This window comes from Lolium rigidum, chromosome 6, assembly GCF_022539505.1.
Source record: "Lolium rigidum isolate FL_2022 chromosome 6, APGP_CSIRO_Lrig_0.1, whole genome shotgun sequence".
In the NCBI taxonomy this organism is placed as follows: Eukaryota; Viridiplantae; Streptophyta; class Magnoliopsida; order Poales; family Poaceae; genus Lolium; species Lolium rigidum.
In genome coordinates this window covers 284,453,318-284,525,406 of record NC_061513.1, presented here as the reverse complement: position 1 = coordinate 284,525,406, position 72,089 = coordinate 284,453,318, and the positions used below count along the sequence as shown (strand labels likewise).

Sequence of the window (72,089 nt, the reverse complement as noted above, 5' to 3'; positions counted from 1 at the left end):
TCTGTTAAATTCAGGGGAAAAAAGTTGACAGATAAAGCCATGGCCCATGAGTTCCCTCCCCGCGTGCATTGGCCCGTTACATGTCTGACAGCCTAGTTTTTTAATTTTTCTTTAAATCTGCAGCACATCCGGTTAAATTCAAAAAATTCAAAAAAGTTTTAACCAACGGATTATGTTCACAAAAACGTGTGACATATTGGGTAAAAAAACTGGATTTTTTTTGGAAGGTCGAAAAATCGACTAGCTTAGAAAAACTGGTTTGATGTAACCCAAACGGTTCCGTTTCTAAAAATGCGGATTTTTCGACCTTCGAGAAACGCTCCAGAAATTTTTGCACACACTCGATATCCATCCTAAGACGAATTGTTAAGTTTTTTTCATTTTTTGAATTTCTGTGAAAATAAACTATTAAATTTCAGTTAAATTCGAGTTGGGAAAAAAACGAAGAAAACTAGAGAACCCTGCTGGATGGGCCATGAGTATACCTTCCCCGCGTCCATGCTCCACGTTAATGGGCTTAGTTCAAACCGCGTTACATGTCTGACGGCCTAACTGAAAAGTTTTTTAGTTTTGATTTGAATAAATCAGCACCACATGTGGTTAAATTCAAAAAATTCAAAAAAAGTTTTAACCAACGGATTATGTTCACAAAAACGTGTGACATATTAGGTAAAAAAACTGGATTTTTTTTCAAAGGTCGAAAAATCGACTAGCTTAGAAAAAGTGGTTTGATGTAACCCAAACGTTTCCGTTTCTAAAACCGTGGATTTTTCGACCTTCGAGAAACGCTCCAGAAATTTTTGCACACACTCGATATCCATCCTAAGACGAAGTGTTAAGTTTTTTTCATTTTTTGAATTTCTATGAAAATAAACTATTAAATTTCAGTTAAATTCGAGTTGGGAAAAAAACGAAGAAAACTAGAGAACCCTGCTGGATGGGCCATGAGTATTCCTTCCCCGCGTCCATGCTCCACGTTAATGGGCTTAGTTCAAACCGCGTTACATGTCCGACGGCCTAACCGAAAAGTTTTTTAGTTTTGATTTGAATAAATCAGCACCACATCCGGTTAAATTCAAAAAATTCAAAAAAAGTTTTAACCAACGGATTATGTTCACAAAAACGTGTGACATATTGGGTAAAAAAACTGGATTTTTTTTCAAAGGTCGAAAAATCGACTAGCTTAGAAAAAGTGGTTTGATGTAACCCAAACGGTTCCATTTCTAAGAATGTGGATTTTTCGACCTTCGAGAAACGCTCCGTAAATTTTTGCACACACTCTTGTATCCATTCTAAGACGAACCGTGAAGGTTTTTTCATTTTTTGAATTTCTGTAAAAATAAACTACTAAATTTCAGTTAAATTCGAATTGGAAAAAAAGACGAAGAAACTAGAGAACCCAGCTGGATGGGCCATGAGTGTTCCCTACCCACCGCTCCATCGCCTCCCTAAGGACTATAAAAAGGGCCGCCTCTCATCGTCCCTTTCACACACAAACCCTAGAGGCTCTCTCCCCAACCCTTGCCGCCACCGTCTCAACAAGAGTTGACGCCATGGCTGGGAGAGGCGGAGGCCGACGTGGTCGTGGCCGTGGCCGCGGCACAGCTGCACGCTCGCCGTCGCCTGCCACACCGTCGGCTTCATCGCCGGAGATGGACGTGGAGGGGCCCGTGCTGTTCGAGTTCGTCCTCGTACTCAAGGGCGACCCACGCGGCATCCGGAGACTTCCCGACCCCTTCGCCGTCTATGTCGCCGGCGACGATCGACCGGGCACGCCGCATCCGCGGGAGGCTTCGTCCGGCTTCTACCGGTGGATCGTCGACGTGATATACGACGGGCGCGGCAAGATGTACCTCCACATCGGCTGGGAGAAGCTCGCGCGCCACCACAGACTCGAAGCCGGCTTCATCCTCCCGTTCACCTACTATGGCGACAGGGACTTGAGCGTCAAGGTTTTCGACGAGACGCGCTGCCGCCGGGACAACCACGACAACCACGGCGACAGCACCGACGAGGAGGACGACTGATGAAGAGTGTTGTTTCTTCGCAGCGAATACGTGCACGGAAGTTTCGGGTGTTCGCCTCATCCTCCCGCTGGATTTTCCAGCTTGGGTGACTCGGGGATTGTTAGCAAGTGAACACAGGAAACCTTGGATGCACGGTCTAGTTAGGTTTAGTTTTTTTGCAAAATTTTATATTTGTGTCCACCATGGTTCAAAATATGTATTAGTTTGTGGAAAACCATGTCCCAATTATGTATTAGTTTGTGGAAATTGAAATGAAAATACCAAAAAAAGTATTTTAAAGGTTTCGTGTGTTCACACGAAACCTTCGATGCCAAATCAAGTGGATGGATGTGGATGTGGATGTGGATGGGGTTGCCGTGGTGAGTCCAACCGAGTGCATGGTTATTTCATGTGAGAAACCTAGGAGACTTAACACGGAATGGTGCATGGTCTATTTAGTCAACGTCGAAATAATCACAAGTACACAAATATGTGACTATTTTTTACCTCAAACTCATATGTGACTATTTTTTACTCCTTTCTTACCTGTACCTTCTATGGTAATCAAACTTGTTGATTTTAGATAACATCTCTATGTGGCAATGACTTTGTTATCGAGGGATCGAACAAGTTTGGCTACGGAGACCGAGCAGTCTATGTGAAAAACAATCTATGCATGAGAATAACAAACAAGGCATTCATGCATGCATAACAGTTATAACTAGCATTTATCTATATAAAAGAGTAACAATTATAACTAGCATTTATCTAAACAAGGCATTCATGCTTAACAGTTAGAACTAGCATTTATCTAAACAAGGTATTCATGCATAACAGTCATAACCAGCATTTATCTAAACAAGCAGGCATTCATGCATAACACTGGAGATATATGTTCTTAGTACTAAGAAATTCCATAAGTAGAACTTAAGGTTCTACGTACACACATTAAACCTAAAAGTTCTTAGTTATCCATTACAACCAGACAGAAATAAGCTCCAAGGACATAACATATATACGGCGGCGAGCATCGGGCTGAGGCATGCATGGTAGGTTCACATGTTGCGATGCCTCTTGAGGATCCTGCCGGAACGGGGAAGGCGAGGACCCAGCAGAAACCTTGCAAGTGCCTCGTGGTCAGCCTTGCCCTGCCACTCGTGGGCGCTGTGGCGAGTGTCCATAGCATGCATCTCAAGGGAAGCCAGCAAGCCGTCCTTCACCTTGCAGGGACAGAAGGGGCAAGCATGCCTTCCCCTACGCACCGTCTTCGTAATCCGAGACTCGAATCCCTTGACCTGCCTCTCGCACGTAGGACTCAAAGTTGTCCTCGTCGACGTCATCATCCGTGTTGTACTCGCAAATAAAATTAGTTAGTCATGTGATTCATACATGGAAGGACAAGTATTCATTTCATTGAACAAAACAGACTAGACATGAGGAATAATCCTACAAGAAAATTAGAACCGATGAGACATTGGATATGCCTCACCTGGAACATACTTCATCTGAAAGAAAGAACTATTACAATTGGTCGCAAAAAATGAGAGGTAGCTAACAATCCCCACCATAGTACTACAGACAAATGTGTGTTCCAATTTTTTCTCATGATTCATTTTTTGTAAATTCTGTTTTCCCAAAGTTCATTTCTACATATTTCGTGGTGTGATAATTTCTACGAAACATTGTTAGAAAAATAAACCTTTCACTTTTGAACCGCTTTAACCAATCAGCAGCTTTAAATGCCTCTATTAAATAGAGCAAGTGGATCGTCATTTTAGCTCACCGATTTAATGCCTAAAAAAATAGAAGAGAGACATGCATTGGGGCAAGGAGTAATTATATGATGTGATTAATTAGCAAATTAAATGGAAGCAGGCCTTATTTGATATGTGTTTTGGAACAAGTAGTTCTTCACAAATTGCTCAATAATATTTTAACAACCACAAATAAGCATACATTAGGCATGGTAGAGTACAATGTGTAAAGTCTATACGATGAAGCATTTATGTATAAGAGGAATCAGATGGCATTGTACTACATTTATATTACATCAGAATATAGTGATGTAAATGGAAAAGATGCCATCACTCACCGATATCTGTAAACCCTAGGTATGATTTTCAATCATTTTAGGTCAATCATTGCATGCCTTGATCCCAGCCCCCAATAATCATTTTTGGTTTCTCAATGTTGTTACTAGCATGCACAACATTTATAAGCATCTTCTTGATTAATGAGCATATGTTTTGACAGAATACGGCACTTTATTCATTAACCCATATCAATACAAAGGGTCTTCTGGAAATAAAACCGAAGGACGCTAGATTACAGGATCTAGCTAAAATGTGTGCCGCTTCATTTAAAGAGCGTTTAACAGTCAGCAATAGATTCAACAGACAAGTTTGATGTCCTTTATGAACACTCCCACCTGATACCGATCAAGCACAGTGGTGTTTATTCGTTGGATCAAGGACAAGCAATCAGTGACGAAGATCATCTTTGAAAAAACCCTATTTCTAGTGATCAGCACCGCTTGTCGAAGAGCCAAAGCTTCAGCAATCTCCGGAGAGGTAAAAGATTGCATCAGTGACGAATCAAGGACAAGCAATCAGTGACGAATGAGGGATTTTTTCTACACATGAGGAATAATCCTACAAGAAAATTTGCAGGGGTTGCCTCCACTTATTTGTGGACGGAGGGAGTGTAGATCTACCTCGCAGGGCTCGATGTACTCGCGGACATAGCTGCGTTTACCAGATCGACATAGCATCCACGCGCATCTACTACATCGACTTTGCAGGGGTTACCGGATCCGAGAGGGGAGACATAGCTTTACCTCGCAGGGCTGGACGCATCGGCCGGCCTCGTACAAGGCGTCGATTTCCTTGTACGCCGCCTCCCTCTCGGCAGCGGCGCGAGCAGCAGCAGCCACCGCATCTGCGCCGCCGCCCAGATCAGCAACAACAGCTCCCGCGCCGCCGTCCGCCACCGCACCGGCGCCGCCGCCCGGATCAGCACCGCAGCTCCCGCTCCCGCAACCGCTCCCGCTCCCGCAACCGCTCCCGCAACCTCTCCCGCGGCCGCCCCGCAGCCGCAGCTCGCTCCCTCTCCGCCCTCCAAACCAGCAGCAGCCGCGGCTAGGTTCATGTCCATTGTCGGATCTGTGCTTCGCCGAAGAAATGGGAGTGTAGGGAGAGAGGCTTCGTTCGCCGAAGAACTAGGGTTAGGGTTTTCTCTCCTCTGCTTTTTGCCGGAAATGGGGATGGTGGGGAGGGGATGCGGCCGACTGGGGATAAAGTAGTGGACTCTTTTGGACTGTGCGCGTGTGCGTGGACCCGTGTGTGGACCCGTGGGCATTGACGGGCGTGTACGCGGAAGGGGCGTGTACGCGGAAGGGGTACGGGCGTGTACGCGGAAGAGGTGTACGGGCGTGTATGTATTCTCGCGGTGATACGCGTACCTCCTCGGGCTAACGGGTCCTGCGGGTTTTGGAGCGGGCATTTCTATACCCGAATCGAAGTTGAAAAGACGATCCTGCCCCTCGCCGCGGAGTAATCTGGGTCGTCCTTGTGTTCCGCTCAACATACCCGTTCGACGTCGGGGGTCTATGGAAGCAGTCGCCCACTTCAGAATAGCTAAACCAGAAGACCGAGACGCCACCCACCATGGGCCCACCTGGCCCGCGGCAGGCCTAGCTCTGGCTCGAATCAGAGCGCCACCCTGCAACCGCTCCCTCCGCAGACACCCGCCGCCAAGAGCCGCCAAGGCGCCGCCCGGAGGCCACCTTGCCCGCCAGGAAGCAGAAGCTTCACTGCGCCGCCACGAGTCCGACCACAAGTGGCCGGCACCCTGCAAGCAGCCTCTCCACCGCCCAACACCACGCCGGCCAGCGAGGAGGCCAACTCACGTCCACTGCCGCCGAGACGGACGAACGCCGGAGCCTGGGGGCCGCACCAACGCAGGAGACGGCAACCACCCAGCAGATCTGGGCAGAGCCAAACCCTGGAAGCAGCCAGACGCCCCCATCGCGAGCGCCTAGCAGCAGCATCTTGAGGCCCTCCACGCCGGCACACAGCACCAGCAGCTCTGTCGCCGATGGCCGCCACCGTGCCGCCGCGCCCCACGCTAGCGCGCCGCCGCCGCTCGAGGTCGGCCGCCCACGCCGCCACCACCCGAGCGGGGAGAGAAAGGGGCCCGCTGCCGCCAACGCTGATCGGGCTTTGCCCGCCAGCGCACCCTGGCGGCAGCGAGGAGGGGGGGAGGAGGTGGGGGGTGCGAGTGGCGGCGCTAGGGTTTCTCCCGGGTCACTCCGGGAGGTAGGATGTCTTCTTAAAATGGACGTATCTACAACAAAAATTTATCTTGATATATTAGCGTAAATTAATATAAATCGGAGGGAGTAGCAAGAAGTAACAACACATGATCGACTAAACAGGTTTGCAGGTTTGGTCCCAAACTCCCAATCCCATGCCGCCATTCCCAGGCCATGGCAGCCGTGTGATTGATGCCATCACGTGCGTGTTGTGTAAAAAGCCACCGTCGTGCGGTCGCGCCTCTGCTGGCAACGTCGTCGTCGGTGGTTTCGTGTCCATTTGCGATGGCTTTGCCAACAATCGAGCGCGGTCGAGTACAATCACGTTCCCCGGAACTGTGTCTTCGAACGTATCCGGCGCGATCTCTACGCGCTTGTTCATGTGCAGTCTGATTAGACGAACAGTCACGGCCGTGGCCTAGACACATGGGATGTATGATTGGATCGAAGATTTGGCCGTGGGCGCCGACTGATGTGGACTGCGGAGGCCGTTTAGGGCATCTCCAACGGGGCGACCCATCCCGCGCCCGCGCGTCCGGATGGGTCGAAACGGACAAAACCGCGGCCCAACGCGGGGACGCGCCCGCATAGCGGACGGCCGCGGCGTCCGAACGACGCAAACCCGGCCCAAATGCGGGCTAGGTTTGCGTGGCCGCGGATGGCACGCGCCGTCCGCTCGCGTCCGCGTGCTCGGTCGCCTCGTCTCCCTTGGGCCCACCTGTCGGTGACCGGGGAGTCTATTAAATGGGGATTGGAGGGATGCGGCCCTCCACTCCGGTCCCCGCTCCACTCCCCGAGCAAAAACCGCCGCCATGGCCCCGAAGCGACGGTTCGCTCCCGGAGCGAACGACGACGAGGCCGGCGGCGAGCCGGCGGCCGCCGCCGGCTGCGAAGAGGCGGCCTCCACATCGGAGAGGCCGCTCGCCGCGGCGCGGCATTGCCGCAACCGCCGCCGTCGTCTGCTCGAGCCCAAGCCCGAGTCCTCGGAGGAGGACCCGGACCCGCTCGCCGCCCTCATCGTCTCGGCGGCGGAGGAGGAGGCGAAATGGCCGCAACTCCATGCGGCCATTCGCACCTCCGAAATGGAGGAGGCGGCGCGGCGGGAGGTGGAGGACGCGGAGGACCGGGCGCTCTACGACCGAGGCCCTCCGGGCGCGACGGGGAGGAGGAGGAGGAGACGGCGCGGCGGGAGGAGGCCGGGCGCCGCGCCGCCGGCAGCAGCCGCCGCCAAGAGGAGAGGTGCCGCGGCCGGAGGACTCGGCGCCGGGAGGCCGGGCGGCGCCGCCGGCGGAGAGGCGGCGGCGCCTCCGGGCGGCGCGGGTGGCTCCGGACCCCCGCTCGCCGTGGGAGGAGGCCCCGTGGTCTCCTCGGCCGGAGTCCCCGGCGCGGTCGAGCCACAACGGTGCCTCGCCGCCCGGGGACCTCGACGACGTCGCCGACGACGCCCACGGGGGCTAGGCGGCGCACCGGCGGCCACCGCGCCGCCGACCAAACCCTAGAGGGTTTTTAATTTTATGTTTATATTTTAGTTTAAATTTAAAAGCCCATATAGGGGCTTCTTTTGTTAGTTTTATTTGCCCAAAATAGGGCTATGTACTAATTTTGCCCAAAATAGGGCATATGTTTAATCAAATATCGTTTAAATTTGCCCTTTTAAATTTGTTTTCGTGTTTCTCCAATTTGCGATGCGTCCGCGCGTTGGGCGCAGCGCGCGACCCAAACGGACACGCGGACGCGGGCCGCTGTCCGCGTGTCCGGGCGGCGACCCAAACGGCCCAAAACGGACGGCCCACGTAGCGTCAGTTTGGGTCGCGCGGTTGGAGATGCCCTTAGCCCGTGCTGTGACGGCATTATTGGGTCTGTCACGCCTTTACCGGACATGCGTTGCTGAGGCATGTTTCTCAGGCTGTTGCAGGCCATGATCAGCGATTCAGAGATGCAGGGGTCGTGGATGTGGTTATATCGACTGCCTTTGGTGCTCCGCGAGTGCGGGCAGTGGGCATGAAATCCTTGGTTTTTACCGGCTCTGTTTTTGTTGCTCCTAGTTGTAGTTAATTCGTATGAATATAGAACCAGCAACACACAGAGTCACAGAACACATCTATGGAGGAACGATGAATTTCTTGTCCGAAACTGACAGAAAAGCTAAGCAAAACACAGGAGCAGCCAGCAGGCAAACCTGCCTCCCAGTATCAGGTCATTTGGTTTGGTTGCGCGCATTCGGATCCGTCAAAGATAGATTCCACCCGCTTTATCGACTCCTCCGTACGCCAAGGTTAAGAAATGATGGATCACGACTGCACGATGAGTGCAGCATCATGATTCTAACTCATGCATGCGTGCGTGAGGTGCCCGGGATTTGGTCCAGTTTTTCGTGCCCTTGCATGATCGAGGTGGCTGTGCCCATGCATGTTGTAAGTTCTTTTCTTAGAGCATTTTTATCCGTCCGACGCATTTTGAATATGATCCGTGCCCGTTTCAATTCGTTTGATTTGGGCCGCGGACACAGAAATCGACTGCTAGAGGTGTATTGTCCGTTTGGGTTGGGTTCTATCAAGCGGCCCGACGCATTTTTTATAATTTTTATTTAGAGGAAAACACATATTGACATTGATTTGGAAGGATAAAAACATTGTAAAACAAAAACAGGCTGTGCCTAGACCTATCCTACTAGCTCGTTATCATCCTACGTCACATCGACAAACGTAGGCATCACCCACGTTCACTCCGGGCCCTGCCATGGCTCCAATGGCATGGAACCCTCCGGTGGCTTAGGTGCCTGCCATTGGGGAGGTGGACATCGTTCCACCAAAGGGCGTATGGCATGCTCGCCCGATGTAGGGCCCATGCCACATCGACCGTGACGGCCACGTAGACGCATCCCTTCCTCTTTCTTCAGCGCCGATGGCCTAGCCTCGTGGTCGTTCTTCGGCTTCCACCATGGACATCCCTTGCACATGGATGAGGTCGCGCTGCCTGTTCTATGCGAAGTCGAAAGAAGGGGTGGTTGGTGGAGGAGACTTGGGGCTGGTGGCAATGGCATCGGCAAGCCAGTGCCCTCATAAAGGGGTCGTAGAAGACCTCTATCAATTTATGTGTTGGTTTCTAGGCGTGTGACATTGATGGTGGCGCGGAAGCCAAGCCACCGCCGGCCAGTCCTGGCTCTGCTACACAAGCCGAAGTGATCCAATTGATGGCGTCACAGCGGTCGCGCACTCGCAGGGACGAAACGATGTGGCCGCTCATTGACGAAGCACGGCCGCGTAGAGACAGAACGATTCAGTGCTCTCGCCCACTGCTAGGAGGGCCTGGTTATTCGTGACGTGGACGCTCGCCGAGTCCGCGCTATGGCCAAGCCAACGCATTCGCGAATCAAATTTGGGCCACGAATGCGTTGGCGCGGAAACATCAATCAGTTTGCTCCGAACGCTGGGCCGGTGTTTACCTAATTTTTGACCGGCCAGACACAAGCGGCAGCTAGAGATGCCTTTAGAGTGTCCGGTGTCCGCATCAGACAAACGGTACTCTATGTAAGGAGTCTATGGAGACATCGTTGTTGCCTCTAAGGTAAGAGTTGGAGTACTATAGCAATGGTACATGTGAAATTTTCGGGGTTGCTGAGGGCGATGTCGAAGAGGCTTGAGAATGAACATGTCTCCCGGACAAGTGTGCAATCTGTGGCCAATCTCGTTTTGTGTTATTTTCTACATGTCTTACATTACTAAATTTGCAGATGGATGTCAAGACTGCATTCCTCAACGACAACGTTGAAGAAGAGTTGTGCATAGGGCATCCCGAAGGTTTTGCCGATCCTAACGATGTTGGTAAAGTATGTAAACTTTAGTGTTCCATCTATGGACAGAAGCAAGCATCAGTTGGTATCTCCGCTTTGATGAAATGATGCAGAAAAATGTCCAAACTATTTACATGTGGAAACAAATCTCCAAAATCTGCATGTGTCCATTAAGAAACTAAGGAAAATGAATTATTAGATCTAACGTGGTGGTACCTATGTTGATTACACTAATACACACGTAAATCGTGTCAAACATGTTACATAACTATTTATTTTTTGGTTAAATCCTAACCATATATTTTAGATCTAACTATCATAATAATTTGAATGATGCGGATTAACGTGACGTCTTTCATGAAACTACCGAGGGGTTATGCACCTTTGGGCGGGTAGCTTGAATGAGTTGGAATACCTAGAAATTCTTATTCTCGATGGATCTCACATGTTACTTTATTCTTTGGTTTTTGTGATACTACAAAAACCTACCTCAAACAAAGACACACAAAAAAACATGGGCATTTTTCTAGCAAAAAAGAGGGAATACGCTATGATTCACCATGTTTCATACCGTAAATGAAAAACTAGCTGATATGTGCTTTCATAGATTTATCTTGTTGATATACCCCTGATTCCCAACAAATATCAAGAAAAAAAATTAAATCATATACTATTGTATTTCTCCATCGGCTGTTCTTCTGATAGCAATTCCCGGCAAGCCAATGGCAGCTCAAATGGGTTTTAGATATGCAAAAAAATATAACCCAAAAACACTGTCTAGTCTATTTGTTTATGGTTTTATTTTCGGCGCAAGAGGGGTATGCAAAAAAAAGACAAAGTTGGATTCAAACAAGTCAAGAAATGTAGACAGTGAGCATATAAAACTGGAGGAGAGAGAATATTGAACTAGTGCCATATATTTATGCAACCACGGTTGTTCCCACAATGAATAATAGACTAGGGATGCGACTTTCTTGTTCACCTCCACAACCAATGATTTTTCTCACCGTGAACATCCTTCATGATTGTAGAATGATATTGTTACCTCTCAAATGTCCTGTAACTTACAATACTAAGTAAAGCTCACGATAGATATTTTATCAGGATTCTTCTTCCATTGCATAATAGCTAGATAAATTCATCTATTACATTACTAATTCAAGACAACCCATATGAAAAGTCCTCATTTCCTCCTGTCAACACTTCAAAAGAAATGCAACTTACTACGTACCCACACCCAAAAGTTGTTATATGGTTGTTTCATTTGTATCAAGATTTGCCATACACTCCTGTTTTACAGTTACTCGACATTTTTTCGATGAATAATAGAATGTTATGAGTAATACATTCCATTCTAGGTTGCATTAACTTAGCTAGAACCTTATCATGAAGCCATGTAAAGTGCAATTTTCAAGCTTAAGTGGATTCCAACCAATGAGCTTCAATGTTTTCTATCTTCCCTACAAATTAGCTTGGTGATATCGGAAACATTTCATAGGAAAAAAGTTTACATGGAAGTTTTCAAATGGGTGCTCCATATCTACTTATGTTTCGCCTATATATATATCATTATATTGGCGCTAGGTGGCTTCCCTCACATGGTATCATCTAGTACTCTTTACACATATCATAACTATCAAACATTGCATCATTCATATTTTAAAATATCACTATTATAACTTTAACATAAAAATGTAGTAATTCGGAGATAGACAGGCATAGGTTGTATCCACGGTTTGTCCTTCGCCGTGATGAATTCATAAGGTTTTCTACCGTTGTTCATAAACAGAGGAAAGATAATTCCTCTTAAGAATAAGCAAAACCAAACTATCACGCACACCCTACCTTCATCATTACCGTGAGATTTGGTGATACAAACACACACACACACTGGAATATACAAGGATCTAATTGTTGAAATATTGGGCCTACACTTAGTGGCCCATACTAGATTTCAGATTTTCCTATAAATCTCAAAGCCCACATAGTGGAAGCCTTGTGAGTTTGAGCCCAAGTTGGTAGCAGCTCACTAGGGAGTGCCAAAAGGTGGGAAGTTTAGTCCCACATGGAAAGTTGGGAGGAAGTTAGACCACCTTATAAGGTGGGTTGTTCCACCACTAGTAAGTGAGTGAGAATATGAGTGCTACACGCGCGCGCTCCTCCTCCTCCTCGCTCGACTCGTCACGACGCGCGCGCCGCGCTCGTGGTGAGTGGGTTTCCACCTCTCTCTGCTTGTGCCGCCATCGTAGCCTACTCCATCCCGCGCGCCGACGTGCATCGGCGAACGGGAGAGCAGGTATCCGGAACCACTCGTCCTTGCGATCCTGCACGGGAGAGGGCGAATTAGGTTTTTGGGAAGCGCTCTGCGCGACTGCTCAAGCTCTTCATCACGGGTCGCCTTCCGTCCAAGTCGGGCGGTGCTGCCTACCGTCATCTTCAACGCCGTCTACTTCGACCCGTCATCCCTGTCAGCAACAACGTTACTGCTGCGACATCATCTGCTACACCTCCACCAGATCGGTACGTGCGACATATCTTGATCTGTTTAGCGATGGATGCTTTACCGTTTATGTTGCTACTCATGTTGATTAATGCATCTAGTATGTTCAAGTTTCACATGTTAGTAGTTGCTGTCATCATGTTTTATATTCTGGAATTAATCATGGAAATTGTGCCTAATTATCCAACACTAATTTTAGTTAACTCCTTGTAAAACCATGTCAAAATAGTGCAAATGTGAAGACGAAGGAGAAAAGAATAAAGTTCATTACACCCGATAAATGACACTTTGCTAAACTCAAAAGTTAGCAAGAACTAAATAAAGTACTTGTTCACTAATTATCACACATCTAGCGTTGAACAACATACATTTGTATGAGATGTAATTTGTTAGTCCTAACTGTTCAAAAGAGACGATTGATAAGAGGCAACCAAATTGCTTTTAGAATAGGAAGGACAAATACATAGTCTCCACATTATAACATATGAAATCCACATAACAAATTGTTATATGAAAGAGACAACTAGATCGGAACAAATTTTGTAAGGACAGAATTCAGTATTGCAATTCTAAGATAAAAACATTCTTACGATTGTCATTAGAATCAGAGGATTTCACCAAAAATTTGTAGCATAGCTGCATAGAATTTTCTTTTGCCTTCAAGTTTCACATAAATCCAATACTGAGTTATAACCCCTCAGAAGTGGTCCCTTTTGAACTTTAATAGTGAATTTCACTTTATACCCGCTAGTTATTCATTTTTTACATTAATTACCCCGTCAGATGAAAATTCGTCTCGATTACTGAGTTCGGTGTTATGAAGATGACGACGGCGAATGGAGCAAACACACAAGAGAAGTATCGGCGTGATCCAACTATTATTTTGCTGACAGAAAAGCTAAGCAAAACATATGAGCAATTAAACCATCTGTGCCACCTGCCTCCTAGTATTAGGTCAATTGGTCTGGTTGCACGCATTGGTGCCATTCGGATCCGTCAAAGATAGATTAGGACAGCTTTATGGAGTCCACTGTACCAGTGTACCGTATGCCTACGTTCAGAAAAATAATGGAGCAGGACTGCACGAGGCCTGAGGATGCAGAACACAGCACATCAGCACAACACGGGGCGCGAGTTTTGATCTGGTCTTTCGTGAGGTGTGCTTGAGTGGCTACTCTCTGCTCGATTCACGAAATGTGTTGCGCTCAAGAAATGTGTATGGTTAGAGTATCAAATGGATGATTGAAGCTGAGTTTGAGTGATGAAACCGACACTGACGCATACACGCTGGCTGTCCGGTAGCCCGCCATGGTCCACGAGTTGGCCAGAATCCGTGGCCGGGATAAGATTTGTGCCCATCTGTTGCCCTTTCTTCGCTGTTTTCGCTGCATTTGCAGTTCACTTCCGTCTAGGGATACTGTTAAGAGCATGTTACGGTAGGCGGTATAAACAACGGACTGAAGTTGAGTCACAATAGTATTTTAGTAGTATATGGTTTTTCCTAAGTGTACTATGTCCGCACCATTTCTTGTGCAGAGAAAATAGGCACATGTATGCATGGATGCACTAAAACTAACAGGCCCATGCAGACATCACCACTCCGGGGATTATCTTACGGACGTTGTCTCTGCTTAATGTAAAACTTGGTTCGAAGTAAGAGTTGGAGAGCAAGCGCAGCAGCAACGTACATGCGAGGGGCACATAGGAGAGAGGACTCGCCAATCGAGTATAGGATGGGCGACATGCTTCTTGGTGGGTTTCTCAGACCCAATCGAGCCTTTGGGTCGTCGTACCTTTGGCGGCCATGTTTTTCTTTCAGGTGTCTACCACCCTCTTGGGGGAGCGCCATTTTTCTTGTATCATGTTCTCGCATTTTACTGTCACGACTTTTCCTCAATGATCTACACATCCTCCTCCATGTGTGGTAGCAAGGGACGGAAATGAAAGGCGCAGTCATGGAGGAGAACGGGGGCAGGTGTGGCTGGATTTAGGGGGGAAGAGGAAGTCGGAGGAGGGAGAGAAGTGATGAGAAAGTGTAGACGAATTTTTGGCATGTATCCCAATGATGTGTGCGCTCGCCTGATGTGGAGGATGACATGGACAATGTCAAACGGACAAACTTCGTTCAAAGTGGCAATTTGAAATGCCGCTGATTTTTTACTCTCAACACATGATCGTGGGGGGAAGAAAAACAAAAGCGGGATCTTTGAAATATCAAGAAACACAAAAAAATGTTGAAGAACTTTTGAACATCAAAATTCTTGAATAGTCTAGACGTAAGTCCGGCTACGCGTTCGATTAATTTGGTTAATTTGGTCGGTTAATACGGTTTTTAGTAAATATGGTTTTAGTATTTCGGTAAATACGCAACAGCGCACAGAGAGTGGAAGCTCTCCGGGAGATGATCAAAAGCACTACAAAGATATAAAGGACTATTTTTTTTCCTGGGAACATCGAAGTGAAGAAAGGCTCCATCATGTTTGCATATCATCAGCGTCAGCATCTGCATTGTCTTGTGCATCAGTATCCATAACAGCATCACCTTGCTCAATCCTCAGCTGTTGATTGACCACCATAGCATTCCCAGCTTCACCTCTGCTTCCAGCACCCAGGGCCAGATTGATGAGAGCTGCAGCTCCTTGCCGGAGTTGGGCCGCCTCCGTGTCAGAGTGAGCACCTGCCCAATATTTCATAAAAGAGGTAGCAAGGAAGATTAAGTCAGCTGGAGTTGGCTGTTGTTGCTTTGCTGTAAATATAACTAGACTAAAAACCTGACGATGTATTTTCGTTATCCCATGATAATGAAAATTCGATCCCGGTGGGGGATTGCTTGGAAAAAAAAAGTATTTCGGTAAATACGGTTTCGTATAAAAACACAGTACGGTTTCGGTAATAACCATAAAATATCGGTTTGATTTCGGTAATAACCGAACTAACCAAAGTTGACGCGAATTTTTGAATGGCACATACATTTTATGGATATATATGTCGTATTTTTTATTTTTATGATTGAGCGGAATGTTTTGCAAGAGAAAGACACGAAAATACAAATAAGTGCAGTCAAAATAAAAATGTAGCCAATGTTGAAAGTCAAACTCACGTCCTGTGCCCAAAATAGCACAAGCATTCACGACTATACCATCACGCTGCGATGTTTTCATTGTATAAATTAAAATGCAAAGCTTATTAAACGCAGAGTGCAAAGTACAACTAGACAGGAAAGAAAAATTCTTCACTAGCTGGCCTATTCGGTTTCATTCGGTTTAACCGAATTATTTCGGTTTCTAACCGAATTAACCATTTGCCATATGGTTAGCTATTTTGTTTGCTAACTGTAATCTAACTTAAAACTTAAAAAATCATAATTTGGTTATGGTTCGGTTTTTTCCGGTTCGGTTTTCAGTTTCAGTTCGATTATGCACAGCCGTAGACGTAACCATGTTGCATTTAGAGTACTGAGACGATGCCATTGATATGCCTTTTGTTGTTCACCTCTAATACTAATGAGATCTATTCTTTCACCGCTGCAGAATGATGGATGATGGATGCACTTATAAAACCATGTGTTGAACTTGCCTTCCGTCATAACCACCTAAATTCATCTATTATAAGATTAAATTGTCATAAACCATATCGAAAGTCCCACTTTTCCCAGAATTTTTTGTAATGTTTACATACTCAAGGTGAAAAAACTTGTTATCTCATTCTGATCATTTGTATCAACATTTATCACATATTACTCATGTTTTTAATGTTTTTTCTAAGAGTGATTGAGTTCTATGAGTTATATATTCTATTACTGGCTACAACTGTGAGAACATCAACATAAAGCCACCAAACCGCTATTTACAAGATTAATTAGACTCTAGACCATTAATGGCGGCTTTTTTTAGCTTACCTATGAATTAGCATCGTGTGATGGGACCAAACATTGCATATAAGATAAAAAAAAAGTTACATTGCACTTTTTAGGTGAGTGCACTATCTCTACTTGTGTCAATGTGGTGGGTATATCTAGAATCGTCATAGTTGGTATCTTATGTTTCATACGAGATGTTTCACATCTATACTATTGGATTAGTGCTAGGTCACACCCGTGAAAACCTACACTATATAATATCTTTATGCTAAACTACTCTTTACGCATATCATACCTCTAGACAACTTGACCATTTATCTTAAAATATATCAACATGCTCACTCTAGAACCTTGTCGAGAAATATGTAGTAGTTCCTAAATAGACACCACATATGATGTATCCACGGTGTGTCATTCAGCAGAAATAATTTCCATAGTTTTTGTGTCGTGATTCATAGATAAAGGGAATCTGGCATGTAAACACTACCTTCATCCTTAATGTGGAATTTGTTGACACAAAATCACATGACCAGTTACAAATATCTACTTCTATTTGACACCTTGTTTAAACATGTCGAAAATAGTGTGGGTGTGGATAAGGAGGAGGGAGAATATTCCTTCCATTTCATTTTATAAGGGGCACATGGTTTTCAAGATTTTCGCTTGAACAAGAATTAGCACAAATAAATTCGGGTTATTTGATAAATAATTTATATCATTAAAAGTATTTTCAGTATGAATCTAACAATACTAATTTTGTACAAAATAATCAATATATATTGCTCAAATTTTCTAGTCAAAATTCAGCTTGAAAAACATAGCAATAAAGTTCGTAATTTGCTAATGGTCACATCTCTAGAATTGATCTATATACATTGGTACTGGATGCATATTTGTTAGTGTTGACCGTTTGAAAGAGATGGTTGATAAGAGACAACCTGATTGATTTCAGATATATGAGAAAAAAATGCATACGCTTCACATTACTACGGATGAATACCACTATAGTAAATATAGACTTATGAAATGGATAACTCAATTGCAGACAAGTTATAATATGCCTAGATTTAGGAAGACTAGCAATAGTACTCCCTTCGTCCCATGAAGGTTGTTTGAGACTTGTTAAAATATGGATGTATCTAAATGTTATTTTCAAATTTTGACAAATCTCAGTGAACCTTCGTGGGATGGAGGGAGAGTAACATTTGGTGAATCTAGTACGGAGTAATACTAATTTGGTGACATAAATATCGTTGTCATTTTGTTTAAACACGGCTAGAAATGTTGAAAGTAAAATCTTTCATGGATGGAGAGAGTATGTAATAGTGTGTTCAATGCAGCTTATCCTTTAATTTTCTCCATCCGCAGTATCATGATGCCTCTATATTTACAAGAATCTAGTGGTGAAAAAATCCACATGTGAAATAGTAAAAAAAACTTAAAAAAAATCAAAGTTCTTCTGTTATATTTTTAGGAAGCACTTCCATTCATTAGACACCAAAAAAAAATCTGCCGCGAGTATGAATAGATGCAAATCCCATCCAGCTACACTAGCGGTACACTAAATTTGCACGGCAGCAATCTCCTTAGAGTAACCAACGTCAAAATTCACGCAAGACAAAAGCCAAGCAATACGAGAGCGAGGAAATCATCTGCCGAATTCCTACGATTATTTGACATGCATGCGAGCATTCGATTCACTTCGATCCGTCAAAGATTCTGCCAGCTTTATCGAGCTCTCAGTACGCCTACCTCAGAAATGATGGAGCCCGACTGCACGAGGCGATGAGTGCAGCATCATGTGCATGCGTGCGTGAGGTGCCAGACCAGAACATAACACATGGCCCCAGTTTTGATCCATCTTCCGTGTCCCATGATCTAGGTGGCTAGCTTGCTTGATTCCTCGCTGCTCGATTCACGCAACGTGTTGCGATCAACAAAACTTTATTTCCTGCTTATACACAGGATCAGTCCGACGATTGCTGTTGAGTGACGAGAAAGACAGAGTGGATACGGACAGACTAGCTGGCTGGCCCGTAGCAGTCCGTGCTCCACGAATCAGGCCAGAATCCGTGGCCGGGATAAGATTTGTGCACATGTGTTGCAAGCATGCTGCCCTTTCCTCGCTGTTTTTGCTGCGTTTGCAGGTCGCTTGCGTCTACGGATATTATCAGCTGCATGTTACGGTATATTGTACCGTAATGGATACCAGCCTGAAGTTAAGTCACAACAATATTTTAGTAGGTTTTTTCTTCGAAAATTGTATTTGCCTTCAGAGGTTGAGCTTTCGTGATTTTTTTCTTTTGGAAACACGATATAGATGAAGATGCTCGTAAATACGTACATACACACACTGTTATGAACACACGTAGTTGCATCCTACTTTTATGAGCACATTCCAGAGACGACTAATCCAACAGGTCTTCATATGGATGAAGTCAGCAAAGACGTGTTGCTACCAACGAAAACATCGCCATCCACTGAAAAAACCTTTCTGTGAGATACCAAGGGGCTAAACCTAGGGCTTGATATGCCTGGTGAACTTGGTACCACGACCCTCTTAAACATAGAACCATATGTTGGTTCGCAACTTCAATGATTCATTCATTTTTAAAAATTGAAAATCTATTTACAAGTTTCAAATAAAACTGCAAATAAAACCGTGCATATTTAATGATGTATGCAGAATCTTAATGTGATTTTTTAATATTGTGAACTACCCAAAAATGGCAAATCTAATTAATTTGGAGACCTAAGAGTATGCATACTCATATCCACACTTTTGTTATTTTTGTAGCCTAGAATATAAAATATATAAAATTGACATTTTACAAGTTTGTGGATATATCATTGTTTTGTCGACAAAATTAAACTAATAAATGTGATTTTAGTTTCTTTTTAAGAAAAACAAGGTCACAGGAACCGGGAGGCAAAAATCTCCACTCCTTTTTTTGGGTTTGTTATTCGCATTATTTTTCCTGTAGAGACAAAAGGCCACATCGAGCAGAGAGCATAAATCACCGTGCGATCGTGGATACATGTATGTATTGGTGCACTAAAACTAACCGGCCCATGCAGACACCAGTACTCTGGGGATTATCTTATGGGGTTGTCTCTGCCTAATGCCAAACGAACTTCGAGGTTAGAGTTGGAGTACTGTATTGAGGGTACATGTGAAAACTGTGGAGTTGCTGTGGGGATGCTGTAGCCGCTCGAGAACGAACATGCCTCGTGGACATCGGCGCCCTCTAGGGCCTATCTCTGCTTTCGGTGATTATCCTCTCGTGGACCAGTGTGCCTTTTTTCTCCCTATGTTTAATTACATCTACGCAAATGCATGTACCCTTCTGATAAAAGTAAACAGAAGAAAAGATACGCAACTTTTCGCACGAACCGGCTCCAAATACCTAATAGAACATGGGTTCACATGAAACCTGAAATTGAAAAATCTCAAATATTGTATTTTTTGTTTCAAATAATTGAAATAAATCATGCACGTATATATTCCCTCGGTACTTACTCATGCAGAGTTTCAAGAAAAAAAGGACAATCCTATAAGAAAAAGGATATGGAAGTTTTTTTTGCCGAGTAAAAATCTGGGTCATTTTATTATTCTTATATTTTTTTGAAGAGGTTTATTATTCTTATACACTTTTTCGTGCAAGTTAGGTACTTTTGTATTTTAAACATGACTACATACATTCTCTAATAATTACAATTTATGCCATATTTTTCTTGTCTAGTATTTTTTATGGGTTTAAAATTCATCAGAGATCACATGAAATCGATGTCGAGAACGCCTCCTCTAACTTTAATGAGGATTCAAGTGGTTATCGAGGATAACACAAGATTGGGTCAAACCACGTCTCTAACATGTTGTGAAACAATATATCTATTTCCTAAGTTCCATGAAAATTAGCAAGGTTTAACCTTTGCAAAACTAGCCTTAAAGTGATTTTACATTTCTAGAAAGTCTTATTCTTGATGCATCTCACATGTTGCTGTAAACTTAGATTTTCACGGTACTAAAACACCTCGCGCAAAAAAGGTGCAAACAAATCATGTATTAGTCTAGCGAAAAAGCTTGAAAATATGGCATTATATTAAGGTCCACATAATAACTGGTTGTGTGATTTAATAGCTTCAACTTCTCCCTCCTTATTCAAAAATTAATAATTCTGGTCATTAAATCATACTCTGTCCCTTTTAGTTAAGCGTTTATGGGTTGATCGGAGTAAAGTTTAACAGGATATATACGAAAGAATATCAGCACTATAGAGGCTGATAATTTTTCATGCTACTCGGTTAGAATTTTTTTTTAAATTTGACTAAACTCAGAACGATGGAGTATATCATATTTCTGAACCTAATGATGAGTGGATTTTACACTTAAATCCCGACCGTATTGTGCCAATGTACCATATTTTGACACCTCTGTCGGATCAAATCAACAACTTTGGCGAGGGTTTGGCATCAAAATTACAACTGCGAGAGAGCATCCATCCATTCCTCGATGTTGAAGCGCTGCCACCGCCATCACCTGCATCTCAATAACCATTCGCCTAGCCATCTCCATAGCCATAAAACTTGCACTCTTGTGATTTCTTCATAATTGGCGACATTGTAAGACTACTAATTATTCATCTTTCAAGTACTTTCAATTACAATGTATGACATTGTTGAAGTAATTGCGATGTGCGGATAGTCGGGCTAATGGTTGACGCCTAGCCTCGTAGCACATGTGAAGTTTTGATACGAGATTACTATTTTATTATTCATTATGTCAGATATATGTGGTCTCTTGTATAGACCTCGTTCTTAGGACTTTTCAGGTATCCAAGACCCTAGAGAGTGATAAAGGTAGATGCATAAGCAGAAAAAACCGAACATTGTGCGTGGTGAGAGTATGAGGAGTACAATACCTAAAAGGAATTCTATCGAGAACAACAATGACATCACAAAACGGTATTGAATTGGTTTGTCTATCTTAATTAGCAACTGAGGTAATCTCGCGTCAATGGAATAGGGTTAAGGTTGGACTATCGAATCCATAGCTCTATGAAAATAGGTTTTGATGTCTCAAGGATGCATCTTCTCATATACCTCTGCCTATATAAGAATTCTTTATCACTAATGTGATTATTATTGTATCTATATAAATTATTATGTGTGTGCACAGCTGCAGATGAAACCTCCGACTGACCTATTTCCATGCATTGATAAAAACCATTTCTCAACCTCGTACTATTCTGCAAGCTCTAGTATTCAATAATCTCGTCCCCTCACTCAAATCTAAGTCTTACTCAAATATGCCACTCTCTTTCGATGCAAGTACAAATGTCATATGGTGCCGAGTGACAACATGTGCTTCGGGATCCAAACAAAGTCTCCAAAATATCCTCTTTGGCCGCATTTTGTCTTTTTGTTCCCTCCTCGCCTCGCGTGAAGTTGTAAAATGGATGTGCTTGATGGCTACCTGCTCACAGTTGCCTAGCACTACTAAGCCTCGCAATATCCTCATAAGCTTGATGACGACCTACTTTCATAAACCAATCGTGGGCTTGAACCAAACATTGAACCAAAAAAATTCCTAGAAAACTAATAACAAAATTGTCGTCTTCCACACATTCAATGAACAAAGAACTTGCCAATCATTGACATGCACCCCTAATGCCACATCATGTAACATCTTCCAATATCTTTGTTTATGCTTCTATTCTCAACACAAGAGGACAAAAGGAAACAAAATAAAAGTGAGATGTAGATCTCAAATAAATCAAGAAAATTAGTAAGAAAATAGAAAAAGCTTAGAGAAGAGAGACACTAACGGGTAATTTCATAGCATGAATGCAATTGTGGTGATCTAACTTTCCTTGCTTTCCTCTAACCAACTAGCATCATTACAAGTGTTGTTAGTGACAATGAATTGCCGCTATTACTTGCAAACAAATACTTAAAGCGGCAAAGCTTTGGACAAACACTTCGTCAAAACACTTTTTTATCCCTCATAATAACAACCTAAATTCATCTATTACAAGATTAGATTATGACAAAACATAACAAAATTCCTCACTGTCTCCTTTTTAACACTTTAAAATCTGCAATGATTGCATACTCACACTGAAACAAATTATTATCTCGGTATGATCGCTTCTATCAAGATTTTCCATACACTCATGTTTTACGGTTACTTCAAAATATCTATGAATGATAAAATGGTATGAGTATTGCATTCCATTATGGCTCGCAATATCTTAGTATTTGGATATCTCTTTTCAACTCCAATGCATTCTGATACAATACAACATAGTTGAAGTTAATTTTACAAAATAAAAAGGTGAAGTACGTTACTGTGAAACTTGAATTATTTATTTAGACATGTAGATAACAAATTAGATACTCACTAGAACCTGACATAGCCATGGAAATTTTAATTTATAAGATTAATTGGACTTCAAGCCATTAGCTGCCAGTGATTTCTTGTTTGCCCACAAATAAGTATCATGAGATATGGGATTGAAAACGAAACATTGCATAGGAAACAAGTTCAAGTAAAACTTTTCATATGAGGGCCCTATCTCTACTTATGCCGCTCGTGTGGGTATATCTAGACTCTCGTATGTGGTAGCTTATGTAATATGTGGAGATGTTCCACATCTATATCTTTGGATTTGTACTAGGTGATATCCCTAAAAACTTATAATATGTAAAATGATTCTCATATATTACTCTTGACACATATCTTACTCTAGAATATTTTACCATATATATTAAAATATCAAAATCTTCATTCTAGAACCTCGATGGGGAAATGTAGTAATTTCCAATTATCCCCGTCTTATGTTGTATCATGTCTTTTAATGGGAATAATTCATGCAGTTTTCTGACCGTTCTTGGTAAAGAGAGTAAATATGACTTCCCTAGAAAAACATACAAAGGGAAACTAGCATGTACACACTATTTTCATCGTATTTTGAAGGTAAATGGCAAGTGGTCCCCAAATCAATTAAGCGGAGAAAGAGGTTGAGTTACAAGCTAGAGAGAGACCTCTAGAAAATTATACAAAGGGAAACTAGCACCTACACACTACTTTCATCGTTAATGTGGAATATGTTGACACACAAACACGTGGAAATATACCTAGGCATAATTTTTTTCCGTCTTTGTTAAAGCATGTCGAAATACTGCAAAGGTGGAGAAGGAGGACAAAGAATAAATTTAGAGTTTGCTAATGGCCATACCTCTAGAATTGATCTACACACATTCATAGTAGGTGTTAATTTGTTAGTGCTACCTACGCAAAACACAACCGGTTGAGAGAATACTACGCAACATGTCTTCGCACAAGGTTGAAATGGCATGTCACACATGATATTTTTTTCCGCCACTATGCAAGGATGAGTGATACTTCTCTACAATGCACACGGTTTATTTCACCGTGTGCGATCAGGCCTCCATTGGCACCCATTTCTTTTCTGGAAACCGTTTGCGATAGGAAAGACCATCATAAATGATTATTATACCCTTCTATAAGCGCATTACAAGATCACAAACAAATATTGAATTAGCCGTATGATTTCAGCAAGCATCGCAAATGTTTTACAAATGCAACAAGCAATACCCAGTAGCACATAACTCAACAATGCATGCAAATACATTATCAAAACTCATTTATATTTGATTGTACATTTCATACGCCGCATGTATACATGTATCTCGCAATAGATTCAGTTGCTAGCTATACAAATGAGAGATCTACAAAAAATAGTGCCTCTAGAACTGATTCGCCACATTACCCCCCCCCCCCCCCCACACACACACACTTTTCCACAAGCTCCATGATGGCGTGTAATTCACACGTTCGTTGGGAACCCCAAGAGGAAGGTATGATGCGCACAGCAGCAAGTTTTCCCTCAGAAAGAAACCAAGGTTTATCGAACCAGGAGGAGCCAAGAAGCACGTTGAAGGTTGATGGCGGCGGGATGTAGTGCGGCGCAACACCAGGGATTCCGGCGCCAACGTGGAACCCGCACAACACAACCAAAGTACTTTGCCCCAACGAAACAGTGAGGTTGTCAATCTCACCGGCTTGCTGTAACAAAGGATTAACCGTATTGTGTGGAAGATGATTGTTTGCAAGAAAACAAGTAAAGAACAAGTATTGCAGCAGATTTGTATTTCAGTATAAAAGAATGGACCGGGGTCCACAGCTCACTAGAGGTGTCTCTCCCATAAGATAAAAGCATGTTGGGTGAACAAATTACAGTCGGGCAATTGACAAATAGAGAGGGCATAACAATGCACATATATGTCATGATAAGTATAGTGAGATTTAATTGGGCATTACAACAAAGTACATAGACCGCCATCCAACTGCATCTATGCCTAAAAAGTCCACCTTCGAGTTATCATCCGAACCCCTTCCAAGTATTAAGTTGCAAAGCAATAGATAATTGCATTAAGTATGGTGCGTAATGTAATCAACAACTACATCCTTAGACATAGCATCAATGTTTTATCCCTAGTGGCAACAGCACAACACAACCTTAGAACTTTCTGTCACTGTTCCAGGTGTCAATGGAGGCATGAACCCACTATCGAGCATAAATACTCCCTCTTGGAGTTAAGAGCAAAAACTTGGCCAGAGCCTCTACTAATAACGGAGAGCATGCAAGATCATAAACAACACACAGGTAATAACTTGATAATTAACATAACATGGTATTCTCTATCCATCGGATCCCGACAAACACAACATATAGCATTACAGATAGATGATCTTGATCATGTTAGGCAGCTCACAAGATCCAACAATGAAGCACAATGAGGAGAAGACAACCATCTAGCTACCGCTATGGACCCATAGTCCAGGGGTGAACTACTCACTCATCACTCCGGAGGCGACCATGGCGGTGAAGAGTCCTCCGGGAGATGAATCCCCTCTCCGGCAGGGTGCCGGAGGAGATCTCCAGAATCCCCCGAGATGGGATTGGCGGCGGCGGCGTCTCTGGAAGGTTTTCCGTATCGTGGTTTTTCCTTTTGGGGTTTTCGCGACGGAGGCTTTAAGTAGGCGGAAGGGCAACGTGGGGGGCCACACGAGGGCCCCACACCATAGGTCGGCACGGCTAGGGCCTGGGCCGCGCCGCCCTATGGTGGCGGCGCCTCGTGGCCCCACTTCGACTCCTCTTCGGTCTTCCGGAAGCTTCGTGGCAAAATAGGACCCTGGGCGTTGATTTCGTCCAATTCCGAGAATATTTCGTTACTAGGATTTCCGAAACCAAAAACAGCGTAAAACAACGAATCGGCTCTTTGGCATCTTGTTAATAGGTTAGTTCCAGAAAATGCACGAATATGACATAAAGTGTGCATAAAACATGTAGATATCATCAATAATGTGGCATGGAACATAAGAAATTATCTATACGTCGGAGACGTATCACTCCACCGGGAGAGGGACGCCATATGCGCACATTCTAACTAGCCCGAATCTCGATGCAATCGCCCCACCAACTAGGAACCGGCACATCACCGAGACACCCTCATGCTGGCGAAACAGGAGCACTCATCCGCTCTAGTAGACTCTTAGTGAGAACCTCGTGCACATGTTGAAGAAGCCCTCACCACTGCCGAACCGGCGAGCACTCTTCAGGGTAAAGATGAAGGAGATATGCCCTAGAGGCAATAATAAAGTGGTTATTATTTATATCTTTATGTTTATGATAAATGTTTATATATCATGCTATAATTGTATTAACCGAAACATTAGTACATGTGTGATATGTAGACAACAAGAAGTCCCTAGTATGCCTCTTAAACTAGCTTGTTGATTAATGGATGATTAGTTTCATAATCATGAACATTGGATGTTATTAATAACAAGGTTATATCATTATATGAATGATGTAATGGACACACCCAATTAAGCGTAGCATAAGATCTCGTCATTAAGTTATTTGCTATAAGCTTTCGATACATAGTTACCTAGTCCTTATGACCATGAGATCATGTAAATCACTTATACCGGAAAGGTACTTTGATTACATCAAACGCCACTCGCGTAAATGGGTGGTTATAAAGGTGGGATTAAGTATCCGGAAAGTATGAGTTGAGGCATATGGATCAACAGTGGGATTTGTCCATCCCGATGATGGATAGATATACTCTGGGCCCTCTCGGTGGAATGTCGTCTAATGTCTTGCAAGCATATGAATAAGTTCATAAGAGACCACATACCACGGTACGAGTAAAGAGTACTTGTCAGGAGATGAGGTTGAACAAGGTATAGAGTGATACCGATGATCAAACCTCGGACAAGTAAAAATATCACGTGACAAAGGGAATTGGTATCGTATGTGAATGGTTCATTCGATCACTCGAAGTCATCGTTGAATATGTGGGAGCCATTATGGATCTCCGGATCCCGCTATTGGTTATTGGTCGGAGTGAGTACTCAACCATGTCCGCATAGTTCACGAACCGTAGGGTGACACACTTAAAGTTGGATGTTGAAATGGTAGAACTTGAATATGGAATGGAGTTCGAATATTTGTTCGGAGTCCCGGATGAGATCCCGGACATCACGAGGAGTTCCGGAATGGTCCGGAGAATAAGATTCATATATAGGAAGTCATATTCCAAGTTTGGAAATGATCCGGTGCATTTATGGCAGGTTCTAGAAGGTTCTAGAAAAGTCCGAAAGAAATCACCATGGAAAGTAGAGTCCCGGAGGGACTCCACCTTGCATGGCCAGCCAACCCTAAAGGGGAGGAGTCCAAGGTGGACTCCCCTAGGGTGGCCGGCCAACCCCCTCATGGAAGGGGGAATCCCACCCCAAGTGGGATTCCCACCTTGGGTAGGTTTCCTACATATGGGAGGTTTCATTGTTGGGGTCTTATTCGAAGACTTGGATACCAACACTTGGGGATTTCCACCTATATAATGAGGAGGAGAGGGAGGGGGCTGCCCACTCTTGGCCGCACCACCTAGGGATGCCCTTGGCCGGCGCCCTAGCCTCCCCCTCTCTCCCCAAACCCTAGCCGGTATCTCTCCTCCACCACATCCCGCACGCTTAAGCGAAGCTCCGCCGGATTTCTCCACCACCACCGACACCACGCCGTCGTCTTGTCGGATTCAAGAGGAGCTACTACTTCCGCTGCCCGCTGGAACGGGGAGGTGGACGTCGTCTTCATCAACAACCGAACGTGTGGCCGAGTACGGAGGTGCTGCCCGTTCGTGGCGCCGGAAGCGATCGTGATCAAGATCTTCTACGCGCTTTTGCAAGCGGCAAGTGAACGTCTACCACAGCAACAAGAGCCTCATCTTGTAGGCTTTGGAATCTCTTCAAGGGTGAGACTCGATACCCCCTCGTTGCTACCGTCTTCTAGATTGCATCTTGGCTTGGATTGCGTGTTCGCGGTAGGAAATTTTTTGTTTTCTATGCAACGTTATCCTACAGTGGTATCATAGCCGTGTCTATGCATAGATGGTTGCACGAGTAGAACACAATGGTTTTGTGGGCGTTGATGCTCTTGTTATCTTTAGTTGAGTACTTTGCATCTTTATGGCATAGTGGGATGAAGCGGCTCGGACTAACTTTACATGACCGCGTTCATGAGACTTGTTCCTCGTTTGACATGCAACTTGTATTGCATAAGAGGCTTTGCGGGTGTCTGTCTCTCCTACTATAGTAAAGATTCAATTTACTCTTCTATTGACAACATTAGTATCAACGTTGTGGTTCATGTTCGTAGGTAGATTAGATCTCTCTCGAAAACCCTAAAACACGTAAAATATGCAAACCAAATTAGAGACGTCTAACTTGTTTTTGCAGGGTTTGGTGATGTGATATGGCCATAATGTGATGATGAATATGTATGAGATGATCATTATTGTATTGTGGCAACCGGCAGGAGCCTTATGGTTGTCTTTAAATTTCATGTTGAGTAGTATTTCAAAGTAGTTGTAATAGTTACTACATGAGGTGAACAACCATGAAGACGGCGTCATGAACCTTGACGCTACGCCGACGATGATGGAGATCATGCCCGTTGATGATGGAGATCATGTCCGTGCTTTGGAGATGAAGATCGAAGGCGCAAAGACTAAAGGGCCATATCATATCACATATGAATTGCATGTGATGTTAATCCTTTATGCATCTTATTTTGCTTAGATCGCGACGGTAGCATTATAAGATGATCCCTCACATTAATATCAAGATAATAAAGTGTTCTCCCCTCGTATGCACCGTTGTACGGTTCGTCGTTTCGAAGCATCTCGTGATGATCGGATGTGATAGATTCAACGTTCACATACAACGGGTGTAAGCCATGTTGCACACGCGGAATACTTGGGTTTGCTTGACGAGCCTAGCATGTACGGACATGGCCTCGGGACAACGGAAACCGAAAGGTTGAACACGAGTCATATGGATGATATGATCAACATGTTGATGTTCACCATTGAAGCTACATCATCTCACGTGATGATCGGTTTTGGTGGAGTGGATTTGGATCGTGTACCACTTAACAACTATGAGGGATGTTGTATTATGTGGGAGTTCATTAGTAATTAGATTAAAACATGAACTAATAAACATAGTCTGAGTAGTATTTTGAATTAATTTTGTAGTATTGGCATCCGTTTTCTACCATGCGCTAGTCTTGTTATTGAGATAGAAATATTGTTAAAATCTGACAAGAAACTTTACGGATTGGTACCGTATTGTTAAAGAATCAAGAATTGATTAAGTCCTATTGCAAACTTTTAGTAAACCCCACATTGTTGATTCAAAGAGCTATGGTTTCAATTAGTACCTAAAGTTATCTTGTCTCCGTCAAACTTGAAGTTCAAATTTGTTTAAAAAGTAAGGAGCTGAAAATTTAGTTTTCAGAAATAATCAAGGTATGAGATATATGTGATATCTAAGACCTTATTGCAAGATGATAGAATATAAATTTGGTGAGACTACATAAACTCATAAGTTTTATGGGAATGTATGAAGGTTGAATACGCCGAGGCGTCACAATCCTCCAACTATTGGGGCACTAATAATATTCACATATCCATGAAGTTATCATCCTTAGTATGCACCGTTGCTAAGACTCGTCGTTTCGAAGCATCACGTGATGATCGGGTGTGATAGATTCTACGTGTGCATACAACGGGTGCAAGCCAGATTTGCACATGCGAATACCAAGGTTAGAACTTTACGAGCCTAGCATGTACAGACATGGTCTTGGAAAGTCGTCATAATATAATGGATAAAATTATGAGTGAAATTGTTCATCATATTAAAAGGTTATTAATAGAGAAATCCGGAACACTTGTCATATGATGATCAACTTCAAGGTAAGAACCTCAAGGTTATTGGTATTTGACCAACAAACCTAGAAGTTATTGATGTTGAAGTGTTTTTCGAATAATGAGGAAAGCTAAAAGAGAAACTGCAAAAGATATTTTGGCAAAAAGAAAAGAAAAGACTAGAAAGTCTAGCTCAGGTGTATATAAATGATATACATATTATGGTTGTATTCCTAGTTAAGTCACACTAAGAAATTCTTGGGTATTAGTACTATATTGGTTGGTATGAAGTGTCATACAAAACAACGCAATACAAGAATACAATGGCCTAAGTGACTGACAAGGAATATGATAGGAATGCACGAATGGAACAAAATAAAGTGTTATTATGTTCGTTGTTAGCATTCTATCTAGCCCTTAGAATTTATAATAAAGAACTTAATAATTGTTATTTTGCTCTGGTCAAATGAAAACAATGAGTTGTTCAAATTATGACATTACTCCATATACGATGGATAAGTTATTATAAATCTTAATGGTGAAACACACATACATAACACTGACGCTAAAATGCCATAAGGCAAATGATTTGAATTCCACTTATTTGTGGAACCGCCATTTAGGTCAAGTTAGAAAGGAACGCATGAAGGAACTCCATGCAAATGGATTTTTGGAGTCATTTGATTTTTGAATCATTTGGCGCTTGCAAATCTTTTCTAAAGAGAATGATTAAAATACCGTTCATAGGCCAAAAGTTGAACGGGCAACTAACTTAGTGAAAAAATACATGATGATGTATGTGGTTCACTGGGCATAGTTGTGTGCGGGAGATTCTTCTACTTCATGAAAACTTTCAACAATGAATTGAGTATATATATGTGGATATATTCAATAAGGAAGAAGTTTGAAACATTTGAATGGATTCAAATAAATTTCAGTATGAAGTGGAAATCATCGTAATAGAAATCAAATATCTATGATTGGATCATGGTGGAAATATTTGAATTACGAGTTTTAGCGAACATCTAAGAGAGTTATGAAATTGTTTTACAACTTACGTTTCTTGGAGTATCATAGTGATGATGAAGTATCCAAGAGATATATCCAAACTTTGTTGGATCAATGATGAGATAAAATATTGATGCCATTATATTTTTGTGGATTATGCTTTAGTGACTACCACTTTTACACTGAATAGAGCATCATCATGATCCGTTGAAATGACACCATACAAGTTATGGCATGGGTATAAACCCTAATAGTCAACCAAAATCGGATGAATGTCTTTGTTGGTTATCCCAGAGATTTAATTGGGAATTCTTCCCACGAGACAAAGACAAAAGTGTTTGTCAATGTTTCTTATTTCCGAGAAATTGTTTCGAGTGAAGTATTTGAGTGGGAGGACAATATAATTTGATAAGGTTTATGAACCTGAGCATAATGATCAGAGTAGCGCAGCATCGGAATTGGTTTCGGAAGCCGCCACGATGATCATGGCTCTCATGACTACAAAGAGTTTTAGCCATGGAGATCGAAGTACATATTGAACCTTGTAGGTATGGTTTACTTTGTGATCAAATAAATGATTTGTGGACAAAGGATTGATTTTTAACAATGATAAACCAACTACAAAACAAAAAAAAGTTATGATGGGCCCTGACTCCGTTAAAATAGCCATGCGCCATGAAATCCAAGATAGATGAATACTTTATGAAAGTAAATGGATCTATGAAATTGATAGACTTGGATGAAATATCCTTGAAGAAAGCTTGACTTATCGAAAAATTGTTTACGACAAAGTTCAAAGAGTTGAATACGATAAGATTAGATCTTCAGTAGCAATGCTTATAGTCTATGTGGATTATTCTAGTAATCACTACATATTTCTTTTATGAGATATGCTAGTAGGATGGCAAAATACACTACTTAACAGAAGTATGTATACAAGATACAACCAAGAGTTTTGCTGGTCCATGGAATACTAGATAGGTATACAAGCTTCAATTGGATGAAGTAAGTATCACGGAGTTGGAATCTTCACCAGATGAAATAGTCAAAGAGTTTTTGATTTCATCAGAGACGATGAAGAGGCTTGCATTTGCAAGAAATTAAGTGGGAGCGCTAAGACACATTTATAATACTTTATGTAGGTGACATATAGTTGGTTATAAATGATGTAATTATATACTTGATTAAAAAGGTTTCATTGAGAATTAACTTCAATGAAAGGATATGGATCGAAACAAATTTAGTGTCAAGATCTATGAAGATAGATTGAAACACATAAATAAGTTTAAGTCAAAGTACATATGATGGATATTGAAGTAGTTCAATATAGAAATATTAAGAAAATGTTCTTGTCATGTGAAGGTTTAACAAGACTTGAGTGTATCCGACACTCAATGAGTAAAAACACATGAGTGATTATAGATCACGAATAATATGTACACAATCAGATATCATGTGCTATAAAGTGTTATGAGCATATACCAGAATGATTCATATGATGATCATTGGACGACGAGTAAGAATATCCTTGAGTACTTTAGAAGAACTAAGGATATATATATTTTTTGTATGAAGAAATGACAAACAAATCGGCTGTAAGGTATTACACCGATATTGGTTTTGTCACATATAAAATATAATTTCAATCTCAAATTAGACTAAGTGTTGTTTAAAAGGTAGCACAATGAGCTAGAAGTTGTCTATGCTAGATTTAGAAGAGTTCTAAATATTGTGACGGATTCTACAAAAGAAGGCGGAGTATGTCATTGTTTTGACAATGACAAAGGATGTTAAGTCAAGAGGTTCTTTGAGAACTTGGTGTAGTTCGACGAGTCGGAACTTTGAAGCTATATTGTGTGTGACAATATTAGTGACATATTTCGAGACAGCGGAATTAAGGTTCCACCAGAAGATCAAACATATTTAATGCCAACTCATTTGGAAATGAGTGATGCGTTGAGACGCAAATGAATTACAAAATACATACGTTTACGAGCGTGTCGAGTCCGATGACTAAAAACCTCTCCCGTGAGCAATACATGATAAAGCACCGGAAGGCCAAGGTGTTATATCTTTACAAATGTAAACTAGATTATTGACTCTAGTGCAAGTGGGAGGCTGAAGGAGATATGCCCTAGAGGCAATAATAAAGTGGTTATTATTTATATCTTTATGTTTATGATAAATGTTTATATATCATGCTATAATTGTATTAACTGAAACATTAGTACATGTGTGATATGTAGACAACAAGAAGTCCCTAGTATGCCTCTTAAACTAGCTTGTTGATTAATGGATGATTAGTTTCATAATCATGAACATTGGATGTTATTAATAACAAGGTTATATCATTATATGAATGATGTAATGGACACACCCAATTAAGCGTAGCATAAGATCTCGTCATTAAGTTATTTGCTATAAGCTTTCGATACATAGTTACCAAGTCCTTATGACCATGAGATCATTTAAATCACTTATACCGGAAAGGTACTTTGATTACATCAAACGCCACTGCGTAAATGGGTGGTTATAAAGGTGGGATTAAGTATCCGGAAAGTATGAGTTGAGGCATATGGATCAACGAGTGGGATTTGTCCATCCCGATGACGGATAGATATACTCCGGGCCCTCTCGGTGGAATGTCGTCTAATGTCTTGCAAGCATATGAATAAGTTCATAAGAGACCACATACCACGGTACGAGTAAAGAGTACTTGTCAGGAGACGAGGTTGAACAAGGTATAGAGTGATACCGATGATCAAACCTCGGACAAGTAAAAATATCACGTGACAAAGGGAATTGGTATCGTATGTGAATGGTTCATTCGATCACTGAAGTCATCGTTGAATATGTGGGAGCCATTATGGATCTCCAGATCCCGCTATTGGTTATTGGTCGGAGTGAGTACTCAACCATGTCCGCATAGTTCACGAACCGTAGGGTGACACACTTAAAGTTGGATGTTGAAATGGTAGAACTTGAATATGGAATGGAGTTCGAATATTTGTTCGGAGTCCGGATGAGATCCCGGACATCACGAGGAGTTCCGGAATGGTCCGGAGAATAAGATTCATATATAGGAAGTCATATTCCAAGTTTGGAAATGATCCGGTGCATTTATGGCGGGTTCTAGAAGGTTCTAGAAAAGTCCGGAAGAAATCACCATGGAAAGTAGAGTCCCGGAGGGACTCCACCTTGCATGGCCAGCCAACCCTAAAGGGGAGGAGTCCAAGGTGGACTCCCCTAGGGTGGCCGGCCAACCCCTTCATGGAAGGGGGAATCCCACCCCAAGTGGGATTCCCACCTTGGGTAGGTTTCCCTACATATGGGAGGTTTCATTGTTGGGGTCTTATTCGAAGACTTGGATACCAACACTTGGGGATTTCCACCTATATAATGAGGAGGAGAGGGAGGGGGCTGCCCACTCTTGGCCGCACCACCTAGGGATGCCCTTGGCCGGCGCCCTAGCCTCCCCCTCTCTCCCCAAACCCTAGCGGTATCTCTCCTCCACCACATCCCGCACGCTTAAGCGAAGCTCCACCGGATTTCTCCACCACCACCGACACCACGCCGTCGTGCTGTCGGATTCAAGAGGAGCTACTACTTCCGCTGCCCGCTGGAACGGGGAGGTGGACGTCGTCTTCATCAACAACCGAACGTGTGACCGAGTACGGAGGTGCTGCCCGTTCGTGGCGCCGGAAGCGATCGTGATCAAGATCTTCTACGCGCTTTTGCAAGCGGCAAGTGAACGTCTACCACAGCAACAAGAGCCTCATCTTGTAGGCTTTGGAATCTCTTCAAGGGTGAGACTCGATACCCCCTCGTTGCTACCGTCTTCTAGATTGCATCTTGGCTTGGATTGCGTGTTCGCGGTAGGAAATTTTTTGTTTTCTATGCAACGTTATCCTACAAAAGATCCATACAACCTTTGTCAGTCATGTCATCGACACCAGCACGGCGCCAAACGATGCCACCGCCCTTTGCGCTTCCATCATCAAGCATACGCCACCGGGACCCGCTGCACCATGCTCCCCGAAACTCGATGTCGTCTTAGCGGTAGAAAACACGCCACTCCACCTTCTGACCTTGTTGCTCCATGCCGCCGAAACTCGATGCCCCAAGAGGGAGAATGATGCGTAGCGTCACCACCGTCCGATCCAGGAGACCCATTCTTCACATCTGGATTGCATTTATTTACGTAAACAAACATTTGAACAAATGATTATTCATGAAGCTGATCATTGTTTGTGCTTTCATCCAAACCGAAAACTTGAAATTCTTTTTTTCATTCAAGGTGTTAGGCAGAATCTCTGTAGATGCAGAGCAATCTTAAGGATTAGCTTAAATGAAAAAAAAATGATATTTTCTGGGCACTCGTTGATAGTTTTTTTTGCTACGTACTACATTTTTTATACATTTTGTAGCATATGTATTAAAATTTAATAATATATGCAGGAAATTTTTTGTTGTTTTTCATAAAACAAAGGTCCCTTTCCCCAAAAAAAATTGAAGTCTTTTGATAAATCCTTCTCATAGTTTTGGGCACATTAGGTAGCTTGGTCCTTATTTGGGGCTCAGTGGGGCCAGACTCCTGAAGCTATTGTGCATTATAAACGGGCCACGAGTCAACTTTGGTCAGTTGTTTGATAGGCTGGGCTGCATTAGTTGATACCTAATGTCCAATTTATTTGGTTGGATGTAAAAAACTGTCTTCTATGTTCAGTCATAAAGCACGTGTTTGATTGGTATTTTGGGGACACACATGTGGTATCTGCTTACCATATTTAAATATGGCGAGCTTACCATCAAAGCAAACATAGAAGTATACTACACATCATATGAACATCAAACATACTACTAACTTTCTTACTGCTAGCATCAGACTAACTAATATGCACTTAGTTTATCTTAATCAATATCACACTTACACCATGGGGCACATACCACTGGCAAAAAGGATTGTTCAACAGCCTTGTAAGACCAACAATACACCCGGAACTTCATAGAAGCAACTACACAAGCAAGCAAATAACATGGACGACTCCCTCTAATGGTGACCATCATAACGAGGAAGTTCCCAATGACCCTAGCAGTGCTTTTTGGAGCCCAAGATGCTCACGACGGAGATGCCATATCTATACAAGCAAACATCTAAGTTGCCGTCAATGGGGGTGAAGATGACCGTCATTGACGACCATCTTTGATTTCTGGGCGAACTAACTCCAACATTCTATGAAGGCAGCCCTCTCACCCCTCCACTGCATCTGCATATTGTTCTTGCAATACTTCCCTAGAAACAACTTCGTCTTCAACGGTTTCACGTCCTTCTTGAGCTTGTACTTCTGGATCAGTGGCTGCTCTATGGTGGGTGGCATGCTCAGCGCAAGCAGGTCACTGTTGGAGAGCTGCACGAAGAGGCTTGGAGCTTCTGCTAGGGACCGTAGCCTAGGTTTGCAGAATGGCCTAGATGAACCTTGGGGGTGTAGATGTTGTGGTACGCATCAATACGTGCAGCATTGTTGTCTCAGAGCTGCACCCTGAGCTTAATATCTTCAGGGCCCTCCATCAGCCCGTCATGGTACTCCCGTAGGTACTCCTAGTTCAACAAAAGCAATGGCAATTATGTTCGGGCATAGGAAGGGTGATCACCACAGCATGGCAATGACATACTTGGCAATGATAGGCGACGCGGTGATCATGATGGCATGTCAATTGACATGCTTTTGTGCACGGTGGGCAAAGATTACATTTACCAAATCACAAATCTACCCTAAATCGAATGACCCTAACCTAATTGCGATGAACTAGTGTGGGATCTAACAAAACCTTACCGAAATTGAAAATAGGGGAATCAGAAACTTACAATCGGCCTCATGGAAAGTGGCCCCGTGGGAGGTGGAGGCTGCGTCGCAAGTCCTGCTAGTGCTCGAAGATGTCATGTGCCCCATACGGGAGGAGGCGGCGCTTGAACTGCTACGGGCAGCGCCACAACCATCGCTAAAGAAGGTGCAACTGCGGGGGGGGGGGTGATGTCTACGGGTGCTTCTATTCTTGTAGACGGTGTTGGGCCTCCAAGCGGCGGCAAGTTTCCCTTAAGTGGATCACCCAAGGTTTATCGAACTCGGGGAGGAAGAGGTCAAAGATATCCCTCTCATGCAACCCTGCAACCACAAAGTAAGAAGTCTCTTGTGTCCCCAACACACCTAATAGGTGCACTAGTTCGGCGAAGAGATAGTGAAATACAGGTGGTATGAATAAATATGAGCAGTAGTAACGGCGCCAGAAAAATGCTTGCTGGCGTGCAGTTGATGGTAGTAATATTGCAGGAAGTAAAGATGCGGTAAAACGAGTAAACAAGCAGCGATAGCGATATTTAGGAACAAGGCCTAGGGATCATACTTTCACTAGTGGACACTCTCAACATTGATCACATAACAGAATAAATAGATAGATGCTAGACTCTACACCCTCTTGTTGGATGATGAACACCACTAAGCTGTGTAGGATTACACGAACCCTCAATGCCGGAGTTAACAAGCTCCACAATATTCAATGTTCATATTTAAATAACCTTAGAGTGCATAACGGATCAACATAACCAAACCAAGTACTAACATAGCATGCACACTCTGTCACCTTCACACTACGAAAGGAGGAATAGATCACATCAATACTATCATAGCAATAGTTAACTTCATAATCTACAAGAGATCACAATCATAGCCTACGCCAAGTACTACACGACGCACACACTTGTCACCATTACACCGTGCGGGAGGAATAAACTACTTTAATAACATCACTAGAGTAGCACACGGATAAATTGTGATACAAAACACATTGTAATCATAAAGAGATATAAATAAGCACTTCACTATGCCATTCATAACGAGTGAATAAGTATTACGTGAAATATAGCCTAAGAGACCCACACGGTGCACACACTCGTCACCTTTACACACGTGGGACAAGGAGTCTCCGGAGATCACATAAGTAAAACCCACTTGACTAGCATAATAACATCTAGATTACAAGCATCATCATATGAATCTCAATCATGTAAGGCAGCTCATGAGATTATTGTATTGAAGTACATAGGAGAGAGATGAACCACATAGCTACCGGTACGGCCCCGAGCCTCGATGGAGAACTACTCCCTCCTCATGGGAGACAAGCAGCGTTGATGAAGATGGCGGTGGTGTCGATGGAGGAGCCTTCCGGGGGCACTTCCCCGTCCCGGCGGCGTGCCGGAACGGAGACTCCTGTCCCCCGGATCTTTGCTTCGCGATGGCGGTGGCTGCGGAAGGTTTTCTCTGGTTTCGTCGAACGTGGTAGGGTTTTCGCGACGGAGACTTTAAGTAGGCGGAAGGGCAAGGTCGGTGGAGTCCTGGTGGGGCCACACACTAGGCCGGCGCGGCCAGGGCTTGGGCCGCGCCGCCCTACTGTGTCCCCACCTTGTGGCCCCACTTCGTTTCCCCTTCGGACTTCTGGAAGCTTCGTGGAAAAATAGGACCCTGGCGTTGATTTCGTCCGATTCGAGAATATTTCCTTACTAGGATTTCCGGAACCAAAAACAGCAGAAAACGGAACTGGCACTTCGGCATCTCGTCAATAGGTTAGTTCCGGAAAACGCATAATAATGACATAAAGTATGCATAAAACATGTAGATATCATCAATAATGTGGCATGGAACATAAGAAATTATCGATACGTCGGAGACGTATCGGCATCCCCAAGCTTAGTTCTGCTCGTCCCGAGCAGGTAAACGATAACAAAGATAATTTCTGGAGTGACATGCCATCATAACCTTGATCATACTATTGTAAGCATATGTAATGAATGCAGCGATCAAAACAATGGTAATGACATGAGTAAACAAGCTGAATCATAAAGCAAAGACTTTTCATGAATAGTACTTTCAAGACAAGCATCAATAAGTCTTGCATAAGAGTTAACTCATAAAGCAATAAATTCATAGTAAAGGTATTGAAGCAACACAAAGGAAGATTAAGTTTCAGCGGTTGCTTTCAACTTATAACATGTATATCTCATGGATATTGTCAATGTAAAGTAATATAACAAGTGCAATATGCAAGTATGTAGGAATCAATGCACAGGTTCACACAAGTGTTTGCTTCTTGAGGTGGAGAGAAATAGGTGAACTGACTCAACATAAAAGTAAAAGAATGGTCCTTCAAAGAGGAAAGCATCGATTGCTATATTTGTGCTAGAGCTTTGGTTTTGAAAACATATAGAGAGCATAAAAGTAAAATTTTGAGAGGTGTTTGTTCTTGTCAATGAATGGTAGTGGGCACTCTAACTACCTCATCAACCAGACTTTAAAGAGCGGCTCCCATGAAGGACGTTATCTCTACCAGCAAGGTAGATCATCCCTCTTCTCTTTTGTTTACACATGTACTTTAGTTTAGTTTTTCTTTATTTATGGATGACACTCCTCCCAACCTTTTGCTTACACAAGCCATGGCTAACCGAATCCTCGGGTGCCTTCCAACATTCACATACCATGGAGGAGTGTCTATTTGCAAAATTAAGTTGCTTACTCGATGAATCGGAGCAAAACATGTGAAGAGAATTATTAATGAAAGTTAATTAATTGGGGCTGGGAACCCCATTGCCAGCTCTTTTTGCAAAATTATTGGATAAGCGGATGTCCCACTAGTCCATTGTGAAAGTCTGTCAAAAGTAAATGACAAGATCGAAAGATAAAACACCACATACTTCCTCATGAGCTATAAAACATTGACACAAATAAGAGGTGATAAATTTTGAATTATTTAAAGGTAGCACTCAAGCAATTTACTTTGGAATGGCGGAGAAATACCATATAGTAGGTAGGTATGGTGGACACAAATGGCATAGTGGTTGGCTCAAGGATTTTGGATGCATGAGAAGTATTCCCTCTCGATACAAGGCTTAGGCTAGCAAGGTTATTTGAAACAAACACAAGGATGAACCGGTGCAACAAAACTCACATAAAAGACATATTGTAAACATTATAAGACTCTACACCGTCTTCCTTGTTGTTCAAACTCTTTACTAGAAATTATCTAGATCTTAGAGAGACCAATTATGCAAACCAAATTTTAGCAAGCTCTATGTATTTCTTCATTAATGGGTGCAAAGTATATGATGCAAGAGCTTAAACATGAGCACAACAATTGCCAAGTATCAAATTATTCAAGACATTTTAGAATTACTACATGTAGCATTTCTCGATTCCAACCATATAACAATTTAACGAAGAAGATTCACACTTCACCATGAATACTATGAGTAAAGCCTAAGGACATATTTGTCCATATGCAACAGCGGAGCGTGTCTCTCTCCCACACAATGAATGCTAGGATCCATTTTATTCAAACAAAAACAAACAAACGCTCCAAGTAAAGTACATAAGATGTGGCCGAATAAAAATATAGTTTCAAGGGAGGAACCTGATAATTTGTCGATGAAGAAGGGGATGCCTTGGGCATCCCCAAGCTTAGATGCTTGAGTCTTCTTGAAATATGCAGGGATGAACCACCGGGGCATCCCCAAGCTTAGGCTTTTCACTCTTCTTGATCACATTGTATCATCCTCCTCTCTTGACCCTTGAAAACTTCCTCCACACCAAACTCAAAGCAAACTCATTAGAGGGTTAGTGCATAATCAAAAACTCACATGTTCAGAGGTGACACAATCATTCTTAACACTTCTGGACATTGCTCAAAGCTACTGGAAGGTAATGGATCAAAGAAATTCATCCAACATAGCAAAGGAGGCAATGCGAAATAAAAGGCAGAATCTGTCAAAACAGAACAGTCCGTAAAGACGAATTTTATTGAGGCACTAGACTTGCTCAGATGAAAATGCCCAAATTGAATGAAAGTTGCGTACATATCTGAGGATCACGCACGTAAATTTGCAGATTTTTCTGAGTTACCTACAGAGAGGTAGATCGAAATTCGTGACAGCAAGAAATCTGTTTCTACGCGATGAATCCAAATCTAGTATCAACCTTACTATCAAAGACTTTACTTGGCACAACAAATGCAATAAAATAAGATAAGGAGAGGTTGCTACAGTAGTAACAACTTCCAAGACACAAATATAAAACAAAATTGCTGTAGCAAAATAAACACATGGGTTATCTCCCAAGAAGTTCTTTCTTTATAGCCATTAAGATGGGCTCAGCAGTTTTAATGATGCACTCGCAAGAAATAGTATTTGAAGCAAAATAGAGCATCAAGAGGCAAATTCAAAACAAATTTAAGTCTAACATGCTTCCTATGAAAAGGAATCTTGTAAATAAACAAGTTATGTAGGCATAATGCAATAAGCATAGGAAAACTAGACAAGCTCAATTTCAAAATTTTAAGCATATAGAGAGGTATTTTAGTAACATGAAAATTTCTACAACCATATTTTCCTCTCTCATAATAATGTCCAGTAGCATCATGAGCAAACTCAGCAATATAACTATCACATAAAGCATTCTTATCATGAGTCTCATGCATAAAATTATTACTCTCCACATAGGCATAATCAATTTTATTAGTAGTAGTGGGAGCAAATTCAACAAAGTAGCTATCATTATTATTCTCATCATCAAATATAGGAGGCATATTGTAATCATAATCAAATTTATCCTCCATAACAGGCGGTACTAAAAGACCAATATCATTATAATCATCATAAATAGGAGGCAAAGTATCATCAAAGAAAATTTTCTCCTCAATGCTTGGGGGACTAAAAGGATCATGCAAACTAGCTTCCCCAAGCTTAGCATTTTCTATATCATTATCAACAATGGTATTCAGAGTGTTCATACTAATATGTTCCATGGGTTTTTTAATTTTCGCATCAAACCATCCATGTCTTAAATCAGGAAATAGAATAAGAAGCTCATTGTTGTCCATTATGCCAAACTAGTGTAAACAAGAAACAAAAAGATGCAATTGCAGGATCTAAAGGAAATAGCTTCGAGCACACACACAACGGCAACGAGAAAAGTACTTTACACGGGACCGGAGTATGAGAGCCTTTTACCTTTCCTCCCCGAGCAACGGCGCCGAGAAAATAGCTTGATGTCTACGGGTGCTTCTATTCTTGTAGACGAGTGTTGGGCCTCCAAGAGCGAGAGGTTTGTAGAACCGCGAGCAAGTTTCCCTTAAGTGGATCACCCAAGGTTTATCGAACTCGGGGAGGAAGAGGTCAAAGATATCCCTCTCATGCAACCCCGCAACCACAAAGCAAGAAGTCTCTTGTGTCCCCAACACACCTAATAGGTGCACTAGTTCGACGAAGAGATAGTGAAATACAGGTGGTATGAATAAATATGAGCGAGTAGTAACGGCGCCGAGAAAAGTGCTTGCTGGCGTGCGGTTGATGGTAGTAATATTGCGGGAAGTAAAGATGCGGTAAAAACAAGTAAACAAGCGAGCGATAGCGATATTTAGGAACAAGGCCTAGGGATCATACTTTCACTAGTGGACACTCTCAACATTGATCACATAACGAGAATAAATAGATAGATGCTAGACTCTACACCCTCTTGTTGGATGATGAACACCACTAACGTGTAGGATTACACGAACCCTCAATGCCTGGAGTTAACAAGCTCCACAATATTCAATGTTCATATTTAAATAACCTTAGAGTGCATAACGAGATCAACATAACCAAACCAAGTACTAACATAGCATGCACACTTGTCACCTTCACACTACGAAAGGAGGAATAGATCACATCAATACTATCATAGCAATAGTTAACTTCATAATCTACAAGAGATCACAATCATAGCCTACGCCAAGTACTACACGATGCACACACTGTCACCATTACACCATGCGGGAGGAATAAACTACTTTAATAACATCACTAGAGTAGCACACGGATAAATTGTGATACAAAACACATTGTAATCATAAAGAGATATAAATAAGCACTTCACTATGCCATTCATAACAGTGAATAAGTATTCTGTGAAATATAGCCTAAGAGACCCACACGGTGCACACACTGTTACCTTTACACACGTGGGACAAGGAGTCTCCGGAGATCACATAAGTAAAACCCACTTGACTAGCATAATGTCATCTAGATTACAAACATCATCATATGAATCTCAATCATGTAAGGCAGCTCATGAGATTATTGTATTGAAGTACATAGGAGAGAGATGAACCATATAGCTACCAGTACAGCCCCGAGCCTCGATGGAGAACTACTCCCTCCTCATGGGAGACAGCAGCGTTGATGAAGATGGCGGTGGTGTCGATGGAGGAGCCTTCCGGGGGCCTTCCCCGTCCCGGCGTCATGCCGGAACAGAGACTCCTGTCCCCCAGATCTTGGCTTCGCGATGGCGGCGGCTCTGGAAGGTTTTCTCTGGTTTCATAGGACCCTGGGCGTTGATTTCGTCCAATTCCGAGAATATTTCCTTACTACGATTTCTGGAACCAAAAACAGTAGAAAACAGGAACTGGCACTTCGGCATCTCGTCAATAGGTTAGTTCCGGAAAACGCATAATAATGACATAAAGTATGCATAAAACATGTAGATATCATCAATAATGTGGCATGGAACATAAGAAATTATCGATACGTCGGAGACGTATCAGGGGGGGAGGGGTGCCCTGCTCGTGGTGTAGTGGAATGGGACGAACCATGGCATCATATCCATTTGCCGGATGGAACCTTCTGCACCCGCTGCTCTAACCATCGCAAACCATGTGTGGGGTTTCTTGCCCTCATCTTGGGATCCGATGGTCCAATCCCAGTAGCGGCAAGGTCTCCATTGCCACACTCCTCCTTGCAGGGATGGGGAGGCCGATTTAACACCGACATTACTGTCGGTTCAATCGGCGCCGTTGCATCGCGGAGGCCGCCGACCTCGTACTCACGGATGATCTGCACACTGTTGGAAATCCGCCGAGGATTGAGCTTCGTCTCGGTATCCGTCAGTGGACCGGGAGGAGGGGTGGAGGAGGCAAGATGGACATCAAAGGACGGTTGTTGAGACGTGTGGTTAGGTGTCAGTGAGTGCGAGCAAGGGAGAGAGAGGACGGTGATTGGAGTGGAGACTGACACACGCGAGTAATTGCTGCGTCTCTCACGCGTCCAATCCCAATCGTGGTACAAAAACGGTTTGCATGTAACAATTTTTTATAGTATGTAACATCGGTCTCCAACATTTTTCATTTGGTCGTGAAATAATTGTACAAAAATGGTTTGTATGTATTAATATTTTTCCTCCAACAAGTTTTCCTATAGCATGTCAAATCATGAAATTATGGTGCAAAAAGATCTTCCAATGGTACTAAATAATTTCGAATGTACATTTTTACTCTAACGTATGCAAAAATTTCTAAAATGTTATATTGTTTTGTAATATTTCTCTGCAGTATATCCAACAATTTTGTCTAACTGGCTAACTCATCCTACATTACAGGAATATGCATGTAACATCGGTGCAATTTTTGTGTGTCATACATAGGAAATTAAATGTACCATTTCGCTCATACTTATACAACAAAAATGATGCATAGATATAACAAATTGCAACACTGCTTGTAACATCAACATAAAATCTCCACAAATTGACCTTCGCAGTCAATAACGGAGGCTTGGTTGTGCCCAATTCGACTTCGTCGGCCACCAATCTGCCACGATGTAGGTCCATCGGAGCTAGATCAGAGGGAGCCCGGACTAATCTGCTTGCTTAGGTCATCTTCTTCATATCTGGTAGCGTGTAGCGTGCTCACCGTCAATGGCCAGCCCCCGAAGGAGGAGCTTTGGGGAGGAGCGGCGCGAGCAGAAACAAGCCAGCGGAGAAGTGTCGGGGAGAAGCGGGGATGATCCGTCCATGAAGAGCTCGCGGACGTCATCTTGCCTGCTTGGTAGCAAGGGGCGTGTGGCGGCGACAACCGAGATGGAGAGCACATGTAGTGGCAGGAGCACATGGTCCGCGGCAGCTGAGCAGAGAGCGCGCAATGGCGGGAGGGTGTGGTGCCCGGCTAGTGGTGGAAGATGAGTCGGGGAGCAGCGACCAAAGCGCGCCTGGATGAGAAAAACGTCCTTGCTGCGAGGAAGAAAACCGGTTGTAACTACAAACAAATGTGGAACGGAATTTTCCATATCACAAAACCAAACAACCTATTTTCATCTTCAAACGAATGAGGATCAAAGTAAAGACAGGATACGAAAAACACGGAAATACAATTCGGGTCATAGGTGCATATGAACCCATCATGTGAAAACGTAATTTGAAATGTCAAAAAATTGCTAAATAAAATTTTACATATACATCTGGACATTCCATGTTCACACACAAATTGTAGGAGAAAAGGAACATTTTTCATATCCCATATAAAAAAACATAAATTTTGATGCTTTAACATGATTATTCACTTTTTTTTGTCTTTCTTACACAAGCCAGGTAAAATGTTTTTTTTCCAGAAAACTTGTGTGAGAACGTAGAATGTTCACATGTACACGTGGAATTTTATTTCAGATTTTGTCGACAATTTTGAGAAAAACTATTTTTGCATTTTCAATAGTAGGTACATATACCGAAAATGGTGAATGAAACCTGGGTGCGCGCGCACCCATTTACGAAAAGTTCAAAAAAATGCTATTTAAAAGTTTTCAAAAAATGTGAAGTAAATTTTTGCATGTAGATATTATGTTGATACTTACTCATGTGTGTTTTCACAGAAAAATACCATTGTGTGTAACCTACACAAAAATGACAAAATGCAAATTCATATTCCTGTGAATAGTACAAATTCCTGTTCACTATTCTCATTTGGACATTTTGTCATTTTTATATAGGCCACACACAATAGTATTTTTTCGTGAAAACTCACACGAGTAAGTATCAACATAATATGTACATGCAAAATTTTACTTCACATTTTTTGGAAACTTTTAAATAGCATTTTTTTTGAACTTTTCGTAAATGGGTGCACGCGTACCCAGGTTCCAATCCTCCGGGTCGGTACATATACACACTAGTATGAGCCAAAACACCGTCTGACACGCCCTTTTTTTTCGAACCGCCTCTCTGTTGCAAGGAGTGACCGTCGACCATACCCATTCTACCGTGGCAGTTCTCCGGCCCCACCTGTCACGCACCGATACAATGTACTTCCGCGACGACACGGCCACGGTACGGTGGCTATAAAGGATGAAGGTGCTCCACATCGGTTGAACATGCCACTCACTCAATGCATGCAGCAGTACTACCACTGCACACTGACACTCTCTCTCCCCTCATTACTCGCGTCATCACGGCCTCCCTCTCTCTCCAGCCACCTGTGACACGTCTCTGCAGTACTCTGTACAAAGGGGCCGAGCTCAGCCAGTGAGCGAGCAGAGGGGCGGTGACGAGCAAGTGAGACAAGCACAGCAATGGACGCTCCCCACCTCCTCCTGCCATGGCGCCTTCTTCTCCTCGTGTTGTTGACCTTGGCAGGCAGCAGCACGGCCAGCAATGGCGCCTCTGCGCCGGCACCGGCGCCCAAGCCGGTTGGGTTCGGGTACAAGCTGGTGTCTTTGGTGGAGCGCCCCAACGGGGGTGGCCTCGTCGGGTACCTCCGGGTGAAGCAGCGCACCTCCACCTACGGCCCTGACATCCCTCGCCTCAGGCTCTTCGTCAAGTAAGCTCCTTGTTCTTCTTCCAAGTTTCTTGTTTTTAATTCACAGCGCTCCATGTTGTACTGGTAGCTTTGTTTGAGGGGAATGTTTGAGGCTGTAGTCAAGATAGAAAAAGAGAACCCTGAATTTGAGGGAATTGGTCCGCGAAATTAGAACTGGGAAATTGCAATGTGTTCTTGCTTCGATGAAATAGTACATTTCAGTCAAATTCATTCTTCGAGAACAATGCAATGCAATCTCATTTCGGAATGTCCATGGCAATGTCGCGTGTGCAGGCACGAGACGAAGGACAGGGTGAGGGTGCAGATAACGGACGCGGCGAAGCAGAGGTGGGAGGTGCCCTACGACCTGCTCCCGCGCGAGCCGTCCCCGCCGCTCGCCGCCACCTGCCCCGGCCCCCCCTTCACCGCCGCCGAGTACGCCGGCGAGGACCTGGTCTTCACCTACGGCCGCGACCCGTTCTGGTTCGCCGTGCACCGGAAATCCACCCGGCAGCCGCTCTTCAACACCAGCCACTCCCCGCTCGTCTTCAAGGACCAGTACCTCGAGCTCACCACCCGGCTCCCCGGCGACGCGGCGCTGTACGGGCTCGGCGAGAACACGCAGCCGGGCGGGATGAAGCTCCGGCCCAACGACCCCTACACGCTCTACACCACCGACGCCTCCGCCATCAACCTCAACACCGACCTCTACGGCTCCCACCCGGTGTACGTGGACCTCCGGAGCGTCGCCGGCCGCGGCGTCGCGCACGCCGTGCTGCTGCTCAACAGCAACGGCATGGACGTCGTGTACCGGGGCACCTCGCTCACCTACAAGGTCATCGGCGGGCTCCTCGACTTCTACTTCTTCGCCGGCCCGACGCCGCTCGCCGTCGTCGACCAGTACACCACCTTGATCGGCCGCCCCGCGCCCATGCCCTACTGGGCGTTTGGTAAGGACTCACCGATGGACTCTGCTTGTCAGTCATATTTTTTTGTTGTTTCGTCTTTAGTTTGGATTGATTGTGTTGTTTATCATTAGCGTTTTGTCTGGTTATTCTTGATCCATTCATAGGTAGCTTATGATATGGTTAGCTAAAGTCCAGATTGCCTGACTACATATGGGTTTCTTATACTGTATAAGTGGAATATTGTCAGTTTGGTCGTGCACACTAATTTAGGTTCAGTTTCAGAAGATAACAACTTATTTGTTGGACCCATGCTCTGTAGGTGTGCTATATCCAACCATAGAATAAGAATAGTACTTGTACAATTATATCAAGCTACCTGCAATTGTAATCTGTCTGCAACTGCAAGTAGAATTACTCATAAATATATGCCGGCATCTCTGAACGTCCATCTAGAAAAATAGCAAGGCTTCTCTCCTTGTTTGGAAATAGTGTAATATATACTGCTCTGAACTTGTTCGTTTGTGGTCTAGGCATATATGCCATCTGGGTAACAGTGTGAATTTACTACTACCTCCATCCTAAAAAGGATGTCTCATCTTTCTCTAGATTTTGTATGTACCTACGTACTAAAACATGTCTAGATACATGCAAATTTAGATAAAGTTGAGACAAGGAGGGACTATTATTAGTTTGCGAACTTCGGGAATGGTGTTTTGGCACATGGGAGCATATGCTCCCTTTATTTTGAAATGCATGTTACATACATTTTGAAATTTCAAAAAATTGAAACGAAAAATTAGAACGTACATCTTCACGTGCTACACGCTCACAAAGTTGTTTCATAAAAATCCGACTTGTCGTGTGACCTGTGTAAAAAAGACAAAATTCAATGCTGAAACTAAGGCTTTTCAGGAGATAAATTTTCTCTTTTTTACACAGACCACAAAACATATTGGTTCCTCGCGAAACTTGACGAACGTACGTATATTGTGGAGATGTACATGTAGAATTTTTTGTCAAAATTTTTCGACGTTTCGAAATATAACTTTTTGATAGAGGGAGCATATGCACCCGGGAGCCGAATTGAATTTCCGGCGAACTTCAATGTTTCTTGCTTATGATTTCACCAAAGTTTCCCTAACTATGTAGATTCCCAAAATCTAAAAACCTGCAGAGAGCAATAAGGTTAAGTCAGATGCTATGAGTGGAGTATTGCCAGTCAGGTGCACACGAAATTAGGTTCAGTTTCACAAGACTGCAGAGAGCAATTTAGGTTCAGTCAAGCTGGTTGTTAGGTTCAGTCAGTCTTGATCCATTCATAGATAGCTTATGTTATGTTTAGCTAACGTCCAGATTGTCTGATAAAGTATAGGTTTCTTTTGCGCGTATGCGTGTAAAATATTGTCAGTTTGGTGCACACTAATTTAGGTTCAGTTTCAGAGGATAATAATATTTTTGCTAGACCAATGCTATGTATCTCCATAATGTGCCATATTTTACAGTAGAATAAGTATAGTACTTGTACAATTATATCTAACACCTCGTAATTGTGGCCTTTCTGCAAGTAGAATTAGTCATAAATATGTGTTGGCGTCTCTAAACGACCATCTACAGAAATAGAAGGCTTCTCTCCTAGTTTGGAAATAGCGGAATATACACACCCCTCTGAATTGGACAAGTTTTTTTTTCCTTTGTAGTTTAGGCATCATCACTATATAATCTTATATGCAGTCTCGGTGAAAGTGGGAGATTACTCGGATTACTTTGTGAATTTTGATGTTCCTTGTATATTATGATTTCACCAAAGAAATGTCCATAGCTGTGTAAATTCTAGTTATCTGAAAACCTGCGTAGATTCTGTTTTACCTTTATTTACTGTTTGTAGAATATTTTTGGTCGTACTTACCCCTTTCTAGCAGTAGTATGCTGTAAATATAATCTAATAATATTGGGGGTTTGGTGTATATTAAGCGGGAATTTATTTCTCGCGTTGGGATTTTGATCACATCATTAGCATACCAGCTAAATTGAGGGGTAGACTTTACCCCCTTATCTGTGTAACTTGCTAGCAGTAAGTTATGTTTGGTAAGAAGTTTTAGCTATGTTGTTAGCCATTTATTATTATTATTATTGTTATCATTATGGAAGCATCGCATTTCTCCTATGCTCCTAGCTTATTAGATCATAAGTGATAGACAAACCAATCATTTTTGTATTCATAGTAATCGGAGAATGTCTTGAAAAAACTTTCTGATGCATCCAACAACAGTGTTTGTTTGTACTAGATAGATATTGTTGGCTGTCACTCACGTGATACTGATGGAATTTACTTTCATTCTAACTGATATTCCCAGCTCGTGGACCAGCTTGCTCTGAGAATGTCTGCAAAAACAAAAACAAAATTTTCCCTGAATGTGGTCAGAGACCTGTGATAAAATACCAAACAGCAATAAATTTTAGCGGTTGTCTGTAGTTCGATATCTTCAGCACTTGTGGTCCATTTGCTATCACCATATACTTTATCACCACTAGAAGTTAAAAATATGCACATGCAACATACAGAAATGTAAATCATAGAATTTGTACCCTGTAACCATTCAACATTTAACATAGAGCATTTTGCTGTAGCAAAGGTGGCGTAAATCTATAAAATTACGCACTAATCTTCAAATATCTGATTGTTTTGAATTATGGTTTTCAGGGTTCCACCAATGCAGGTGGGGATACCAGAACATTTCAGTAGTCGAGGGTGTCGTGGAGGGCTACCGGAATGCAGATATCCCCCTCGACGTGATCTGGAACGATGATGACCATATGGACGCCGCCAAGGACTTCACGCTTGACCCCGTGAATTACCCGCGCCCGAAGCTGTTGGCGTTCCTCGACAAGATCCACGCACGGGGGATGAAGTACATTGTCCTTATCGACCCTGGCATCGCCGTGAACAACTCCTATGGCGTGTACCGGCGCGGCATGGAGCGCGACATCTTCATCAAGCTAGATGGGCAGCCCTACCTCGCACAAGTGTGGCCTGGCCCGGTCTACTTCCCGGACTTCATAAACCCCAACGGCGCGTCGTGGTGGATCGACGAGGTGCGGAGGTTCCACGAGCTTGTACCCGTGGACGGGCTGTGGATCGACATGAACGAGGCCTCCAACTTCTGCACTGGCAAGTGCACGATCCCGACAAAGCACAAGTGCCCGATCCCAGACTCGAAGGAGCCATGGCTATGCTGCCTGGACTGCAAGAACCTCACCAACACAAGATGGGACGAGCCACCTTACAAGATCAATGCTTCCGGGCAGTCGGCTCGTCTCGGCTTCAACACCATTGCCACCAGCGCCATGCACTACAATGGCATCCTGGAGTACAACGCGCACAGCTTGTATGGCTTTTCGCAAGCCATTGCCACGCACAAGGGGCTGCAGAGCATCCAGGGCAAGAGGCCGTTCGTCCTGACGCGGTCCACGTTCGTCGGCTCTGGCGCCTACGCCGCGCACTGGACCGGCGACAACAAGGGCACCTGGGAGAACCTCCGGTACTCCATCTCCACGATCCTCAACTTCGGCATCTTCGGCATGCCGATGGTCGGCGCCGACATCTGCGGGTTCTACCCGGCAGGCGAGCCGCCGCTGGAGGAGCTGTGCAGCCGGTGGATCGAGCTCGGCGCCTTCTACCCGTTCTCCAGGGACCACGCCAACTTCGCGTCGCCGAGGCAGGAGCTGTACCAGTGGGCGTCCGTGGCGAAGTCGGCCCGGAACGCGCTCGGCATGCGGTACAGGATGCTCCCATACCTGTACACGCTCAACTACCAGGCGCACCTCACCGGCGCCCCTGTGGCGCGGCCGCTCTTCTTCTCGTTCCCGGACTTCACGCCGTGCTACGGGGTGAGCAACCAGTTCCTGCTCGGCGCCGGCGTCATGGTGTCCCCGGTGCTCGAGCAGGGCGCGACGTCCGTCAGCGCCGTGTTCCCGCCGGGCACGTGGTACAACCTCTTCGACACCAGCAAGGTCGTCGTTTCCAGCGGCGCCACGGTCAAGCTCGACGCGCCGCTGAACGAGATCAACGTGCACGTGCACCAGAACACGATCCTGCCGCTGCAGCGCGGCGGCACCATCTCCAGGGACGCGCGCGCGACGCCCTTCACGCTGGTGGTGGCGTTCCCGCTCGGCGCCGCCGAGGCGGACGCGGAGGGCGCCGTGTACGTGGACGAGGACGAGCGCCCGGCCATGGTGCTGGCCGAGGGGCAGGCGACGTACGCGCGGTTCCACGCGTCCGTGCGCGGCGGCAAGGAGGTGACCGTGCGGTCGCAGGTGTCCATGGGGAGCTTCAGCATGCGCAAGGGGCTCGTCGTCGAGAAGATCGCGGTGCTGGGGCTGCACGGCGCCGGCAGGGACCTCGCCATCAAGGTGGACGGCTCAGACGCCGCTGCCATTGCCACGTCGAGCCCCTACTTCGCAGGTGCGGCGGGGGAGGAAGAGGCCGTGGAGGGCGGGCAGAGAAGCGTCACAATGGAGGTCGCTGGGCTGGAGCTGCCGCTGGGCAAGAGCTTCACCATGACATGGAACATGCACATCGAAGCATAGACCAGAGTCACCACTCACCAGACTCTGCTCGTGCTTCTATGTGCAAGTTCCTATCTAATTGGGAGTGTAGTTCAAGTTCCCGCCATGCTGGTGCTCCTGTAACTTGTGTGGTGGGTTACCCTCAAACACTATCTGTGAACACTGATTCGGCCATTGGAGTTGCAGAGAATAAAACTGCATTTTTACAGTGACTAGTTAAATGTCCGTGTGTTACCACGGTCTTCTAATTATTTGCTTACCGCATTCTGAAGTTGATGATGCAAAATGCGTTTCTTGACCTCCGGGAGGGATTTGTCAAGTCTTTTTCTTTGTGCCGGGGTCTTTGTGGGACAAATGCATGTCATAGGACATGATCCATCTCCTTGCAATTTTTTCCACAACAAAATGACACCAACTTATCCGATATGTTGTAAGGATACTTGTGCAAAATAAGTTCTTGATTATCTTGAGAAATATTTCAATAAAAGTAAACGTAAACTGACCATGCCTAAAGTAAGGCTCATAATGTGGTCCAAAAGAGACAAACAAAACATAATTCAACAACATATTGTTTACTTACTCGACATAAATTAGCCCAGCGGCTCCTCACAGGAAGTAGCTTGCTTGAAGTTGAACCATTAACTCATTGAGCACATTTGTTCTAAAAATATCAATAAAAAACTGACAAGAAATTGGTGTAGTGACAACTTTTAGTTGAGGCAAGAACATTTCGTTCTATGACACTTTGTATCTGATAAGTACATAGCTAAGTTTGATTTAACATTTCCAACTTTCCAAGTACATGAGTCTTTGCACAACATTGTTTCATACCAGTAAATGGAGAACGAAATTCCCACCACTCACTACTAAATATAAAAATATCTTACTTGAGGTACTGGAGAGCCATGTTCTTCATCAAAGTTGCATGCCAAAGAACCAGACTTCTCATGCCTGCCAAGTTTACCACCATGATTTCTATCTACCTCCTCAAATGTATTAATATGTCAATATAAGATAAATCAACATTGGAAGTGAAATAATCACACCAATACATGTATTATTTGAATATCGATTTGTGCCTATACTTCAGAAGTTAATATCATATTTTCGTTCTAATTATTCAAATGTATTACTCCCTCCGTTCTTTTTTAATTGACTCAATTTAGTACAAAGTTGTACTAAATCTGAGTCAATTAAAAGAGACCGGAGGGAGTATTAATCGATTTTTGGAAATGCAAAATTGTGCAAAACATGTATCTTGAATAATTAGATGCAATACATAATGAGATCAATCAAAATGAAAATGAGAAGAAAATGGTATTGGTCCTCACCTTGGTAAATGGAGCAACATGATCGATAGAAACATTGTGATCTTGGCTGAGCTGGCTAATGGACGAGTCCTGATGAATGAGGTCCATCCACCCCTCCCGCTCTAAACTCATTCACCCACAGCCGACACGTCGTAACACCTGCAGTGTACAAAAAAAGAAATTAAATAGAGCTAGAGATAAAACAGAAGATATCAGAGGACAGAAGGGGAGAGTCGTAGTGGTTCAGCAACCGTAGGCCATCGAACTCAGACCTTCTGTTGTAACGCTGGCCGGCTCGCACAGCTTCAGGCCATCGCATGCCCTTGGCTGCCACGTGGAGAGACAAGTATATCTGATATAGTAAAACGCACAAGCACAAGCTAAATGAGAGAAGAAAAAAAGATTTAGTAACAATCAGAAATCTTTTAGCTCCACCAATTAGACAATGTAAGAAAATTATGAAGCAGAAAATCAGATATATATGGTCAGACCACAAATTTCTTGAACTTGAAACTTGTAAGGAACGAGTTGGCTGGGCATGCCGCCTTCGACTCTTCGTGATCGTGGACACGGCAAGCCCCTGGCTCATCCAAGGCTCCAACATCACTTCTGCCCTACTTGTACTCCGCTGGTACCGGTCTCCTCCGTTGGCATGGGACGAAGCTGGAAAATAAAACCACTAGTGTCAGCACTATAATCTGTCTATCTCACTGGGGTCACCCTCTATAAATCAATACTTGCTAATACTAATTATTGAAGCAATTTGTATTTTTCATGGGGGTCAGCTGACCCCAGTGGCCTCAAGGCAGCTCCGTCCCTGTGGGCATGCCACCTTCGACGCACTGGGCATGCCGCCTTCGACTCTCTATCGCTGCCGTCAGCGAGGATGGTGATGCAGTACACATGAGGGGGTGGTCGGCAGTGTCGTATGTGAGATTGGATCGATCGGACGGCGGCAGCGCGTGGTAGAACCCTAGCAAGCGAAGAAGAGCAGGGAGGGAGAAGGCCGGTGTCCCATGCGGATGGGTAGCACGCGGTGAGATTTTACACATTAATTATGCATCAAATCCACAATACTACTCTGTTTCGCGTGGTGGCTTTTAAATTGCAGCGTTTTGCTTTACCGTGATTTTAACAATCCTTTAAATTTAACGGGATGGAGGGCTATGATTCTTTCAATGTTTGGTAGGTGTGTTTGAGGTCAATTTAACGGTCGCGATTTCTCCAATGTTTGATATTAAAGTGATACCATCCCCAACTCTAATATAATAGTAAAGATTAGCAATCCTTTAAATTACTGTTATGGCCTGATTATTTGGTACACAATATTCTTCCTTAACAGGCGATTGATTTCCAAGTCGTCACCCACTTTTAAATGGGATGGACGCACATGGGATGGAGGGCTATGATTCTTTCAATGTTTGGTGGGTGTGTTTGAGGTCAATTTACCGGTCCTGATTTCTCTAATGTTTGATGTCAAAGTGACACCATCCCCAGCTCCAATATAATAGTAAAGATTACAATCAACTAATAAAAAAATAATTTTCCCTGGTGGACGTGCTAGATATGTAGATATAACTCACAAATCAATCTCTAAATAAAAAATCTCACAAAACCGCAAAATAAAATTGGTCGCATACACAAATAACCAAGGTCTTTATTTAATTTTCTTCTAGGATGAAACACGAGCATCTCTTCATCAAACCACATATGAATTTTTTTTGGAGAAAATCACATATGAATTGAGTAGTAGCATGATTGCTAGCTTCTTATTCTTCTGTAACCTGGTCAGTTTTCAGAATTTTAGGCAAAGATATAGCAAGTTGATCTTTCAAGAATAAATGACACTTCTTTCAGCTGGTTCTTAATCAAGTAGGATCAGCATGCTGCTAACAATCATATGTAATCAGGAACAAAGCAGATAACGGACCATTTTTTAATATGTTCATAATTTGTATTTTTACATTGCCACATTTTGATAGATTAAATAAATTAAACCACACTGTGCAGCATGAGCATTCTCCATTTCAAGCATGAAAATTAATAGAACATATTCCTGTCTCGCTATGTGAATAGTAGTACATATTCACAAGTGGAAGTAAAATAAAAATATCTGTGCCTACATTTTTTCATGTACTTAAAGAAATTAACCTACTCTACCCGAATCCAAGTAATAGTTACAGCTCATATACCAATGTAACCAAATTTACCTTGCCCCATGTGGAAACCTCAAGCACAAATCTCCGAAGATTTGCAGGTCAGTCCGAGCATGGTACCTGAAGGCTTGAGGCTCCTGTGCAGCAACTCTCTATTCCCTTCCACTATGTCTAGTTTCGTTGCTACCCTGGAGCTTGTGTCAATCTTGGATACCCAGCATGGAGAGGTGGAGCATATTGCACCACTGGAGAATGTGAACAATGCTTGAGACTCATACACCAAATTAATCATCATGGGCAATGAACAGGGAAGAAGATAGATACCTATAGGTCTTTAACTTCAGTGATAGCTTACTTTTCTATCATGAATCGTCCTGGTACAAAATTTCTTGTACTAAAAAGTAAAGGAGATCGACAAATTCCTGTAAAGCAACCAATCGTGATACTGACAGAATAATTCATGAAAATTTCAAGGCAATTGGATCAATTTTGACTGATCTACCAAGCCAAATTAGTGAACCTTTAAGGTGGAATATTCATAAAAGTAAGAAACTCCTGAGCACATATTGCAAGGCAATATATCTAAAATTTCAGAAGGTATAAAACATGAGACGTATGTACGGAACAATGCTAATTTCAAACACTGACTCAAAAGGGAGCAGGCCAGTCGGCCATTGTATACTTTAGCTAGGGTAGCACCTAAATTGGTGATAAAGAGGAATACCATAAGCCTATGGTAACTTCACGCTGGCCAATTTCCCCATCCACGATTTGACAGTTTCTTCCATTGCCAAGTACTGTAAAATTCGAATACAAGGACGGTGAACTTTGGATAAAATGTTTAGCATCAAAACCCTGGTGTGACAATACACGTAACAAAAAGAAGTAAACAATATGTTCCTGAACCAGACACAAAACAACATAAATAAATAAAATACATGTGAGAGCAGTATAGCATGATTGAGTACCTGCAGATCCTGCATCAAGTACATGAAGAACAGATGCACAGATTCAGATAGAGATCGATCTTAACATCAAAACCTGTAAGTACAATTGTACAAGCAAAATTTTCCGTTTACATGTATTATTCAGACTAAAAACTGACATAAACTTCCTGACAACCAGAATTAGGAAAGAAGTAATACGCGTAATTTTTTTTACATGTGTTCTTCTAACCAACGAAACTCATGGAAATTTTACCATGGTATCAAATTCTGTTGTAAATATGATCTTTTAACTTGAATAAGTAGCCATAGTGGATGGCTCCAGAAGCCCTACTTGATGAACCCTGAAACGAAAAGTAAGCTCCATGGGGCATTCCTGAACAATAGATGCTTCTGCAAAATACAGTAATGCAGCCATGTCACACAAAAAATGCAGTAACTGGATTATATCAATAAGATTGCCCTCTAAATGCCAGTTAAAAATGAACAAAGACGAAATTTTAGTATTACCCACATTAACATCTGGTCTTCAGGTTCCCTAGGCAACGGTGGCACTTTGCTTCCTCCATGGCCGCTGTGGCGCTTGATCAGGCAGACGTTCGTGCGATCGAGGCGGAACCGATACTGAGGCACGGTCCAATCTTTGATGCCGCGCGGCAGCACCACCTAGCCGCGAGGTGCTAGGCGTGCGGATAGCTATAGGAGGAGTAGGGGAGAAATCGGGGCAAGGGCCCTGGGATGTCCCGGCGTCGTAGAGGCGAACGGCGGCGGCTTCGCTGCAGGTTAGGGGAATAAGATTCTTGCCCACATTGATATCTTCGCTGCAGGTTGATTATTCTATTGGCTTGATAGACAATAAATAAGATTCTACTTTATCAGATTAACCTGTCTATTTTATTAATTGTGGTTTGATGCGTATTAAATAAATTTCTTTTTTTTCGAGCAACGTGGGATGGTATTCTGTGAGCGATCTACGGGTAGGATTGCTTCAATGTTTTATGTCAAAATGATACACCACCTATAGTGCCTATAAATTTTTGATATTTGTTTCAAAATATAAGGTTGTAGCTTGGTTTTTTCAATTACCACTCCCTCCCACACGACATGCATGAAAAAATCCATACAAAATAGGAAACAATTAATTGAGATTCCTAATGCATGCCCACAAGGATTGCTTAGATTAATGTTTTTTCTTTTCTTAATTAAACCTAGCTGCGCATATATGGAGAGTCAACCAGACAGATTTGTGGGATTTGTTATGGTAAGTTAGAAAGTTATCGATTTTTCTAATTTTAGTCTAAACTCAAATCGTTCAGCCAGAGGGTTTCGTGTAAAAAAACTCTTGCGCTAATTTCCGTGCCAAAAAACTATAAGCACTATAGAATGGAACAGAGGGAGTATGATTTATGTTTTTTAAAAAATCACAAATAATACATGAATTGAAATTTGTTAAATCTAGGACTCGATCGGCCGACCATGAACACGGCTAGCTGCCGACCATGTTCGGTGCGACCGCGCCTACTGCCCTGCCATGATGACGAGATGGCCGACCATGATAAGGGGAGCGCCGGTCATCACCAGGGACGGGGTGGTGGAGCACAGGGTGCATGGCTTTAGGGCATCTCCAACCGCGCCATCCAAACGGACGCGCTGGGCCGTCCGTTTTGGGCCGTTTGGGTCGCCGCCCGGACACGCGGACAGCGCCACGTATCCGCGTGTCCGTTTGGGTCGCGCGCTGCGCCCAACGCGCGGACGCATCGCATAGGGCCAATTTAAACGAAATTTGAACAAAATGCGAATTTAAACGAAATTTCATTAAACATATGCCCTATTTTGGGCAAATTTGTACATAGCCCTATTTTGGGCAAATAAAACTAACAAAAGAAGCCCCTGTATGGGCTTTTAAATTTAAACAAATATAAAAACCCTCTATTAGGGTTTGGTCGGCGGCGCGGTGGCCGCCGGTGCACCGCCTAGCCCCTGTGGGCGTCGTCGGCGACGTCGTCGTCGTGGACGACGTCCCCGGGCGGCGACGCGCTGTTGTGGGCTGGACCGCGCCGGGGACTCCGGCCACGGAGACCACGGGGCCTCCTCCCACGGTGAGTGGGGGTCCGGAGCCACCCGGACGCTGCGGCGGCGCACGGAGCGGCGCCTCCTCCCCGAGGCGGCCGCCGCCTCTCTGCCGGGCGCGGCGCTCGGCCTCTCGGCGCGCCGCCGCTGCTCCGCGCGGCGCCTGTCCTCCTGCCGCCGCTGCTCCTAGCGGCGCTCCTCGTCGGCGCGGCACCTGGCCTCCTCCCGCCGCGCCACCTCCTCCTCCTCCCGTAGCGCCTGGCGAGCCTGGGCGTAGAGCTCCCAGCCCTCCGCCTCCTCGACCTCCCGCCGGGCCGCCTCCTCCATCTCGGAGGTGCGAATGGCCGCATGGAGGTGCGGCCATTGCGCCTCCTCCTCCGCCGCCGAGATCATCAGCGCGGCGCGGAGGTCCGGGTCCTCCTCCGAGGACTCGGGCTTCGGCTCGAGCAGGAGAGGCGGCGGTTGCGGCAATGCCACACCGCCGCGGGCGGCCTCTCCGATTTGGAGGCCGCCTGGGTTTCTTCCCGCAGCCCGCAGCGCCGGCGGGCGACGGCGGCTGCTGCTCGCCTCGTCGTCGTTGGCGAACCGTCGCTTGGCCATGGCGGCGGTTTCGCTGCGGGGAGTGGAGTGGGGACTGGAGTGGAGGGCCAGATCCCCTCCAGTCCCCATTTAATAGTCTCCCTGGTCACCGACAGGTGGGCCCAAGGGAGACGAGGCGATCGGCCGCGCGGACGCGAGCGGACGGCGCGTGCCATCCGCGGTCACGCAAACCTAGCCCAGATTTGGGCCGGGTTTGCGTCGTTCCGGACGCCGCGGCCGTCCGCTTTTGCGGTGCGTCCCCGCGTTGGGCCGCGTTTTTGTCCGGCTCGACCCAAACGGACGCGCGGGCGCGGTTTAGGTCGCGCGCTTGGAGATGCCCTTAGGCGCACAGCTGCGACGCTTGGACGTGAGCTCGAGGACACGGTGGCGACAGAGGTACATGTCCGCGAGCTCGGTGGACCGCGTCATGGTCTGCAGGTGGCCTGCCGATTTGGCCTTGCCCGACCAAGTCCTAGTTTCTTTAAAAATCACTACATTGTCATGTTTTGCACTTGCACCTCTTTGTTGCACTAACAACGATGAAAAATCTTTCTGAAAGAACAAACAAGCCATGAAAGAAATCACCCAAAATACATTTTTTACTCCGTTGAAAATTTCCTTCTATGTTTCATAGCATTCAAAATACTGGATTTTCAAACATGTAGTCACTAGTCAAAAAAAAAACATGGTACTGGCTGAGGGGCAGGCGACGTACGCCCGGTTCCACGCGTCCGTGTGCTGCGGCAAGGAGGTGACGGTGCTAGCGCAGGTGTCGGTGGGGACCTACAGTCTGCACAAGGGGCTCGTCATCGAGAAGATCACGGTGCTGGGGCTGCACAGCGCCGGCAGGGACCTCGCCATCCAGGTGGACGGCTCGGACGCCGCTGCCATTGCCACGTCGAGCCCCTACTTTGCGGGTGCGGCGGGGGAGGAAGAGGCCGTGGAGGGCGGGCAGAGAAGCGTGACGATGGAGGGCACATCGAAGCATAGACCAGAGTCACCACTCACCAGGCTCTGCTTATGCTTCTATGTGCAAGTTCGTATCTAATTGGGAGTGTAGTTCGAGTTCCCGCCATGCCGCTGCTCCTGTAACTTGTGTAGGGCGTGGTTACCCTCAAACACTATCTGTGAACTCTGATTCGGCCATTGGAGCTTAGTCTTGCAGAGAATAAAACTGCATTTTTACAGTCATGTGTTCAAACTGGAACGTTGCATGACGTCAACATCAAGTTGGAGAGGGAGAGGGTGGAGGCGACGAAGATGGAAGCTCACGCCGCTGCCATGAAGGCCAACAACGAAGCGACACAGCTATCGTTGGCCAAAATGTCTCAAGAATCGAAAATCTTGATGGCCGACATGGAGAAGATGGACCCCTTGGCACGGGCGTGGCACGAGATGTACCGCGAACGCATCGGCCAAAAGGTGATAGCGGCGCGAGCTGCGTCGGCGTCTCCCCCGGCACCGTCCATGTCTACCCCGGTGATACGTCCCAAACGTATCTATAATTTCTTATGTTCCATGCTACTTTTATGATGATACTCACATGTTTTATACACATTATATGTCATTATTATGCATTTTCCGACACTAACCTATTGACGAGATGCCGAAGAGCCGATTGCTTGTTTTCTGCTGTTTTTGGTTTCAGAAATCCTAGTAAGGAAATATTCTCGGAATTGGACGAAATCAACGCCCAGGGTCCTATTTTTGCACGAAGCTTCCAGAAATCCGAGGGAGAGACGAAGTGGGGCCACGAGGTGGCGACACAACAGGGCGGCGCGGCCTGGGCCCTGGCCGCGCGGCCCTGGTGTGTGGGTCCCTCGTGACGCCTCCTGACCTGCCCTTCCTCCTACTTAAAGCCTCCGTCGCGAAACCCCCAGTACCGAGAGCCACGATACGGAAAACCTTACGGAGACGCCGCCGCCGCCAATCCCATCTCGGGGGATTCAGGAGATCGCCTCCGGCACCCTGCCGGAGAGGGGAATCATCTCCCGGAGGTCTCTTCATCGCCATGATCGCCTCCGGATCGATGTGTGAGTAGTTCACCCCTGGACTATGGGTCCATAGCAGTAGCTAGATGGTCGTCTTCTCCCCATTGTGCTATCATGTTAGATCTTGTGAGCTGCCTATCATAATCAAGATCATCTATTTGTAATCCTTCATGTTGTGTTTGTTGGGATCCGATGGATATTGAATACTATGTCAAGTTGATTATCAATCTATCATATATGTTATTTATGTTCTTGCATGCTCTCCATTGCTAGTAGAGGCTCGGCCAAGTTGATACTTGTGACTCCAAGAGGGAGTATTTATGCTCGATAGTGGGTTCATGCCTCCATTAAATCTGGGACAGTGACAGAAAGTTCTAAGGTTGTGGATGTGCTGTTGCCACTAGGGATAAAACATCGATGCTTTGTCTAAGGATATTTGTGTTGATTACATTACGCACCATACTTAATGCAATTTGATGACCCACAAGTATAGGGGGTGTATCGTAGTATCTTCGATAAGTAAGAATGTCGATCCCAACGAGGAGCAGAAGGTGTTGACAAGCAGTTTCGATGAAGGATTCACTGTAAATGCTCACGGACAAGTATTCGGGGGTTTTGATGTAACGGATGAATAAAGTACGAGTAAGTAAAATGCGAGAGAAATAATTGCAGCGAGTGGCCCAATCCTTTTTAGCACAAAGGACAAGCCGGTTTGTTTACTTATAATGACCAAACGTTCTCGAGGACACACGGGATTTTAGTCTAGTGCTTTCGCTACATACGGTTGATTAATCTTCATTGTTTTGATAAGTGTTGTGTGGGTGAACCTATGCTAATGTACCGCCCTTCCTAGGACTAATACATACTTGTGATTATACCCCTTGCAAGCATCCGCAACTACAAGAAAGTAATTAAGATAAATCTAACCACAGACCTTAAACTGCGAGATCCTGCGATCCCTCCCGCATCGATATACCAACGGGGGTTTAGGTTTCTGTCACTCCGGCAACCCCGCAATTGGCAAACGAGTACAAGATGCATTCCCCTAGGCCCATAAATGGTGAAGTGTCGTGTAGTCGACGTTCACACGACACCACTAGAAGAATAACACCACAACTTAAATATCATAACATTGAATATTACTCAACCATAGTTCACTACTAACATTTAGACTTCACCCATGTCCTCAAGAACTAAACGAACTACTCACGAGACATCATATGGAACATGATCAGAGGTGATATGATGATGAATAACAATCTGAACATAAACCTTGGTTCAATGATTTCACTCAATAGCATCAACAACAAGTAGAAATCAGTATCGGGAGAGTTTCCCCTATCAAACAATCAAGATCAAACCCAAATTGCTACAGCGGTGACGATGTCCAGCGGTGGAGATGGCGGTGATGATGGTGGAGATGATGATGATGGTGATGGAGATGATGTCCAGCTCGATGGCGGTGACGATGGCGTCGATTTCCCCCTCCGGGAGGGAATTTCCCCGACGGATTCCTGCCCGCCGGAGAGCTCTTTTCTCTCTGGTGTTCTCCGCCCCGCAGAGGCGGCTGTAACCCTTCGTGAGGATTCCTCCGTGGCTTAGGTCTTCGGGACGAAGGGTTTCGCGAAGAAAAGGAGGCGAAAGAGGCCGAGGGGGCCCCACACCACATGGTGGCGCGGCCAGGCCATGGGCCGCGCCGCCCTATGGTGTGGGCCCACCTTGGGTCCACCCGACTCCCCTTCCGGCTTCCTTCGTCATCCGGAAAAATAGGATTTTTGGTAAAACTCCCTTCCACGAGTTGATCTTCCGAAATATTGCATCCTGACGGTGCTTTTTCCAGCAGAATCCTGGCTCCGGTGCTCAATCTCCGAATAATCATGAAACATGCAAAATAGATGAAATAACATAAGTATTGTGTCCCAATATGAAATATATCAATGAATAACAGCAAATTATGATATAAAATAGTGATGCAAATTGGACGTATCAACTCCCCCAAGCTTAGACTTCGCTTGTCCCCAAGCGAAACTGAACTACGTAAACAGGTCCACATGTTTATGGAGTGAAGAGTCGATAAATAAAATACGGACAAGAAGCATCATATTCATTCACACAAGACATTATAGTAAACAACTTCCTCATATAACTCAATCTTGAAACAAGTGTAAGGTAATCACAAATAAAGGTGCATAAGAAATCATAATTGGTGATGGCAAACTTTGTTCTTGGTCAGAGAACAGGTTAACAGATTATACTTTATCTATTGAGCAGCGCTCTCATATTAAAACTTATGGTAAACTTGCATACTCAATCATATTAATCATTGATGACTTTCAAAGCTATATTCATTCAGGGTAAAACTTGTACTAAACAAGAAAGAGTAAAGACATGATGAAGCAAATCACAATATAATAGTTTGATCACAACAACTCAAATGCTTGCTTGAGATGGAGGGAAATAGGTTTACTGACTCAACACAAAGTAAAAGACAGGTCCTTCGCAGAGGGAAGCAGGGATTAAATCATGTGCTAGAGCTTTTTCAGTTTTGAAATCATATAAAGAGAATAAAAGTAAAGTTTTGAGAGGTGTTTGTTGTTGTCAACGACTGGTAGCGGGTAATCTAACCCCCTTGCCAAACAGACCTCCAAAGAGCGGCTCCCATGAAGGACGTTACCTCTACCAGCAAGGTAGACCATCCCTCTTCTCTTTTGTTTACACATGTACTTTAGTTTATTTAAGGATGACACTCCCCCAACCTTTGCTTACACAAGCCATGGCTAACCGAATCCTCGGGTGCCTTCCAACAATCTCATACCATGGAGGAGTGTCTATTGCAAAATTAAGTTGATTACTGATGAATGAGGGCAAAACATGTGAAGAGAATTATTAATGAAAGTTGATTAATTGGGGCTGGGAACCCCGTTGCCAACTCTTATTGCAAAATTATAGGATAAGTGGATGAAGCCACTAGTCCTTTAGTGGAGGCTGCCTAACAAGACTGAAAGATAAAACACCACATACTTCCTCATGAGCTATAAAACATTGACACAAATAAGGAGTAATAAGTTTTGAATTGTTTAAAGGTAGCACATGAAGTATTTACTTGGAATGACAGAAAATACCATGCAGTAGGTAGATATGGTGGACACAAATGGCATAGGTTTGGGTTCAGGTTTGGATGCACGAGAAGTATTCCCTCTCAGTACATGTCTTTGGCTAGCAAGGTTAAATAGCAAGCATAGGAGTTGAGGGAAACAAACAAATATACATGTGATAGAAACAATCATGCATCTTACTTGTAAGCACAAACAGTTTTAACTTTTAGAATACTAAGCTAAGAACTGATAAGAAAGATAATAATATCTTCTACATGTATTTCCTCTATTCTTCTTAAACTCAAAGTGTTGTTGCTATTGACCATTGCTAAGTTTGCCAAAACCAAATAGATTTACTCAATGCTTCCAAAGTGGTACCAATACTAAAATCAAGATCAATCATATAGTAGAAATTGCAAACTAAAATAAGGTGTGCAATATGTAAATGATAAGACTTCTCATTAATATTCCATAATGATAACTCACACCAAGGGATACATAGACAAACTAAAGGAGAGATACTTCCACACTCTGCAACCCATCTTATACGATAACTTCCCTACTCATGATATGACACTACTTGATAGTAAAAAGTAAAAGGTAGTGATGATGTGATACCACGGCACTCCCCCAAGCTTGGAACAAACCAAGGGGATGCCAATACCGATGATGGATTACTTCTTTGGCGATGGTGGTGATGAATTCCTCATGCGCTTCTTACAGATCTCCTTCAGCTTCATCTTCTCAGCTTGGCAAATCTGCACTAAGTCTCGAAGAGATTCATTGTTATCTGAAGTCGGCGATGGCGAACCTGTGACGGGCATCAAGTAATATCCCAACATTCTACGGAGTCGGTGATTCTCCTCCCTGAGTATCTCCACTTCTCTTCTTAGAGCCCAAGTATTGACCACAAAACTCATCGGTAGTCCGTAGAGCTTCTTCCGAGCACATGGAAAGAGTCGAGGCCAAGAGCAGGGGGTAAAGGTCCACCGCAAGTTATGAGAGAAAGAACGTCGAGTATCAACAGATCCCACCAAGACTTGATTACTCCCCACAGCTTGTTGCTCTTGTTTTGACGACACCCTTTTCACTTCTTCCTTCGAGGGCCCCTTGCCCTTGTTGTCGGAGGCCATGGTGCTCCAAGATTGAAAATAGATCCTGGCAGAAACAGCTCGAAACAAAACACGTCGAGAAAACGATATACGGACCTCTAGGGGTCCGGGGGATTTTATAATAAAAAATTTCAGAACAAACGGAAAGTACCAGGTCGAACCAGAGTCGGAAAGGGGCGACGAGGCGGTGCCACCATAGGTCGGCGCGGCCAGGCTGGGGCCCGCGCCGGCCTGTGGTGGCACGCCCTCGTGCGTCTTTTCCACTCCGTTTCGATCTCGTAATTTTTCATATTTCCCAAAAACTGCAAAAATATTGTTCAGAAAGTAAATCGCGAACTTTTCATTACCGATCATTGTTACCTATTCAAAGTCGAGTTACGGCGGACTGTCAATTTGTCCTTTGATGAAAGCCTCCGAGTGTTTCCACTTGAATAATATCAACATCAACATTATAAGAATCACCCGAGATATAATGCTTGAGTCTTTTTCCATTCACCACTTGCGTAGCATTGCCTTGGAGAGAGCTAATTTTAATTGCTCCTGAACGATACACCTCCTCAACAACATATGGTCCTTCCCATTTCGAGAGTAATTTCCCTGCAAAGAATCTGAGACGAGACCGATACAATAGGACTTTATCCCCAATATTAAACTCTCTTTTGATGATCCTTCTATCATGCCATTTTTTAACTTTTTCTTTAAAGAGTTTAGCATTTTCATAAGCTTCACTTCTCCATTCATCTAGAGAACTTAATTGTAGCAACCTCTTATTACCGGCAAGTTTAGGATCTTTATTTAATTCTCTAACAGCCCTATAAGCTTTGTGTTCTAGTTCTAAAGGTAAATGACAAGCTTTTCCGTAGACCATTTTATAAGGTGACATTCCCATGGGGTTTTTATAAGCAGTTCTATAAGCCCAAAGTGCGTCTTTTAATTTACTAGCCCAATTCTTTCTAGATTTATTAACGGTCTTCTGCAAGATAGATTTAATTTCTCTATTTGATAATTCTACTTGACCACTACTTTGAGGGTGATAAGCGGAAGCAATTCTATGATTAATACCATACTTAGCAAGAGTTTTTCTAAAGCCTCCATGAATAAAATGAGAACCTCCATCAGTCATAATATATCTAGGTACTCCAAATCTAGGAAAAATAATATCTAAAAGCATTTTTAAAGAGGTCTCACCATCAGCACTTTTTGTAGGTATGGCTTCCACCCATTTAGTAACATAATCAACAGCAACAAGTATATGAGTGTTACCTTTTGAAGAGGGAAAAGGTCCCATGAAGTGAAATCCCCAACAATCAAACGGTTCAATAACAAGAGTATAATTCATAGGCATTTCATTGCGTCTGGAGATATTACCAACCCTTTGACATTCATCACAAGATAAAATAAACTTCCTTGCATCTTTGAAGAGAGTTGGCCAATAAAAACCTGATTGTAGAACCTTTTGCGCGGTTCTATCTCCGGCGTGATGTCCTCCATAAGCACTACCATGACATTTACTCAATATCTCTTGTTGTTCATATTCGGGAACACACCTTCGCAGAATACCATCCACTCCTTCTTTATATAAGTGTGGGTCATCCCAGAAATAATGCCTCAAGTCATAAAAGAATTTCCTCCTCTGTTGAGCTGAAAAGGTTGGAGGCAAGTACTTGGAAACAATAAAGTTAGCATAATCAGCATACCAAGGACTTGTCTCGCGAGCTCACCTTTATTACAGCCAATTGTTCATTTGGAAAACTATCATTAACTGGAACAGGATCATAAGCAATATTTTCCAATCTAGACAAATTATCAGCAACGGGATTATCAGCACCTTTCCTATCTACAATATGTAAATCAAATTCTTGCAAAAGAAGTACCCATCTAATAAGCCTCGGCTTAGCATCTTTCTTTGTCATAAGGTATCTAATTGCGAGCATGATCAGTATGAATTGTAACTTTTGAATCAATAATATAAGATCTAAATTTATCACAAGCAAAGACTACAGCTAACAATTCTTTTTCAGTAGTAGCATAATTTCTTTGAGCAGCATCAAGAGTTTTACTAGCATAATGAATAACATTTAATTTTTTATCTACCCGCTGTCCAAGAACAGCGCCTACAGCAAAATCACTAGCATCACACATAATTTCAAATGGTAAATTCCAGTCAGGAGGTTCAACAATAGGAGCAGTTGTTAAGGCTTTCTTTAGAGTTTCAAAAGCTTCCTTACAATCATCATCAAAAACAAAAGGTACATGTTTTTGAAGAAGATTAGTAAGAGGCTTTGAAATCTTGGAGAAATCTTTAATAAATCTCCTATAAAACCCAGCATGACCAAGAACACTATGAATACCTTTAACATCCCTCGGATAGGGCATCTTCTCAATGGCTTCAACTTTAGCTCTATCAACGTCAATACCTCTCTCGGAAATTTTATGTCCCAATACAATTCCTTCATTAACCATAAAGTGGCATTTCTCCCAATTAAGAACAAGGTTAGTTTCTTCACATCTCTGCAAAACTTTATCAAGGTTTCGCAAGCAACTATCAAAAGAATTCCCATAGACGAGAAAAATCATCCATGAATACCTCTACAATACTCTCGCAAAAGCCATGAAAAATAGCGAGACATGCATCTTTGAAAAGTAGCGGGAGCATTACATAAACCAAAAGGCATACGCCTATAAGCATAAGTTCCATAGGGACAAGTGAAAGTGGTTTTCTCTTGATCTTTAGCTTTAACGAGCAATTTGTGAAAACCCGAATAACCATCAAGAAAGCAAAAATGAGTATTTTTAGACAATCTTTCTAGCATTTGATCAATAAATGGTAAAGGGTAATGATCTTTCTTAGTAACCTTATTAACTTTTCGAAAATCAATGCACATTCTATAACCTACAACTACTCTTTGAGGTATGAGCTCATCATTATCATTAGGCACAACAGTCATTCCTCCTTTCTTAGGAACGCAATGCACAGGACTAACCCATCTACTATCAGCAATAGGATATATAATACCAGCTTCAAGAAGTCGTAATACCTCATTTCTTACCACATCCTTCATCTTAGGAATTAGACGACGCCGAGGTTCAACAACGGGCTTCGCATCATCTTCCATATTAATGGCGTGTTGGCAAATAGAGGAGAAATCCCCTTCAAGTCATCAAGAGTATAGCCAATAGCACCTCGGTGTTTCTTCGGTATTTGCAATAATCTTTCTTCTTCAAACTCCGTAAGCTTAGAACTAATAATAACGGGATATATTTTCTTATCATCAATATGAGCATATTTAAGATTATCGAGCAAAGGCTTTAAATCAAAAACAGGATCTTCCTTTGGTGGCGGTGTTGTACCCAAGTCTTCCACCGGTAAATCATGCTTGAGAATAGGTTGGCGAAGAAAATCTCCTCAAGCTCATCTCTTTCTTTCCTAAAAACTTCACTCTCGCTATTCTCCAAATGTTGCTGCAAAGGATTATTAGGAAAAAGAACAATAGATGCACACTGCTCCATTTTAAAATCATTACTGGGTAAATCAGCTTTATAAGGAGTTTTGGTAAATTTGGAGAAGTTAAACTCATAAGATTCACCAGAAAATTTAGTCAAAATTTTCTCTTTCTTGCAATCTATAATAGCTCCACAAGTATTTAGAAAAGGTCTACCAAAAATGATAGGACAATAATCGCTAGCAGCAGAACCAAGTACCAAAAAGTCAGCAGGATATTTAATCTTACCACATAGAACTTCCACATCTCGAACAATACCAATTGGAGAAATAGTTTCTCTATTAGCCGACTGAATAACCACATCAATATCTTCAAGTTCACAAGAATCAATTTCAGTGCATAATCTCCGTGTAAAGCTCATAAGGTATAGCACTAACACTTGCACCAATATCACATAAACCATAATAGCAATGATCACCAATTCTAACGGATAGCATAGGAACACTAGCTTGTTTGGGTTTATTAGGATGTGAAACAATATTAGAAACATCTTCACGGAAAATAATATGACCATCCTCCACATTTTCGAGTCACAAGATCTTTAACTATTGCAATAGCGGGTTCAACTTTTATTTGTTCTTCGGGTTCTATAGGTTTCTTTTCACTTTTATGAACCGCACTATTTATAACGAGTACTCCCTCATTTTAGCAGGAAAAGGAGTTTTTTCAATATAAGCTTCGGGAATAACACGATCAGCGAGTTTCAACTACAACACACTTATTAATAGATGAATCAATTTTATCTTTATACGGTTCATGATACTTATCAAAATTCTTCTTAGGCAATTCATAATGAGAGGCAAAAGCTTTATAAAGGTTCGCAGCAACTTGAGAATCAAGACCATATGTAGCACTCATATTACGAAATGTATCAGTATCCATAAAAGCTTCAATGCATTTATAATCATAAATTAGACCTGATTCTCTATCTTTGTCGTTCTCCCAACCTTCAGTATTTTCTTGGATCCGATCAAGAAGGTCCCTTTTAAACTCTTCTTTATTGCACGTAAATGATCCAGAACAAGAAGTATCCAGCAAGGTCTTGTCTTGAAAAGAAAGTCTTGCATAGAAATTATCAATAATAACATTACCAGGAAGCTCATGAATGGGGCATTTGAGCATTAAAGACTTCAATCTCCCCCAAGCTTGGGCAATACTCTCTCCATCATGAGGCCAGAAATTATATATGCGGTTCCGATCTTTATGAATTTCACTTGGAGGATAAAATTTGGAATAAAATAAAGGCACAATGTCCTCCCAATCAAGAGAATCACCATTCTTTAGCAATTTATACCAATGCGCCGCTTTACCAGACAGCGATATAGAGAATAGTTTCTTCCTAACTTCATTCATAGCAATACCTGCACATTTGAATAACCCGCATAATTCATGCAAAAACAGTAAATGATCACCGGGATGGACAGTTCCATCCCCTTCATAGCGGTTATCCATAACATGTTCAATAATTTTCGTAGGTATTTTATATGGTATTACTTCCTCACCGGCGCCTCATCCACTACCGTTGCGGTAGTAGTAGATTTCCCAAATAGAAGTTGAAGAGAAGATCTCTCCATAATGACTTATAGCAGCAGGCAGAAATAAAATCAGCACAAACGATAAAGGTTTTTCCTTACCAATTCCGCTTACCAATAGCGCTTCACTCCCCGGCAACGACGCCGAGAAAATAGTCTTGATGACCCACAAGTATAGGGGGTGTATCGTAGTATCTTCGATAAGTAAGAATGTCGATCCCAACGAGGAGCGGAAGGTGTTGACAAGCGGTTTCGATGAAGGATTCACTGTAAATGCTCACGAGACAAGTATTCGGGGGTTTTGATGTAACAGATGAATAAAGTACGAGTAAGTAAAATGCGAGAGAAATAATTGCAGCGAGTGGCCCAATCCTTTTTAGCACAAAGGACAAGTCGGTTTGTTTACTTATAATGACCAAACGTTCTCGAGGACACACGGGATTTTAGTCTAGTGCTTTCGCTACATACAGTTGATTAATCTTCATTGTTTTGATAAGTGTTGTGTGGGTGAACCTATGCTAATGTACCGCCCTTCCTAGGACTAATACATACTTGTGATTATACCCCTTGCAAGCATCCGCAACTACAAGAAAGTTATTAAGATAAATCTAACTACAGCCTTAAACTCTGAGATCCTGCGATCCCTCCTGCATCGATATACCAACGGGGGTTTAGGTTTCTGTCACTCCGGCAACCAAGCAATTGGCAAACGAGTACAAGATGCATTCCCCTAGGCCCATAAATGGTGAAATGTCATGTAGTCGACGTTCACACGACACTACTAGAAGAATAACACCACAACTTAAATATCATAACATTGAATATTACTCAACCATAGTTCACTACTAACATTTAGACTTCACCCATGTCCTCAAGAACTAAACGAACTACTCACGAGACATCATATGGAACATGATCAGAGGTGATATGATGATGAATAACAATCTGAACATAAACATTGGTTCAATGGTTTCACTCAATAGCATCAACAACAAGTAGAAATCAGTATCGGGAGAGTTTCCCCTATCAAACAATCAAGATCAAACCCAAATTGCTACAGCGGTGACGATGTCCAGCGGTGGAGATGGCGGTGATGATGGTGGAGATGATGATGATGGTGATGGAGATGATGTCCAGCTCGATGGCGGTGACGATGGCGTCGATTTCCCCCTCCGGGAGGGAATTTCCCCGGCGGATTCCCGCCCGCCGGAGAGCTCTTTTCTCTCCGGTGTTCTCCGCCCCGCGAGGCGGCTGTAACCCTTCGTGAGGATTCCTCTCGTGGCTTAGGTCTTCGGGACGAAGGGTTTCGCGAAGAAAAGGAGGCGAAAGAGGCCGAGGGGGCCCCACACCACATGGTGGCGTGGCCGGGCCATGGGCCGCGCCGCCCTATGGTGTGGGCCCACCTTGGGTCCACCTGACTCCCCCTTCTGGCTTCCTTCGTCATCTGGAAAAATAGGATTTTTGGTAAAACTCCCTTCCACAGTTGATCTTCCGAAATATTGCATCCTGACGGTGCTTTTTCCAGCAGAATCCTGGCTCCGGTGCTCAATCTCCGAATAATCATGAAACATGCAAAATAGATGAAATAACATAAGTATTGTTTCCCAATATAAAATATATCAATGAATAACAGCAAATTATGATATAAAATAGTGATGCAAATTGGACGTATCACAATTGTCTGTTGTTTACAACTTAATACTGGAAGGGGTTCGGATGATAACCTGAAGGTGGACTTTTTAGGCATAGATGCATGCTGGATAGCGGTCTATGTACTTTGTCGTAATGCCCTGATTAAATCTCATAGTACTCATCATGATATATGTATGTGCATTGTTATGCCTTCTTTATTTGTCAATTGCCCAACCGTAATTTGTTCACCCAACATCTGCTATCTT

The 72,089-nt window shown here is 43.5% G+C and overlaps 1 protein-coding gene and 1 long non-coding RNA gene across 2 annotated transcripts; one reads left to right on the top strand and one right to left on the bottom strand.

Moving 5' to 3' along the window:
* Window positions 1–46,198: 46,198 nt before the first annotated feature.
* Window positions 46,199–52,118, top strand: LOC124664281 (alpha-xylosidase 1-like). Its single transcript, XM_047201834.1, has 3 exons — window positions 46,199–46,446; window positions 46,720–47,375; window positions 50,035–52,118. Exons 1-3 carry the CDS (start codon window positions 46,199–46,201, stop codon window positions 51,918–51,920), a joined length of 2,790 nt encoding a protein of 929 aa, XP_047057790.1. The 3' UTR covers window positions 51,921–52,118.
* A 1,619-nt stretch (window positions 52,119–53,737) lies between these two features.
* Window positions 53,738–56,921, bottom strand: LOC124659469. The gene is made up of 6 exons (XR_006989590.1): window positions 56,824–56,921; window positions 56,566–56,702; window positions 56,334–56,406; window positions 55,690–56,162; window positions 55,420–55,610; window positions 53,738–53,872 (listed from the first exon to the last, which is right to left on the bottom strand). It is a non-coding gene; the product is annotated as an uncharacterized LOC124659469 (long non-coding RNA).
* Between the last annotated feature and the right edge of the window lie 15,168 nt (window positions 56,922–72,089).

Bases quoted from the DNA above. Each gene is read 5' to 3' on its own strand.
- LOC124664281 (XM_047201834.1), top strand. From the start codon at position 46,199: ATGGACGCTCCCCACCTCCTCCTGCCATGGCGCCTTCTTCTCCTCGTG. The intron at 46,447-46,719 runs GTAAGCTCCTTG...TCGCGTGTGCAG, and splicing joins CGCCTCAGGCTCTTCGTCAA to GCACGAGACGAAGGACAGGG. The intron at 47,376-50,034 runs GTAAGGACTCAC...TATGGTTTTCAG, and splicing joins CATGCCCTACTGGGCGTTTG to GGTTCCACCAATGCAGGTGG.